This window comes from Pleurodeles waltl, chromosome 7 (genome assembly GCF_031143425.1).
Source record: "Pleurodeles waltl isolate 20211129_DDA chromosome 7, aPleWal1.hap1.20221129, whole genome shotgun sequence".
Taxonomy (NCBI): Eukaryota; Metazoa; Chordata; class Amphibia; order Caudata; family Salamandridae; genus Pleurodeles; species Pleurodeles waltl.
In genome coordinates this window covers 434,860,660-434,932,748 of record NC_090446.1, presented here as the reverse complement: position 1 = coordinate 434,932,748, position 72,089 = coordinate 434,860,660, and positions in this window count along the sequence as shown.

Here is a 72,089-nt window from a genome sequence, read left to right as displayed (position 1 = left end):
AGGAGAGGTTTCTCCCACCACAGGAATGGTATCCTGAATGGCAGGGCGGTTAGGGGATACTGTGGTACCCTTTTTACCTGTTGTTGGAGAGGGATCCTGAGTTTTCAGGCCTTTTTCTCTCCTTTGCTTTTTCATTTCAGTAGAAATGAGAGGGAACAATTCCTCAGGGATACCCAGCATGGCTGCACAGGTATAAAACTCTACCTCTGCCCAACCTGAGGTCTCTAGGTCATTACCTAAGAGACAGTCTACAGGTAAGCTAGGTGATACTACCACCTGCTTAGGGCCAGTAACTCCACCCCAACTAAGCTGAACTATAGCTAAGGGGAGAAACTAAGTGGAGTTATGGACATCAATAATCTTGTACTGTTGTCCAATGATGTGTTGTTCAGGAGGCACTAGGTTTTCAGTCACCAAAGTGATACTGGCACCTGTGTCCCTGTAGGCCTGGGCCTCAACACCATTTATTGAAACTGTCTGCCTGTACTTATCCATTGTAAGGGGACAAGCAGCCAGTGTGGCAAGGCCAATGCCACTAGGTGTGACAGAAACTGTCTTGGGACTGACTACCCCAGTTTCTATAATGGACCCATAAGTGAACCCAACTACACCCTTAGTTTGACTGGTGCCAGCAGTCCCACCATTATTACCACTACTGCTAGGGGCACTAAAGTTTGATGTATTAGTGGTGGTTGGCTCAGGGGGTTTACCTGGGCAGGACTTATCCCCTTGCCAATGGCCTTTATTTTTACACACATAGCACCAAGGCTTTTTAATGTGTGTATGTTGTGAAGAAGAGGAAGAATTTGATTTATCCCCACCCCCTGAAGAGTGTTTAGGATGTGAAGAAGGATCTTTGGTTTTACCCTTATCCCCATGCTTATCCTGAGATTTCTCACCATCTTTCTTCTTGCCATCCTTGTCACCCCCTGTATGAACTTTTCTGTTCACTCTTGTTCTGACCCATTTGTCTGCCTTCTTTCCCAATTCTTGGGGAGAGGTCAGATCTGAGTCCACTAGATATTGGTGTAACAAATCAGACACACAGTTATTCAGAATATGCTCTCTCAGGATTAGATTGTACAGGCTTTCATAGTCAGAAACTTTACTGTCATGTAACCACCCCTCCAAGGCCTTCACTGAATGGTCAACAAAGTCTACCCAGTCTTGTGAGGACTCTTTTTTGGTTTCTCTGAACTTAATCCTGTATTGTTCAATGGTTAAGCCAAATCCATCCAAGAGTGGATTCTTCAAAACTGCAAAATTATTGGCATCACTTTCATTCACAGTAAGGAGCCTATCCCTACCCTTTCCACTGAAAGATAGCCATAGGATATCAGCCCACTGCCTTTGAGGGACCCCCTGTACCATACAGGCCCTCTCAAGTGCAGCAAACCATTTGTTAATGTCATCCCCCTCCTTGTAAGGGGGAACTATCTTGTGCAGATTCCTGGAATTATGCTCTCTAACAGGATTACTATCAGGAATACTGCTGCTGCCACCATGGGGTCCAAACCCCAACCTCTGTCTCTCTTTTTCTAAGTCTAGGGATTCCCTGTCTAGAGCCAGCTGTTGCTGTTTAAGCTTCAGCCTGGTCTCTTCCACTCTCAACTTATTGAGTTCCCTTTCTAACATTCTGTCATCAGGGTGGGTGGGTTGGGAATGTTTTGACAAAGAAGAAAGATTTGAATGAGCAGAGGGAGACCTGTCCCTAACAGTTGGCCCTCTAACAACCTGGCCTCCAGGAACAAAAACATCCCTACTGTGATGGGAGCTTCTGTTACTACCAGCTATGCATGGTGTTCTACTAAGGGGCAGGTTAGGAAGGGAACCCTGTAACACTCCCTCAAGGGCATCCCCTGAGTCAGAGTGTGAGCTATCTATCAACTTTTCAGATGAGGGGCCACCCTGAGCCTTATCATTTTCAATAAGCATATTAGACAGGAAATCTCTAGAAGGGTTCTTTCCTACCACTAAACCTCTATCAATGCAGAGACTCCTTAGGCTCTTAATGTTAAGGTGGTCATAAGTAGTATGGACCAAATTAAGAGGGGTTCCTACACCAGACATGATAGAAAAAGGTTTAGGGACAGATAAAAGAGAGAAAATGTTTTAGGACTTTTTAAAGAACAGAAAAAAAAACTTTTTCAACTTTTTAAAACTTTTAGAAAGTTTAGGAGTACTTTTCAGCACTTAGCAGATAGTGTAAGAGAAGAAAAGCAAAACATTTTGGTTAGGTGTACATACACTGAACTTGTTTTGTATATTATTCTCTTATGAAAAGTACAATATGACAAAGTGGTAAGTAGTTACAAGTACTTATCCTACTGCTGCACAACCAATGTAGGAGGCTGGCCTGGCTTGTAGTGGGTACCAAGGGGTACTTACACTCTGTACCAGGTCCAGTTGTCCCTTATTAGTGTAGAAGAGGTGTTTCTAGCAGCTTAGGCTGATAGAAGGTAGCTATAGCAGAGCAGCTTAGGCTGGACTAGGAGACATACAAAGCTCCTACTATACCCCTGGTGTCATATGCACAATATCATAAGAAAACACAATACACAGATATACTAAAAATAAAGGTACTTTATTTTTATGACAATATGCCAAAAGTATCTCAGTGAGTACCCTCATTATGAGGATGCCAAATATACACAAGATATATGTACACAATACCAGAAATATGCAGTAATAGCAAAAGGAAGTAATGCAAGCAATGTAAAGTTACAGTAGATTGCAATAGGAGCACATAGGTATAGGGGCAACACAAACCATATACTCCAAAAGTGGAATGCGAACCACAAATGGACCCCAAACCATGTGAGCTTGTAGAGGGTCGCTGGGACTGTAAGAAAACAGTGAGGGTTAGAAAAATAGCCCACCCCAAGACCCTGAAAAGTAGGTGTAAAGTGCACCTATAACCCCCAGGGAACACAGAAGTCGGGATAGGGGGATTCTGCAAGGAAGACCAACACCAGCAAAGCAACAACAGTGGATTTCTGGACCTGAGTACCTGTGAAACAAGGGGACCAAGTCCAAGAGTCGCGACAATGTCGAGAGTGGGCAGGTGCCCAGGAAATGCCAGCTGTGGGTGCAAGGAAGCTGCCACTGGATGGAAGAAGCTTTGTGTTCTGCAAGAACGAAGAGGGCTAGGAACTTCCCCTTTGGAGGATGGATGTCCCACGTCGTGAAGAAGCTTGCAGAGGTGTTCGCACGCAGAAAGACGACAAACAAGCCTTGTTAGCTTCAAGGGTCGCGGTTAGGGTTTTTGGATGCTGCTGTGGCCCAAGAGGGACCAGGATGTTGCCACTTGGATGAGGAGACAGAAGGGACGCCCAGCAAGTCAGGGAGCCCTCACAGAAGCAGGCAGCACCCGCAGAAGTACTGGAACAGGCACTTGGAAGAGGAGTGAACCGGAGTCCACCCGAAGACACAAAAGGGAGCCCCACGGCGCCGGAGGACAACTCAGAAGGTTGTGCACTGCAGGTTAGAGTGTCGGGACCCAGGTTTGGCTGTGCACGAAGGAAATCCTGGAAGAGTGCACAGGAGCCGGAGTAGCTGCAAATCACGCGGTACCCAGCAATGCAGTCTGGAGTGGGGAGGCAAGGACTTACCTCCACCAAACTTGGACTGAAGAGTCACTGGACAGTGGGAGTCACTTGGAAAGAGTTGCTGAGTTCCAGGGACCATGCTCGTCGTGCTGAGAGAGGACCCAGAGGACCGGTGATGCAGTCTTTTTTTGCCTGCGGTTGCAGGGGGAAGATTCCGTCGTCCCACAGGAGATTTCTACAGATTTCCTGGTGCAAGAAGGAGGCAGGCTACCCCCAGAGCATGCACCACCAGGAAACAGGCGAGAAAGCCAGCAGGATGAAGCAATACAAGGTTGCAGTAGTCGTCTTTGCTACTTTGTTGTGGTTTTGCAGGCGTCCTGAGCAGTCAGCGGTCGATCCTTTGGCAGAAGGTGAAGAGAGAGATGCAGAGGAACTCTGGTGAGCTCTTGCATTCGGTATCTGAAGAATTCCCCAAAGCAGAGACCCTAAATAGCCAGAAAAGGAGGTTTGGCTACCTAGGAAGGAGGATAGGCTAGTAACACAGGTAAGAGCCTATCAGAAGGAGTCTCTGATGTCACCTGCTGACCCTGGCCAATCAGAGCAGTCCAGTGTGCCAGCACACCTCTGAATCCAAGATGGCAGAGGTCTGGGGCACGCTGGAGGAGCTCTGGGCACCTCCCCTGGGAGGTGCAGGTCAGGGGAGTGGTCACTCCCCTTTCCTTTGTCCAGTTTCGCGCCAGAGCAGGGCTGGGGGATCCCTGAACCGGTGTAGACTGGCTTATGCAAAGATGGGCACCATCTGTGCCCATCAAAGCATTTCCAGAGGCTGGGGGAGGCTACACCTCCCCAGCCCTGACACCTTTTTCGAAAGGGAGAGGGTGTAACACCCTCTCTCTGAGGAAGTCCTTTGTTCTGCCTTCCTGGGCCAAGCCTGGCTGGACCCCAGGAGGGCAGAAACCTGTCTGAGGGGTTGGCAGCAGCTGCAGTGAAACCCCGGGAAAGGCAGTTTGGCAGTACCCGGGTCTGTGCTAGAGACTCGGGAGATCATGGAATTGTCTCCCCAATGCCAGAATGGCATTGGGGTGACAATTCCATGATCTTAGACATGTTACATGGCCATGTTCGGAGTTACCATTGTGAGGCTATACATAGGTAGTGACCTATGTATAGTGTACGCGTGAAATGGTGTCCCCGCACTCACAAAGTCCGGGGAATTTGCTCTGAACGATGTGGGGGCACCTTGGCTAGTGCCAGGGTGCCCACACACTAAGTAACTTAGCACCCAACCTTCACCAGGTGAAGGTTAGACATATAGGTGATTTATAAGTTACTTAAGTGCAGTGGTAAATGGCTGTGAAATAACGTGGACGTTATTTCACTCAGGCTGCAGTGGCAGGCCTGTGTAAGAATTGTCAGAGCTCCCTATGGGTGGCAAAAGAAATGCTGCAGCCCATAGGGATCTCCTGGAACCCCAATACCCTGGGTACCTTAGTACCATATACTAGGGAATTATAAGGGTGTTCCAGTATGCAAATGTGAATCGGTGAAATTGGTCACTAGCCTGTTAGTGACAATTTGATAAGCAGAGAGAGCATAACCACTGAGGTTCTGGTTAGCAGAGCCTCAGTAAGACAGTTAGGCATCACACAGGGAACACATACATATAGGCCACAAACTTATGAGCACTGGGGTCCTGGCTAGCAGGGTCCCAGTGACACACTGACAACATAGGGTTTTCACTATGAGCACTGGGCCCTGGCTAGCAGGATCCCAGTGAGACAGTGAAAACACCCTGACATATACTCACAAACAGGCCCAAAGTGGGGGTAACAAGGCTAGAAAGAGGCTACTTTCTCACATCCTCTCAGATTCCAAAACTTCCTGTCACCAAAATGTCAGAAAAAAAGTGTTTTTTTTCTCCCAAATATTGAGGTTTGCACAGGCTTCTTTGTAACAGAACCTGGTGAGAGCCCCACAAGTCACCCCATCTGGTATTCCCCTAGGTGTCTACTTCCAAAAAATGCACAGGTTTGGTTTCCCAGGTGGCGGCTGAGCTTGACGCCAAAATCCACAGCTAGGCACTTTGCAAAAAACAGCTCTGTTTTCTTTGGGAAAATGTGATGTCTTAGGGCATTTCCTGTTGCGAGCACTAGACCTACCCAGACAAGCGAGGTACAATTTTTATTGGGAGACGTGGGGTACCGCTGGCTGGAAGTATATTTGTGGCTCTTCTCAGATTCCAGAACTTTCTGTAACCGAACTGTGAGGGAAAGGTGTTTTTTGCCACATTTTGAGGTTTGCACAGGATTCTGAGTAACAGAACCTGGTGAGAGCCCCACCAGTCACCCCATCGTAGATTACCCTGGTGTCTACTTTTAAAAAATGCACAGGTTTGTAAGGTTTCCCTATGTGCCATCTGAGCTAGAGGCCAAAATCCACAGCTAGCCACTTGGCAAAAACAGCTCTGTTTTCTTTGGGAAAATGTGATGTGTCCACGTAGTGTATTGGGGCTTTTCCTGTCGCACTAGTCCTACCAACACAATTGAGGTATGATTTTTATTGGGAGACTTGGGGGAACGCTGGGTGGAAGGAAATTTGTGGTTCCTCTCAGATTCCAGAACTTTCTGTCACCGAAATGTGAGAAAAAAGTGTTTTTTTTGCCAGATTTTGAGGCTTGCACAAGATTGGGGGAACGCTGGGTGGAAGTAAATTTGTGGCTCCACTCAGATTCCTGAACTTTCTGTCACCGAAATGTGAGGGAAAAGTGGGGGGGTTTTGCCAAATTTTGATGTTTGCACAGGATTTTGAGTTACAGAACCTGGTGAGAGCCCCGCAAGTCACCCCATCGTGGATTCCCCTTCGTGTCTACTTTTCAAAATATACAGTTTTGTAAGGTTTCTCTATGTGCGGCTGAACCAGAGGCCAAAATCCACAGATAGGAACTTTGCAAAAAACAGCTCTGTTTTCCTTCGGAAAATGTGATGTATCCACGTTGTGTTTTGGGGAATTTCCTGTCGCGGGCATAAGGTCTACCCACATAAGTGAGGTACCATTTTTATCAGGATACGTGAGGGAATGCTGGGTGGAAGGAAATTTGTGGCTCCTCTCAGATTCCAGAACTTTCTGTCACCGAAATGTGAGGAAAAAGTGTTTTTTTTGCCAAATTTTGAGGTGTGCACAGGATTCTGGGTAACAGAACCTGGTTTGAGCCCCACAAGTCACCCCATCGTGGATTTCCCTAGGTGTTTACTTTTAAAAAATGCAGAGGTTTGGTAGGTTTCTCTAGGTGCCGGCTGAGCTACAGGCCAAAACCCACATGTAGTGACTTTGCAAAAAACAGCTCTGTTTTCTTTGGGAAAACGTGATGTGTCCACGTTGTGTTTTGGTGCATTTCCTGTCGCAGGCACTAGGCCTACCCACACATGTGAGGTATTATTTATTATAGGAAGACTTGAGGGAATGATGGATGGAAGGAAATTTGTGGCTCCTCTCAGATTCGAGAACTTTCTGTCACGCAAATGTGAGGAAAAATTGTTTTTTTGCCAAATTGTTAGGTTTGCACTGCATTCTGGGTAACAGAACCTGCTGAGAGCCCCACAAGTCACCCAATCTTTGATTCCCCTAGGTGTCTACTTTTATAAAATGCATAGGTTTGTAAGGTTTCCCCAGGTGCCGGCTGAATTAGCAGCCAAAATCCACAGCTAGCCACTTTACAAAAAAACAGCTCTGTTTTCTATGGGAAAATGTGATGTGTCCACGTTGTGTTTTGGGGCATTTCCTGTCGCGGACACTAGGCCCACCCCAACAAGTGAGGTACCATTTTTATCAAGAGACCTGGAGGAACGCTGGATGGAAGTAAATTTGTGGCTCCTCTCAGATTGCAGAACTTTCTGTCACCGAAATGTGAGGAAAAAATGTTTTTTTTTGCCAAATATTGAGGTTTGCACAGGCTTCTGGGTGGGAGCCCCACAACACACCCCATCTGGGATTCCCCTAGGTGTCTACTTCTAAAAAATGCACAGGTTTGGTAGGTTTCCCAGGTGGCAGCTGAGCTAGACGCCGAAATCCACAGCTGGCACTTTGCGAAAAACAGCTCTGTTATCTTTGGGAAAATGTGATGTATCCTTGTTGTGTTTTGGGATATTTGCTGTTGGCGGCCCTAGGCCTACCCACACAAGTGAGGTACCATTTTTATCGGGAGACTTGAGTGAACGCTCAGTGGAAGGAAATTTTTGGCTCCTCTCAGATTCCAGAACTTTCTATCACGCAAATGTGAGAAAAAAGTGGGGTTTTTTTGCCACATTTTGAGGTTTGCACAGGATTCTCTCAGCTCTGTTTTCTTTGGGAAAATGTGATGTGTCCACGTTGTGGTTTGGTGCATTTCCTGTAGCACGCACTAGGCCTACCCACAGACTCCCCTAGGTGTCTAATTCAAAAAAATGCACAGGTTTGGTAGGTTTCCCAGGTGCTGTCTGAGCTAGAGGCCAAAATCCACAGCTGGAACTTTGCAAAAAACAGCTCCATTTTCTTTGGGAAAATGTGATGTATCCATGGTGTGTTTTGGGGTATTTGCTGTTGGCGGCACTATACCTACCCACACAAGTGAGGTACAATTTTTATCGGGAGATTTGAGTGAACGCTCGGTGGAGGGAAATTTGTGGCTCCTCTCAGATTCCAGAACTTTCTGTCACCGAAATGTGAGAAAAAAGTCTTTTTTTTGCCAGATTTTGAGGATTGCACAGGATTCTAGGTAACATAACCTGGTGACAGCCCCACAAGGAGTAGCTGGAGGAATGGACTCTGGTAAGACAAATCTTAATTATTACATCCCCCACCCTACCTGCATGCTATCACATACCCCCACCCTCACCCTCACCCCCTGCACCCCAACTCCTCACATATGTCCCAACATCACAAACCAACCATCCTAACACCAAGCCCTGCATGCAACAACAAAGCATGGACATCCATCACTAAAGCATGCCCACTGCACATACCCATACAACCCCATAAACCATCATCACACAAGGTCCCACACAGGAATGCAAGCACTGGGGTACACGGTCACCATGACACACACAGAGGTAATAACCATTCTTTTATACCCCTTCAGGACCCCTACCCAAAGTCACCGGACAGGAGGGTCCAGAGATGTCCACACCACCAACAGAAGAGGCCCACAGTGATGACAGCACCTCTGTCCAACTGGATCTAGATGACCAGCCTGGCCCATCGGGGACCTCGGGACAGTCGGTTCCCCTCACACTGGCACAGGCCACCACAGACCTTCCCCCCTCTGGAAACACCAGCAAAGCACCCACCCAGTGGGCCCATACCTCCGTCCCCAGGACACGTCAATCAGCTGTGTGTCCACGACTACAGGGAACCCAGGATAACCCACCACCCCAACAACAACAGGGACCTGGGGGCAGTGGTAGTGGATGGAGGCCCAGGAATACAGGGGAACTGGGAGGGCTGCTGTGCGACAGGGGGCGGACAGGCCAAGGGAACCCACTCTCCACGAGGCACTCTCCTCCATCATGGGAGCCTACCACCACTCCCAGGAGACGATGGCAACGGTACTGGCCAAGTTTCAGGAGACCCAGCGCCTGCAGGAGGAACAGTATTTGGGCTTCAGGGAGGAACTCAGAACCATCAGCTCCACCCTGGGCACCATCGTAGGGGTGCTGAAGGAAGTACTCAACACAAGGAGGGACACTGTGGCACTACAAGGGGCCCCTGACACTAGCATGGACGATAAACTGCCCACCACCTCCGCCGGCGCTAGTGGACAGGACACCCGCCACAGGACCACCACACCAGCACCCCATCCCCTGCAGAGGGAGAGAACCACCCCGCAAACGGTCCCTGAGATCCAGGACAAAGACAGGGCACGATGCCAAGACCCCCGCCAAGAAATGAGACCACCCTGATTGTCAGCCTACTGTCCCACTTTGTCACCCTGTCCATACTTAAACTGCCCCAGCTCCACTTCCTATGCCCATTTGGGCAATGCACCTGTGAGACTAATAGACTGGACTCTGCCATGGACATTCCTCCGCCATCACCCCTCACCATTTCACTACCCGTCCAATATTGAGCACTAAAATAAACACACTTAAAGCACAAAACAATCTGGAGTCTGTCTGTGATTTCGAAATAGTGTATTATCAATTGCAGTGATAAAATGCTCTTTCAACTATAATGTCAACATACCTATGTCACACAGCTCTAGTCCATGAGGAATCTAAGCAGATGTCACACAGTAGGACCCACATCTGTGAAATCGTAAGGGAAAGTGACAACTCAGTGACCATACACTGGCTGAAAACGACAGACAGTAGAGAGGTAGTAGTGTTAAAGCACATGTAGTAGGCAGGTCTGTACTCTTACCTGTGTCTCACTGGAAATATTGCTGGATCACTGAGTCCCTGTTGTTCACCACCATCTGGATCATCCTCCTGCAGAAAAGGCACCTGCAGTCGCAAAGCCAAGTTGTGAAGCATATAGCAGGCCACGATGATCTGGCACACCTTCTTTGGTGAGTAGAATAGGGATCCACCTGTCATATGGAGGCACCTGAACCTTGTCCTCAGGAGGCCGAAGGCCCGCTCGATCACCCTCCTAGTTCGCCCATGGGCCTCATTGTAGCGTTCCTCTGCCCTTGTCCTGGGATTCCTCACTGGGGTCAGTAGCCATGACAGGTTGGGGTAACCAGAGTCACCTGCAAATGGTGAGGGACAACTGTTAGACTCGCACTAACCTGGAGGGATATCCCCAGACCCAGACAACCATTCCCACTGACTTGCCTCCAGGTGCTCACCTAATAGCCACACACGGTGCCTCTGGAGTTGACCCATCACATAAGGGATGCTGCTATTACACAGGATGTAGGCGTCATGCACTGAGCCAGGGAACTTGACATTCACATGGGAGATGTACTGGTCTGCCAAACATACCATCTGTACATTCATAGAATGATAACTCTTCCGGTTTCTGTACACCTGTTCACTCCTGTGGGGGGAGGGGGGGGGGCAAAGCCACATGGGTCCCATCAATGGCACCTATGATGTTGGGGATGTGTCCCAGGGCATAGAAATCACCTTTTACTGTAGGCAAATCCTCCACCTGAGGGAAAACGATGTAGCTCTGCATGTGTTTCACAAGGGCAGACAACACTTTGGACAATACGTTGGAAAACATAGGCTGGGACATCCCTGATGCTATGGCCACTGTTGTTTGAAAAGACCCACTTGAAAGGAAATGGAGCACTGACAGCACCTGCACTTGAGGGGGGATTCCTGTGGGATGGCGGATTGCTTACATCAGGTCTGGCTCCAACTGGGTACACAGTTCCTGGATTGTGGCACGGTCAAGCCTGTATGTGATAATCACATGTCGCTCCTCCATTATCGACAGATCCCCCAACGGTCGGTAAACCGGAGGATGCCGCCATGTCCTCACATGTCCCAGCGGACGGTGCCTATGAAGGACAACAGCGAGCACAGAGTCAAACAACTCAGTGGTACGTACCCACAGTTTACCCAGAACACCAATCATACACAAAAGGTGGCCTGTATGTGTGTTGAGTCTAGGCCTAGGTATGTGTGACGCAGTTGGAAATGAAGCCATGTGGGCCCCTGAAATGGCGGCTGCCTGACCTGTAAACTGGGACAATGGGATGTGAGGTAACTGCGCTGGCATTGTACACCGTTGCTATAGGCGGTCGAAGACCGCGGCGCAATGCTGCATTGGTTAACATTGGACCCTATGGGTCCCAGGAGCCAATGACGATGTAAGCCGGCGGTGACGGTACGCACCGCCGCGGACGTGACCACCATTTTCTATCTGTTCAATCACTCAATACCTGATCTTCGACAGGAGAGGACCTACACTGCAAGTGCTGCTGTGACCTCGGTCTGGAAGAGACAATGGCTCGAGTGTCTGGGGAAAGGGCCCCTGCCTTCACATCGGAGGAGTTGGAGAAGCTCGTGGATGGGGTCCTCCCCCAGTACACGCTACTCTACGGTCCTCCAGACAAACAGGTAAGTACACAGGGAGCATGTTGTATGGGCTATGCCTGTGTGGAGAGGGCTGGATGTAAGAAGGAAGGGGGGAGAGTGCTGCGTGCATGAAAGACGGTGAATGCATGTGCCACATGGCAAGGGTCGGGATGGGGGCCAATCACTTTGACGGAGCAGCTGGTAATAACTTCTCTTTTTCCCCTGTACATTTCATGTAGGTCAGCGCCCACCAGAAAAAAGATATTTGGCGTGCCATCGCCAAGGACGTCCGGACCCTGGGGGTCTACCACAGACGGAGCACCCACTGCCGGAAAAGATGGGAGGACATTCGCTGCTGGAGCAAGAAGACGGTGGAGGCTCAGCTGGGGATGGCCTCCCAACATGGGAGGGGTGCCCGTCGCACCATGACCCTCCTGATGTTCAGGATCCTGGCGGTGGCCTACCTGGAGTTGGATGGGCGCTTGAGGGCATCACAGCAGCCACAAGGGGGTGAGTACACTCTCATTCTGGTGACTTTGCGAACCGTGGAGGTGTATGGGGGTGGAGGTGGGCTGTGGGTTTCCCTAGGCCAGGGCGAGTTCCGTAGGCAAGGCCCCTCCATAAGGCAGGCCATGTCGCACCCCACCCCACCTCTGTAGAGTGGCAAGTACACCTACTCATGCCCCTGTGTCATCTATGTGTGCAGATGTCATCCATAGCCTTGTAGGCCATTTCCCAGGAATTGAACAGTGGACCCCAAGAGCACGGCGTAGTGCAGGGGGCTTCTGTGTCTGTCGTGTCCACCAACGGTAGCGGTAATGCATGCACTCAACATGTCTTTCTTCTGTCTTCCCCCACTTTTTGTGGTCCCCCTGTTCTTGTGTGCATTAGCCTCATCAGGCGGAGGAGCAGTGGCACCGGAGCACGAGGGAGCTGCATCTCACATGGTCCTGGAGGGCGAGACTACGGACTGAGAGTTCACCAGTGGGACGGAGGGCGAGGGGAGCTCCACGGCGGGGACAGGAGCCGACACCAGCGACACAGACTCGTCCTCTGATGGGAGCTCCCTTGTGGTGGCGGCAACATCTCTGCCCCCCGCATCTACAGGTACAGCCGCCACCCCCCCTACCAGCACCGCCCTCCCAGCAGCCCCTCAGCCTTTGCCCTGTGCCCGCTCACCCAGGAGGGTGGGCATCACCTTCGCCCCAGGCACCTCAGGCCCTTCCCCCGTCACCCCTGCTGCCCACAGTGAGGAGGCCATTGACCTCCTCAGTTCCCTCACTGTTGGGCAGTCTACCATTTTGAATGTCATCCAGGGTGTAGAGAGGCAGTTGCAACAAACCAATGCATTCCTGGAGGGCATTCATTCTGGTCAGGCGGCCCTTCAGCGAGCTTTTCAGATTCTGGCCTCAGCACTGATGGCGGCCATTGTCCCCGTCTCTAGCCTCCTCCTTCCAACTTCCTCCACCCAGACCCAATCCCCTGTACCTCAGCCTATCCCAAGCACACCTACAGACCAACATGCACACACCTCAACACACAAGGGAAGCTCAGGAAAACATAAGCACCACACATCCTACAGGCACTCATCAGGCAAGTATCAGACACATGCAGACACACCAACATCCACTGCCTCCACTGCCTCCACTGTGTCCCCCTCCTCCTCGTCTCCCTCCTCCCTCCCAGTCTCGTCTACACTCACACCTGCATGCACTACCTCTAAAGCCACTACGTCCCTCTCCAGCACACCCACCACCACACCCCGCTCACGTGCAGTCACCACCCCACTACCATTCACACGTCCCGTGTCCTCTCCCAGTGTGTCTGTGACGCCCCCTCCCAAGATACACAAACGCAGGCACACACCCACCCAACAGCCTTCCACCTCACGACAGCCTCCAGCGCATGCACCTTCACCCAAAGTCACCAAACGTACACCTCCTAAAGCCACCACCTCTTCCTCCACTCCCAAACCCCCTCCAGCTACATGTCCCAGTGTGTCCAAAAAACTTTTCCTGTCCAACCTTGACCTCTTTCCCACACCTCCCCCACCCCGTCCGTCTCATAGGTCCCGAACTAGCACCTCAGCCACAACATCTCCGGGACCAGTGGTGCCTGCAGTCACCGGAATCTGGAGTGCACTGGCCACCAGGGCAGCCAGTGTGGCACGGAGCCACAGCAGACAGTCCCCCACCTGTGAAACATCAGAAGTTGGCCAGTGCCGGGCGGGAGAGGAGGAAGACTCCAGCCACCAAAGACGCTCCCAGGGGTCCCGGTGGGAGTATGGAGTCAGCTGTGACACCTTCCAAGGTGGGGAAGGGCCACAAGAAACCCGGCAAGTCTGGGAAGAGCAGCACGGCGGAGAAGACCGCCATCATCCCCGATGCCCAGGAGCCCACCTCCAGCACAAGCCCAGCTGCCCAGGACAGGACCGCCAGCACTAGCCCAGCTGCCCAGGAGACCACCGCCAGCACCAGCCCACCTGCCCAGGAGGCCACCGCCAGCACCAGCCCAGCTGCCCAGGAGGCCACCACCAGCACAGCTGCCCAGGAGGCCACCGCCAGCACTAGCCCGGCTGGGCCTTGAAGTATCGCTAGCAAAAGCCCCGCTGGGCCATGAAGGACCGCCAGCAAAAGCCCCGCTGGGCCATGAAGGAGCGCCAGCAGCTGAGACCCTGCAATGGAAACCACCATCTCAAGCACCGCTGAACAGGGCACCGCCGTCTCAAGCACCGCTGCACAGGGCACAGCCATCTCAAGCACTGCTGCACAGGGCACCGCCATCTCAAGCACCGCTGCACAGGGCACCGCCGTCTCAAGCACCGCTGAACAGGGCACCGCCGTCTCAAGCACCGCTGAACAGGGCACCACCGTCTCAAGCACCGCTGGCCCATGAGCGGCAAGGCCACTGACGCAACTGAGTCCGTCACGGGGTGAATGATGCACTCTGGGCACCAAGCCCCCTCGAGAACCAGTGGAGAAAAGCATCCACTACAACACTCCTTGGCAGGATGAAGCACTCTGGGCACCAAGCCCCCTCCAGAACCAGTGGAGAAAAGCATCCACTACACCAATCCTTGGCAGGAAGAAGCACTCTGGGCACCAAGCCCCCTCCAGAACCAGTGGAGAAAAGCATCCACTACACTAATCCTTGGCAGGATGAAGCACTCTGGGCACCAAGCCCCCTCCAGAACCAGTGGAGAAAAGCATCCACTACCCCAATCCTTGGCAGGATGAAGCACTCTGGGCACCATGCCCCCTCCAGACCCAGTGGAGGCTGTCATACACTTTTGAGGCTGTGGCTTTGCACTCCCCAGGATATGGCAGTGGACAAACCACCCACTGTAGAGACTTGAGAGACTGTGGCTTTGCACTCCCCAGGATATGGCAGTGGGCAAACCACCCACTGTAGAGACTTGAGAGACTGTGGCTTTGCACTCCCCAGGATTGAACAGTGGGCATGTGGCCCCCTCGTGGATTTGGCATTGTGCACTCAAGCGGCTGAGGTGCCCCCCCTTTCCCTCCCCCTGAGGTACCTGTTTAGTTGCTGTCTGATGCCCCTGCAGTGTTCTCTCCGTCATGGTCGGGGATCTTGTGTGGGCCTCGCCCATACCGTGTGGTCCCAGAGTTCCACGGACTTTCTTAGCGCACTACCTGGACTACTATGCTTGGTATATATTATGTACATGGTGTATATATATATTTCTGCCTACTTGCTTTTAATATATTACAATGGTTACACTCATTTTCTATTGTCTTTGCATTCTTCTAGGGGGTTTGGGGGGTGTAACTGTGATGTATTGATATACATTAGTGTATGTGTTGTAGTGGGTGGGGGTGGGGGTGTTGTTTGTGTGTGTCCCTGTTTTTTGCCTCCCCTGTGTCGTAGGTGCAGTACTCACCGGGGTCTTCGCCACCGGCGTTCGTGCTCCTGGTAGAGGAGCAGGAAGACTATTGCAGGGAGAATTTGGAGTTCCTGGTCCATGGCATCCTCGTTCCTCGTGGGGTGTGTAGAGGTGAGCGTTTTCCCTTTGGGATTCCTGTTTCCGCCATGTTTTTATCCGCTGTGAATCCGCCCAGAAAAGGCGTCATAATAGTGTGTGCTGCACATTGTCTCCTGTCTGTCTGTTGGCGGTGACCGCCGCGCTGTTTGTTTGTACCGCCGTGGCGGTCGGAGTGTTAAAGTGGCTGTCTTTGTTGGCGGTTTCCGCCACAGTCGTAATGGCAAATTTTTTACCGCCGGCCTGTTGGCGGTCTTACTGCCGCTTTAACACCGACCGCCAGGGTTGTAATGACCACCCAGGTGCCGGCTGAGCTAGAGGCCAAAATCCACATGTAGGGACTTTGCAAAAAACAGCTCTGTTTTCTTTGGGAAAACGTGATGTGTCCACATTGAGTTTTGGTGCATTTCCTGTCGCAGGCACTAGGCCTACCCACACAAGTGAGGTATTATTTATTATAGGAAGACTTGTGGGAATGATGGATGGCAGGAAATTTGTGTCTCCTCTCATATTCGAGAACTTTCTGTCAGGCAAATGTGAGGAAACATTTTTTTTGTTGGCCAAATTGTGAGGTTTGCACTGCATTCTGGGTAAGAGAACCTGGTGAGAGCCCCATAAGTCACCCAATCTTGGATTACCCTAGGTGTCTACTTTTAAAAAATGCACCGGTTTGTAAGGTTTCCCTAGGTGCCGGCTGAACTAGCAGCATAAATCCACAGCTAGGCACTTTACAAAAAACAGCTCTGTTTTCTTTGGGAAAATGTGATGTGTCCGCATTGTGTTTTGGGGCATTTCCTGTCGCGGACACTAGGCCCACCCACACAAGTGAGGTACCATTTTTATTGGGAGACCTGTGGGAACGCTGGATGGAAGTAAATTTGTGGCTCCTCTCAGATTGCAGAACTTTCTGTCACCGAAATGTGAGGAAAAAGTGTTTTTTTGCTAAATTTTGACGTTTGCACAGGCTTCTGGGTAACAGAACCTGGTGAGAGCCCCACAACTCACCCCATCTGGGATTCCCCTAGGTGTCTTTTTCTAAAAATGCACAGATTTGGTAGGTTTCCCAGGTGCCGGCTGAGCTACAAGCTAAAATCCACAGCTGGCACTTTGCAAAAAACAGCTCCATTTTCTTTGGGAAAATGTGATGTATCCATGGTGTGTTTTGGGGTATTTGCTGTTGGCAGCACTACGCCTACCAACACAAGTGAGGTACCATTTTAATCGGGAGACTTGAGTGAACGCTCGGTGGAGAGAAATTTGTGGCTCCTCTCAGATTCCAGAACTTTCTGCCACCGAAATGTGAGAAAAAAGTGGTTTTTTTTTTGCCAGATTTTGAGGATTGCACAGGATTCTAGGTAACAGAACCTTGTGAGAGACCCACAAGTCACCACATCTTGGATTCCCCTAGGGGTCTACTTTTTAAAAATGCACAGGTTTGGTAGGTTTCCCCAGGTGCCGGCTGAGCTAGAGGCCAAAATCCATAGCTAGGCACTTTGCCTATAATAGTTCTGTTTTCTTTCAAAAAATGTGATGTGTCCACATTGTGTTTTGGGGCATTTCCTGTCACAGGCACTAGGCCTACCCACACAAGTGAGGTATTATTTATTATCGGAAGACTTGTGGGAACGCTGGATGGAAGGAAATTTGTGGCTTCTCTGATTCCAAAACTTTCTGTCACTGAAATGTGAGGAAAAAGTGCTTTTGTTTGCCAGATTTTGAGGATTGTAGAGGATTCTAAGAAACAGAACCTGGTGAGAGCCCCACAAGTCACTCCATCTTGGATTCTCCTAGGTGTCTACTTTTTAAAAATGCACAGGTTTGGTAGGTTTCCCCAGGTGCTGGCTGAGCTAGAGGCCAAAATCCATAGCTAAGCACTTTGCAAATGATAGTTCTGTTTTCATTGGGAAAATGTTCTGTGTCAACGTCGTGTTTTGGGGCATTTCGTGTCGCGGGCACTAGACCTGCCCACACAAGCGATGTACCATTTTTATCGGGATACGTGAGGGAACACTGGGTGGAAGAAAATGTGTGGCTCCTCTCAGATTCCAGAAATTTCTGTCACCGAAATGGGAGGAAAAAGTATTTTTTTGCTAAATTTTGAAGTTTGCACAGGCTTCTGGGTAACAGAACCTGGTGAGAGCCCCACAACTCACCCCATCTGGGATTCCCCTAGGTGTCTATTTCTAAAAAATGCACAGGTTTGGTAGGTTTCCCAGGTGCCGGCTGAGCTACAAGACAAAATCCACAGCTGGCACTTTGCAAAAAACAGCTCCATTTTCTTTGGAAAAATGTGATGTATCCATGGTGTGTTTTGGGGTATTTGCTGTTGGCACAGCACTACGCCTACCCACACAAGTAAGGTACCATTTTAATCGGGAGACTTGAGTGAACGCTCAGTGGAGGGAAATTTGTGGCTCCTCTCAGATTCCAGAACTTTCTGCCACCGAAATGTGAGAAAAAAGTGTTTGTTTTTTTGCCAGATTTTGAGAATTGCATAGGATTCTAGGTAACAGAACCTTGTGAGAGACCCACAAGTCACCACATCTTGGATTCCCCTAGGGGTCTACTGTTTAAAAATGCACAGGTTTGGTAGGTTTCCCCAGGTGCCGGCTGAGCTAGAGGCCAAAATCCATAGCTAGGCACTTTGCAAATAATAGTTCTGTTTTCTTTCGAAAAATGTGATGTGTCCACATTGTGTTTTGGGGCATTTCCTGTCACAGGCTCTAGGCCTACCCACACAAGTGAGGTATTATTTATTATCGGAAGACTTGTGGGAACGCTGGATGGAAGGACATTTGTGGCTTCTCTGATTCCAGAACTTTCTGTCACTGAAATGTGAGGAAAAAGTGCTTTTGTTTGCCAGATTTTGAGGATTGTAGAGGATTCTAAGAAACAGAACCTGGTGAGAGCCCCACAAGTCTCTCCATCTTGGATTCTCCTAGGTGTCTACTTTTTAAAAATGCACAGGTTTGGTAGGTTTCCCCAGGTGCTGGCTGAGCAAGAGGCCAAAATCCATAGCTAAGCACTTTGCAAATGATAGTTCTGTTTTCTTTGGGAAAATGTTCTGTGTCAACGTCGTGTTTTGGGGCATTTTCTGTTGCCGGCACTAGACCTGCCCACACAAGCGATGTACCATTTTTATCGGGATACGTGAGGGAACGCTGGGTGGAAGAAAATTTGTGGCTCCTCTCAGATTCCAGAACTTTCTGTCACCGAAATGGGAGAAAAAAGTGGTTTTGTTTTGCCAAATTTAGAGGTGTGCACAGGACTCTGGGTAACAGAACCTGGTGAGAGCCCCACAAGTCACCCAATCTTGGATTCCCCTAGGTGTCTACTTTTTAAAAATGCACAGGTTTGGTAGGTTTCCCTAGGTGCCGGCTGAACTAGAGGCCAAAATCCACAGCTAGGCACTTTATAAAAAACAGCTCTGTTTTCTTTGGGAAAATATGATGTGTCCACGTTGTGTTTTGGGGCATTTCCTGTCGCGGAGACTAGGCCCACCCACACAAGTGAGGTACCATTTTGATCGGGAGACCTCAGCGAACGCTGGATGGAAGTAAGTTTGTGGCTCCTTTCAGATTCCAGAACTTTCTGTCACTGAAATGTGAGGGAAAAGTGTTTTTTTGCCAAATTTTGAGGTTTGCACAGGCTTCTGGGTAACAGAACCTGGTGAGAGCCCCACAACTCACCCAATCTGGGATTCCCCTAGGTGTCTATTTCTAAAAAATGCACAGGTTTGGTAGGTTTCCCAGGTGGCGGCTGAGCTAGAGGCCAAAATCCACAGCTGGCACTTTGCAAAAAACAGCTCCGTTATCTTTGGGAACATGTAAAGTATCCATGTTGTATTTTGGGTTTTTTGCTGTTGGCAGCACTAGGCCTACCCACACAAGTGAGGTACCATTGTTATCGGGAGACTCGAGTGAACGCTCAGTGGAAGGACATTTTTGGCTCCTCTCTGATTCCAGAACTTTCTGTCACGAAAATGTGAGAAAAAAGTGGGTTGTTTTTTTTTGCCAAATTTTGAGGTTTGCACAGGCTTCTGGGTAACAGAACCTGGTGAGAGCCCCACAACTCACCCAATCTGGGATTCCCCTAGGTGTCTATTTCTAAAAAATGCACAGGTTTGGTAGGTTTCCCAGGTGGCGGCTGAGCTAGAGGCCAAAATCCACAGCTGGCACTTTGCAAAAAACAGCTCCGTTATCTTCGGGAACATGTGAAGTATCCATGTTGTATTTTGGGTTTTTTGCTGTTGGCAGCACTAGGCCTACCCACACAAGTGAGGTACCATTGTTATCGGGAGACTCGAGTGAACGCTCAGTGGAAGGACATTTTTGGCTCCTCTCTGATTCCAGAACTTTCTGTCACGAAAATGTGAGAAAAAAGTGGGTTGGTTTTTTTTGCCACATTTTGAGGTTTGCACAGGATTCTCTCGGCTCTGTTTTCTTTGGGAAAATGTGTTGTGTCCACTTTGTGGTTTGGTGCATTTCCTGTAGCACGCACTAGGTCTACCCACACATTCCCCTAGGTGTCTAATTCTAAAACATGGACAGGTTTGGTAGGTTTCCCAGGTGCCGGCTGAGCTAGAAGCCAAAATCCACAGCTAGGCACTTTGCAAATGACAGTTCTGTTTTCTTTGGGAAAATGTGCTGTGTCAACGTTGTGTTTTGGGGCATTTCCTGTCACAGGCACTAGGACTACTTACACAAGTGAGGTATTATTTATTATCGGAAAACCTTTGGGAACGTTGGATGGAAGGAAATTTGTGGCTCCCCTCAGATTCCAGAACTTTCTGTCACCGAAATGTGAGGGAAAAGTGTTTTTTTGGGCCACTGTTTGAGGTTTGCACAGGATTCTGAGTAAAAGAACCTGGTGAGAGCCCCACAAGTCACCCCATCGTGGATTCCCCTAGGTGTCTACTTTTCGAAAATGCACAGGTTTGGTAGGTTTCCCTAGGTGCCGGCTGAGGTAGAGGCCAAAATCCACAGCTAGGCACTTTGCAAAATACAGCTCCGCTTTCTTTGGGAAAATGTGACGTGTCCACGTTGTGTTTTTGGGCATTTCCTCTTGCGGGCACTAGACCTTCCCACACAACCGAGTTACCATTTTTATTGGGAGACTTGGGGGAACACTGGGTGGAAGTAAATGTGTGGCTCCTACCAGATTCCAGAACTTTCTGTCACCGAACTGTGAGGAAAAAGTGTTTTTCTGCCAAATTGTGGGGTTAGCACAGGATTCTGAGCAATAGAACCTGGTGAGAGCTCCACAAGTCACCACATTGTGGATACGCCTAGGTGTCTATTTTTCAAAAATGCACAAGTTTGGTAGATTTCCCTAGGTACCGGCTGAGCTAGAGGCCAAAATCCACAGCTAGGCACTTTGCAAAAAACAGCTCTGTTTTATTTGGGAAAATGTGATGTTTTGCGGCATTTCCTGTGGCGGACACTAGGCCCACCCACACAAGTAAGGTATTATTTTTATCGGGAGACCTAGGGGAACGCTGGATGGAAGTAAATTTGTGGCTCCTCTCATATTCCAGAACTTTCTGTCACGGAAATGTGAGAAAACATGTTTTTTTTGCCAAATGTTGAGGTTTGCACAGGCTTCTGGGTAACAGAACCTGGTGAGAACCCCACAAGTCACCCCATCTGGGATTCCCCTAGGTGTCTACTTCTAAAAAATGCACAGGTTTGGTAGGTTTCCCAGGTGCCGGCTGAGCTAGAGGCCAAAATCCACAGCTAGGCACTTTGCAAAAAACAGCTCAGTTTTCTTTGCGAAAATGTGATGTGCTCATGTTGTGTTTTTGGGTCTTTCCTGTTGGCAGCACTAGGCCTACTGACACAAGTGAGGAACCATTTTTATCGGAAGACTTGAGGGAATGCTGCGTGGAAGGAAATTTGTGTCTCCTCTCAGATTGCAGAACTTTCTGTCACCGAAATGTGAGGAAAAAGTGTTTTTTTGCCAGATTTTGAAGTTTGCACAGGCTTCTGGGTAACAGAACCTGGTGAGAGCCCCACAAGTCACCCCATCTGGGATTTCCCTAGGTGTCCACTTCTAAAAAAAATACACAGATTTGGTAGGTTTCCTAGGTGCAGGCTGAGCTAGAGGTCAAAATCCACAGCTATGCACTTTGCAAAAAACTGCTCTGTTTTCTTGGGGAAAATGTGATGTGTCCATGTTGTGTTTTGAGGTATTTCCTGTTGGTGGCACTAGGCCTACTGACACAAGTGAGGAACCATTTTTATCGGAAGACTTGAGGGAATGCTGCGTGGAAGGAAATTTGTGTCTCCTCTCAGATTCCAGAACTTTCTGTCAATAAAATTTGAGAAAAAGTGTTTTTTTTGCCAAATTTTAAGGTGTGCACAGGATTCTGGGTAACAGAACCTGGCGAGAGCCCCACAAGTCACCCTATCTTGGATTCCTCTAAGTATCTACTTTCAAAAAATGCACAGGTTTGGTAGGTTTCCCTGGGAGCCGGCTGAGGTAGAGGCCAAAATCCACTGCTAGGCACTTTGCAAAAAACAGCTGTTTTCTTTGGGAAAATGTGATGTATCCACGTTGTGTTTTGGGGCAGTTCCTGTCGCTGGCACTAGACCTACCCACACAAGCAAGGTACAATTTTTATCGGGAGACTTGGGGAAGCACTGGGTGGAAGTAAATTTGTGGCTCCTCTCAGATTCAAGAACTTTCTGTCACCGAAATGAGAGGAAAAAGTGTTTTTTTGCCAGATTTTGAAGTTTGCACAGGTTTCTGGGTAATAGAACCTGGTGAGAGCCCCACAAGACACCCTCTCTTGGATTCCCCTAGGTGTCTACTTTTAAAAAATGCACAGGTTTGCTAGGTTTCCCTAGAGCCGGCTGAGGTAAAGGCCAAAATCCACAGCTAGGCACTTTGCAAAAAACAGCTCCGTTTTCTTTTGGAAAATGTGATGTGTCCACGTTGTGTTTTGGGGCATTTCCTGTCGCAGGCACTAGTCCTACCAACCCAAATGAGGTATGATTTTTATCGGGAGACTTGGGGGAATGCTGGGTGGAAGGAAATTTGTGGCTGCTCTCAGATTGCAGAACTTTCTGTCACCGAAATGTGAGGAAAAAGTGTTTTTTTGCCAGATTTTGAAGTTTGCACAGGCTTCTGGGTAACAGAACCTGGTGAGAGCCCCACAAGTCACCCCATCTGGGATTTCCCTAGGTGTCCACTTCTAAAAAAATACACAGATTTGGTAGGTTTCCTAGGTGCAGGCTGAGCTAGAGGCCAAAATCCACAGCTATGCACTTTGCAAAAAACTGCTCTGTTTTCTTGGGGAAAATGTGATGTGTCCATGTTGTGTTTTGAGGTATTTCCTGTTGGTGGCACTAGGCCTACCCTCACAAGTGAGGAACCATTTTTATTGGGAGACTTGAGGGAACGCTGGATGGAAGGAAATTTGTGGCTCCTCTCAGTTTCTAGAACTTTCTGTCACCGAAATGTGAGGAAAAAGTGTTTTTGTTTACCATATTTTGAGGATTATACAGCATTCTGGGTAACAGAACCTGGTGAGAGCCCCACAAGTCACCCACAACGCCAGCGGAATTACCTCATTTTTACTTGTCTCTCTTCACAGGTCAAGTAGCTGCCATTTCAGGGGGGCACAGGCCATGGCACCTAACTGCGTCACAGAAGACACTGGCACATCAACTGACTCTCAAATTCACATACTGTTTCTGTAAAGAAAGAAATGCATTTTGTTTTAACATATGTGTGACTATGACCCTCTGCTCACTGTTTTTCTCCCTAGATTTCAACCGCTGAGGATGAAAGGAGATGGAGACATCCGCCGTGTACAGACCCCTGGTGGACCTGGTGACAATGGAGGACAGGCACATTATCCTGACCTACAGACTTGATAGGGCCACAATCCAACAACTGTGTGCCCAATTGGAGCCAGAGCTGATTTCAGCTATCTGCCAGCCCACAGGTATCCCCCCTCTAGTGCAGGTCCTGTCAGTGCTCCATTTCCTGGCAAGTGGGTCCTTCCAAGCGACAGTGGCCATGGCATCAGGGATGTCTCAGCCAATGTTCTCCAACGTGCTGGCCAGGGTGTTGTCTGCCCTGCTGAAACACATGTGCAGCTACATCGTATTCCCCCAGGTGGATGATTTGGCCACAGTGAAGGCTGACTTTAGTGCCCTTGGACATATCCCCAACATCATTGGTGCCATTGATGGTACACATAGTGCATTTGTACCCCCCCCAACCCCCCGGAGAAATGAGCAAGAGTTCCGGAATAGTAAAATCTTTCACTCACTGAATGTGTAGATGGTGTGTTTGGTGGACCAGTACATCTCCCATGTGAATGCCAAGTATCCTAGCTCTGTGCATGATGCCTTTATCTTGAGGAATAGCAGCATTCCATATGTGATGTCGCAACTCCAGAGGCACCGGGTGTGGCTATTAGGTGAGCTCATGGTCCCCACCCAGTTGATGTAGGTATATGGGTGTGGGTTTGGCCCTAAGGGTGAGTGTCTGGCTAACAGGTATCCCTCAATATTTGCAGGTGACTCTAGTTACCCCAACCTCTCATGGTTAATGACCCCAGTGCGAAATGCCAGGACAAGGGCAGAGAAACGTTACAATGAGGCACATGGGCGAAGAAGGAGGACATTTGAAAGAACCTTTAGTCTCCTGAACGCCAGATTCCGGTGCCTCCATCTAACAGGTGGATCCCTATACTACTCACCCAAGAAGGTGTGCCAGATCATCATTGCATGTTGCACAACCTGGCCTTGAGACGCCAGGTGCCTTTTCTCCAGGAGGATGAGCCTGGAGATGGTCTTGTGGCAGATGTGGAGCCTGTGGACAGTGACGAAGAGGAGGCAGAGGAAGAAGATGTGGACAACAGACGTACACTCATTCAACAGTACTTCCAGTGAAACACAGGTAAGACACTAATTTTAACTTTCATTGCATTGATGTTTTTGACATTGAACATGGCAGCCCAATTTCCCTATGTCTATGGCCACTTACTGTACCCTTTGGCATATCTATTTTCAGATCTCTGTGCCCCACTCTGGCTCCTGGTGTGTTTACTGCTGCCCACTACAGGTTATAGCTATGTTACTATTACAGTAGATTAGAAATGCAATGTTTACAGCTTGTTAAACGAATACATAGTTGTTGGATTTTTTTGCTTATGCAGGGTCATCCTCATTCTTTTTGCCTCCTGCCTCCTATTTTTTTCTGACCTGTTGCTGTTGGCTTTTGAACTCTGAGCACTTTACCACCGCTAACCAGTGCTAAAGTGCATATGCTCTCTGTGTAAATTGTATTGTTGATTGGTTTATCCATGATTGGCATATTTGATTTACTAGTAAGTCCCTAGTAAAGTGCACTGGAGGTTCCAGGGCCTATAAATCAAATGCTACTAGTGGGCCTGCAGCACTGGTGGTGCCACCCACATAAGTAGCTCTGTAATCATGTCTCAGACCGGCCACTGCAGTGTCTGTATGTGCAGTTCTAACAGTAAATTCGACTTGGCAAGTGTACCTACTTGCCAGGCCTATACCTTCCCTTTTCTTACATGTCAGACACCCCTAAGGTAGGCCCTAGGTAGCCCCAAGGGCAGGGTGCAGTGTATGGTTAAGGTAGGACATATAGTAATGTGCTTTATATGTCCTTACAGTGAAATATTTCCAAATTTGTTTTTCACTGTTGCAAGGCCTGTCCCTCTCATAGGTTAACATGGGTGCTACATTTAAATCTGATTAAAGTGTGAATTCCCTTTGGGAGCGGATGGACATGTGGAGTTTGGGGTCTCTGAGCTCACAATTTAAAAATACATCTTTTAGTAAAGTTTATTTTAAGATTGTGTGTTTGAAAATGGCACTTTTAGAAAGTGAGCATTTTCTTGCTTATACCATTTCTGTGACTCTGCCTGTTTGTGGATTCCCTGTCTGGGTCAGTTTGACAGTTGGGCTGGTTGCACCTCACACTAGACAGTGACACAAAGGGAGCTGGGGTGTAGTCTGCATTACCTGATGAGCCATCTGTGCTAGGAGGGAGGGGAGGAGTGGTCACTTACACCTGAAAGGGCTCTGCCTGTCCCCACACAATGCCGTCTCCGACCCCCTGGTGAGTGTCTGAGGCCTGGCCTGGGAAAGGCAGGATTTCACATTCAAAAGAGACTTTACATTGAAGTAGGCCTACTTCAAAGGAGAAATGTTGAATAAGAACGGCACCCAAAACCACAGACTTTAGAACACTTCTGGAAACAAGAGGAACCTCTGCCTGGAGAAGAGCTGAGGAGAAGTGCTGCCCTGCCTGTGACTGTGCTTTGTGAAGCTATCCTGCAGTTGCTGCTTCTGCGAGAGTAAGAGGGCAAAGACTGGACTTTGTGTGCCTTCCATGTTGTGAAGAAATCTCCAAGGGCTTGATTTAGAGCTTGCCTCCTGTTGTTTGAAGTCTCAGGGACAGCATAGACTTCTCTCTGCCAGCACCTGGAGTTTCTGGAGAGACTCCTGCTCTGACAAGTGGTGCCCTATCCAGTCCCTGGGTCCTTGAAAGGAAAGCTGGTAGAAATCCAAGGAAATCGACTTCGGACGACTTCGGACCGACACTGCTACTGAATCCGGTGGCACCGCCTGCATCCGACTCCGTGATCTTCGCTGGAATGCGAAGACCTTCGCAGGCCCGACGCCGCTGCAGCCCTGCTGAAGTCAGCGACTCTGTGGAAGTTGCCGCACCACGTCGTGACCGACCTGGCTTGAAGTGCTTGGATTCAATATTTTGCACAGACGCCGCAATCCCCGACTTCGCGCATCGACTTGTTTTCACTCTTCCCCAAAGGTACTGTACTTGGGGGTCTACACGACTCCGTGTCTGGCGCTGCTGGTGTCGGCTTGTTGGGAACGACTCCGTCATGACGCCGTGTTAACACCTTATCAAAGCATTTTGTGTTTCTAAGCGCTATTTTTGAGTTTAATCTTAAAAAATTCAAAACTTGACTTGTGTATGTCGGATTTTTTTTGTTTTGGTCTTGTTTTGTTTAGACAAATATTTCCTATTTCTCTAAACTGGTGTTGTGTCATTTTGTAGTTTTTCATTAAGTTACTGTGTGTGTTAGTACAAATACTTTACACCTAGCATTCTGAAGTTAAGCCTACTGCTCTGCCAAGCTACCAAGGGGGTAGTGCAGGGGTTAGCTAAGGGTGATTCTCTTTTACCCTGACTAGAGTGAGGGTCCTTGCTCGAACAGGGGGTAACCTGACTGTCAACCAAAGACCCCATTTCTAACCATATTTCAATGAATAGCTAATAAGTGGAGGGGGTATTGCAATGGCTGGGTTGCTGATGGAGGAAAGTCCAGGGTAGAGTCCAGTCTATTTGTTTATCACAGGTGCATTGTCCAAGGGGCATAGTAAGTGGAGCAATGACAGTTCAAGGTGGAGAGGGTGACAGTGTAGGGCAGAATGGTGACAATCAGAAGAGTCCTATTTCCTGGCGGGGGTCTTGGCAATGTTCTCTGGCTTCTGCCTGGATCGCAGGGACCGTTTGCAGGTTGGTTCTCCTTCTGCAGGGTGCTGGTGGCCTGTTGGTCCTGTGCCGGGGCCTCCTGTCCACTAGCGCCGGCAGAGGTGGAGGGCTGTTCTTCGGTGTGGCTAGTGTCAAGGGTCTGTTGGTGTGCCACTGCCTCCCTCATGGTGTTGGCCATGTCAGCCAGCACAGCTGCAAATATGACCAAGACGGTGTGGATGTGTTTCAGGTCCTCTCTGATCCCCAAGTAGTTTCCCTCCTGCAGCCGCTGGGTCTCCTTCAACTTGTACAGTATCTGGCCCAAGGTCTCCTGGGAATGGTGGTATGCTCCTAGGATTCCTGCAAGTGCCTCGTGAAGAGTGGGTTCCCTGGGCCTGTCCTCCCCCTGTCGCATAGCAGTCCCCCCAGCTTCCCTGTTGTCCTCTGCCTCTGTCCCCTGAACCGTGTGCCCACTGCCACTGACCCCAGGTTTTTGATTGCCTTGGGTTTGTGGGGTTGCCTGGGGTCCCTGTAGTGGTGGACACACTGCTGAGTGACGTGTCCTGGGGACAGAGGTATGGGCCAGCTGGGTGGGTGCTGTGCTGGTGTTTCCTGAGGGGGAGGCTCGGTGGTGGTTTGGGACTGTGGCAGGGTAACCGACTGTCCAGAGGTTCCTGATGGGCCGGATTGGTCATTGTGATCCAGGTGTGCACAGTTGCTGTCATCACTGTGGGCCTCTTCTGGGTGGGGGAGGGCTAGATGTTGGTAGCACCTCCTCTCCGGTGACGCTGAGTGGGGGTCCTGTGGGGATGTAAATGCAGTGTTATTGTATCTGCGTGTGCCATCTTGTGCATGGATATGTTTCCCCCTATGGTTGTTATTAGCAAGGCAGCTTTGGCGAGTTGTGATTTTGTTGGCTAAGTGATTGTCACTAGTGTGCATGCTGTGGTGATGGGTGTCAATGCAGGTCTGTGATGGGGGTCCATGCATTGGTGTTGCATGCAGGGCTTGGTATTGGGATGGGTGGGTTGTGATTGTGGGGTATATGTGAGGTGGTGGGGTGATGGGGTGAGGGTAGGGGTAGGTGTTTGTGATGGCATGCACGTAGGGGAGTGAAAGTAGTAAAGATTTGACTTACCAGAGTCCAGTCCTCCTGCTACTCCTGCGAGGCCCTCAGGAAGCTTGATCGCCAAGACCTCCTCCTCCCATGTTGTTAGTTGTGGGGAAGGAGGCGGGGGTCCACCACCAGTCCTTTGTACAACTACCTGGTGTCTTGCAACCATGGAACACACCTTCCCCCGTAGGTCGCTCCACCTCTTCCTGATGTCATCCCTTTTTCTTCGGTGTTGTCCCACGGCGTTGACTCTGTCCACGATTCTCCGCCATAGCTCCATCTTCCTAGCAATGGATGTCTGCTGCACCTGTGATCCAAATAGCTCTGTTTCTACCCGGATGATTTCCTCCACCATGACCCTTAGCTCCCTAGCTTAGCTGTGTGTCAGGTGTGTGTAGTTTGAATTGTCCAATGTGGTGCTTTTTTGTTAGTGGGTGAGTATTATGAGCGCAGAGGTATGTACCGCCAATGGTTTACCGCGGTTGAATGTCTGCCGAGGTGATTCGTTGGTCATGATGCTGTGGGCATATTTCTGTTGGCGTAACGGTGTGGGTTTTGGTACCACCAGTTTATCACTGACCTATAGGCTGGTGGACTTCTGTGTGTATCTGTATAGTGACGGATTTCTCTGTGTGGGTCATAAAATCCATAGCGGTATACCACCGCGGTGACGGTATGCCGGCGGCCGTCAGCACAGCGGTAGGCGGCATTTACCACCAATGTTGTAATGAGGGCCTTAGTAACTTTGCACCTAGCCTTCAGTAAATGAAGGTTAGACATGTAGGTGACCTATAAGTTACTTAAGTGCAGTGAAAATGGCTGTGAAATAGTGTGTGCGTTATTTCACTCGGGCTGCAGTGGCAGTCCTGAAGAAAGATTTGTCTGAGCACCTTATGGGTGGTGAATGAAATGCTGCAGCCCATAAGGACCTTCTGGAACCCCATTGCCCTGGGTACCTATGTACAATATACTAGGGACTTATAAGGGGGGTATAGTGACTAATGTGGTAAGTAGAGAGAGCATAAGCACTGGAGTTCTGGTTAGCAGAACTTCAGTGACACAGTTAAGTATACTCACAACACACACATTAGGCCACAAACTATGAGCACTGGAGTCTTGGCTAGCAGGATCCCAGTGAGACAGGCAAAACATACTGACAAACAGGCTGAAATTGGGGGTAACATGACGAGAAAGATGGTACTTTCCTACACACACACACCCCAAACGGGCGACAATATGGCTAATGTTGCCCAGGTGAGTCTTCATTGACTAAGTGGAAATATCTGGAGAGTCCATGTGCATTGGAGTGGTTACTCCCAGGTCTATGTTCCACTGTAAAGTCCACCGCCTGTAGGGAAATGGACCACCTCAATAATTTAAGGTTTTCACCTTTCATCTGTTTTACCCATCAGAGAGGTTTGTGGTCTGTCTGAACAATGAAGTGAGTCCCAAATAAGTATGGTCTCAACTTCTTCAGGGCTCAGACCACAGCAAAGACCTCCCTCTCTATGGCTGACCAATGCTTTTCTCTAGGGTCAACCTCCTACTGATAAAAGCAACAGGTTTATCTTGGCCCTCTGAGTTTAGTTATGATAACCCTGCCCCAACCCCCAGTTCAGAAGCATCTGTCTGGACAATGATTTTTTTGTTTAGTAATTTGGGCTTTTTAAGACAGGTGCAGTACACATAGCCTGCTTAAGCTCATCAAAAGCTTTTCTTCCACAATACCTTTTTAGGCATCTTTTTGGATGCGAGGTCATTACGAGGGGCAACAATGGAGCCATAGTTCTTAATGAACCTCTTGTAATACCCAATTGTAGGAGGCTGGCCTGGTTTGTAGTGGGTACTTTGGGTACTTACACATTACACCACGTCCAGTTATCCCTTGTTAGTGAATGTAGTAGTGTTCTAGCAGCTTAGGCTGATAGAGGTAGTTATAGCAGATCACCTTATGCTGAGCTAGGACACATGCAAAACCTATGCAATACCACTTATAGTTACACACTACTTATACACAAGTAAAGACAATACTCAGTGTTAACATATAAATATAAAGGTATTTATTTGGGTGACACAGTACCAAAAATATCTTAGAGACAATACTCCTTCTAGAGGTAAGTATTATACACAATATATACACTAGACACCAAAATTAGACAAGTAAATAGTCATAGAACAATGCAAACAGTAGGAAATCCTATAGAATGCAATGGGAGAAAATGGGTCTCGGGGCAACACAAACCATATACTAAGAAAGTGGAATGCAAATTACGAATTCCCCCCTAGACAAGTGTAGCGTGCGCAGAATTGCTGGGAGAGTAAGAACACAGTAAAGGAAAGTAATTTAACCCACCCCAGGGCCCAGAAAAGCAGGAGTAAAGTACTGCATGTTTCCTTAGGACACACTACACATCGTTTTTGGGATTTTACAGCAGCCAACCAAGTCTGCAAAGAACAACTGCTGGATTATGGGACCTGAAGACCTGCAATGGAAGGGGACCAAGTCCAGAAGTCGAATGAAGTTCCAGAAAGGACAGGAGCCTCTGTCAACCCAGAAGAGGGTGCATAAGAAGAGCCCCCGGTTAGTTGAAGACTGCAGAAATGCACCCTAGGAAGATGCCAGCGGGTTCCTGCATGATGCAAAAGATGTCCCACAGCGTGAAGATCGCTGCAGATGAGATTTCGTGTTGGAAGGCGATAACAAGCCTTGGCTACAGTAAAAGTGCGCTTTTTGTCAAAATGGTGCTGGATGGACCTTGGAGAGACCTGGGGGCCTCAACTCTGTGTAGGGAGGAAGAGGGTTCTCTCAGCACTTTAGAGAGCCCTCAGGATGCAGGCCTGCACCCTCAGAAGCCGCAGGATCTGAGTTCAAAAAAAGATGCAAAACGTGGTTGATGCAGCACAACAAAAGAAGGTCCCACGCTGCCGGAGAACAACTTAGCGAGTTGAGCGTCGCAGGGCGGAGTGCTGGGGCCTGGGCCAGGCTGTGCACAAATGAATTTTGCAAAGAGTGCACAGAGGCCTCAGGAGGCGAAGAAGACACAATACATAGGGATACTGTCATTCTCAGGGAAGGCAAGGTCTTACCTCCTCCAAATTCCGTCAGCAGGACCTCAGGACAGTCTATGTCGATAATGTCCACCCTCTGTGTCCTTAGGAGCACGCTCGTTGCAGTGAGAGGAGTCCCAGGGTACCGTAGTCACCTTGGAAGGTGCCTTCTTGAAGCAGGGGAGTGACTCTGTCACTCCACGGGAGATTTCTTTGGTCCTTCTGGTGCAGGATGAAAACAGAGAGTTCCCAGAGAGTGCACACAGTGGAACTGTTGCAGTTGCTGACTTGGAGCTGAGGTTGCTGAAGAAAAGTGTCCCTTGTAGCCTCTTAGTTGCAGTTACAGCGTTTCTTGGAGCAGGCTGCGGTTGATCCGAGGTCAGAGGATGCTGAAGTTGTTGCAGAGGATTCCTGAAAGAAACTTGCAAACAAAAGCTGAAGAAAACCCATAGGAGAGACCCTAAATAGCCCTGAGAGGGGGACTGGCTCCCTTATCAGATACGGACCTATCAAGAGATGTCTCTGACGTCACCTGCTGGCACTGGCCAATCGGAGCCCTCCGGAGTGCCCCCACAATTTGCAAAGGAACATGGCTGAAGTCAGGGACACTCTGGAGGAGCTCTGGGCACCACCCCTGGGGTGGTGATGGACAGGGGAGTGGTCACTCCCCTTTCCCTTGTTCATTTTCCCGCCAGAGCAGAGGAGAAGGGGTCCCTGAACCGGTGTAGACTGGTTTATGCAAGGAGGGCACCATCTGTGCCCTTCAAAGCATTTCCAGAGGCTGTGGGAGGCTACCCCTCCCCAGCATGTAACACCTATTTCCAAAGGGAGAGGGTGTAACACCCGGCTCTCAGAGGAAATGCTTTGTTCTGCCTTCCTGGGACTGGGCTGCCCAGACCCTAGGAGGGCAGAACCCTGTCTGTGAGGTAGCAGCAGTTATAGCTGCAGTGCCAGCCTCAGAGAGCTAGTTTGGCAGTAGTGGGGGTTCATGGTGGAGCCCCCAGGATGCATGGAATTGGCTCCCAAATACCAGATTTAGAATGGGAGGACAATTCCATGATCTTAGACACGTTACATGGCCATATTCAGAGTTACCATTGTGAAGCTACATATAGGTATTGACCTATATGTAGTGCACGTGTGTAATGACATCCCCGCACTCACAAAGTCAAGGGAAATGGCCCTGAACTATGTGGGGGCACCTTTGCTAGTGCAAGGGTGCCCTCACACTTAGTAACTTTGCACCTAACCTTCAGCAAGTAAAAGTTAGACATATAGGTGACTTATAAGTTACTTAAGTGCAGTGAAAATGGCTGTGAAATAGTGTGTGCACTATTTTACGCAGTTTGCAGTGGCAGTCCTGTGTAAGGGTTTGTCTGAGCTCCCTATGGGTGGCAAAAGAAATGCTACAGCCCATATGGATCTCCTGAAACCCCAATGCCCTGGGTAACATATACTAGGGACTTATAAGGGAGGGTCCAGTGTGCTAATTTAAATTGGTAAATGAAGTCACAGGCCTACAGTGACAAATTTGAAAGTAGAGAGAGCATAAGCATTGAGGTTCTAATTAGCAGAGCCTTAGTGACACAGTTAGGCACTACATTGGCATACATATTAGGGCAAAAACTATGAGCACTGGGGTCCTGGCTAGCATGATCCCAGTGAGACAGGCAAAACACACTGACATACAGGTTTTTATCTATGAGCACTGGGGTCCTGGCTAGCAGGATCCCAGTGACACAGTAAAAACACACGGACACACACTCACAAACGTGGGGGTAACCCTGTTAGAAAGAGGCTACTTTCCTATATCCCCCGTCCCCTAAATGAAGGACAATAAGGCTAACCTTGGCCAGTTGAGTCTTTATTGTCTAAGTGGTGATAAGTGTAGAGTATATCTGCAATAGAGTGGTTACTGCCTTTATCATCCACTATATGGTTCCTTCCCTGTGGGGATGTAAACTACCCTGTTTGGAGATTTTTACCTAACCAACAGTGTGAGTGTAAATTCTCAGAGTTCCTATGAGTATGTTTTAAAGTTGGGCAGTGGAATTGGTCCACTGGGCCTATGTCAAACGCAGGAAATGCTAGACAGGGATGCTGTCTCAATAACGCCATTGCTGGGCAAAAGCTTTGTCCATATGGCTGTAAGAGAGAACAGGGTTGCTGTTTCTCTTGAGTTGGAGCAGGGCAGGGCTGCTGTCCTATAAGCTCCACACCAGGACAGGGCTGCTTTCGTAAGTGTTTAGAGGCAGTGCAGGGCTACTGCACTAAACAATCTCTGGGAGGGTTGAAGGGATGCTCCATATTTACTGAAATGGTGCAGTTTTGAACATCTGGATTAGTAGTTCCACAGAGAGGTACTTTTACCTCTGGGAGTCCAACTGTGTTAACTGAGGGCTCTTTTGGTACAGGTTCCACCCCAGGAGAGGTTTCTCCCACCACAGGAATGGTATCCTTAGTGGCAGGGTGGGGAAAAGATACGTTGACACCCTTCTTACCTGTTGCTGAAGAGGGATCCTGAAATTTCAGGCCTTTTTTTCTCCTTTGCTTTTTCATTTAACCAGAAATGTGAGGAAGCAATTGCTCAGGGATACCCAGCATGGATGCATGGGTACTAATCTCTACGTCAGCCCAACCTGTGGCCTCTAGGTCATTCCCTAAGAGACAATCTACAGGTAAGCTAGGTGATACCACCACCTGCTTAGGGCCAGTAACTCCACCCCAACTAAGTTGAACTACAGCTAAGGGGAGAGACTGAGTGGAGTTATTGACATCAGTAACTTGGTACTTCTGTCCAAGGAGGTGTTGTGCAGGTGATACCAGGTTTTGTTTTCAGTCACCAAAGTGATACTGGCGCCTGTGTCCCTGTAGGCCTGGGCCTCATCACCATTTATTAAGATTGACTCCCTGTACTTATCCATGTTAAGGGGACAAGCAGCCGAGTTAGCAAGGCCAATGCCACCAGGTGTGACAGAAACTGTCTTGGGACTGTCTACCCCAGTTTCTATTATGGTCCCAAAAGTGAACTCAACTACACCTTTAGTTTGACTATTGCCAGTAGTCCCACCACTATTACCACTACTGCTAGGGGCACTATAGTCTGATGTCTTAGTGGTGGTAGGCTCAGGGGCTTTACTTGTGCAGGACTTATCCCCTGGCCAGTGGCCTTTATTTATACACACATATCACCATGGCTTTTTCTGATTATGTGAAGAGTTTGAAGAAGATGAGGAAGTTTTATCCCCATCCCCAAAGGAGTGTTTTGGACCTGAAGAAGGATCTTTGTGTTTACTTTTATCCCCATGCTTGTCCTGAGATTTTTCACCATCTTTCTTCTTGCCATCCTTGTCACCCCTGTCTGAGCTTCTCTGCTCACCCTTGTTCTGACTCATTTGTCTGCCTTCTTTCCCAATTCTTGGGGAGAGGTCAGATCTGAGTCCCCAAGATACTGATGTCACAAGTCAGACACACAATTATTCAAGATATGCTCACTCAGAATCAAGTTATATAGGCTTCATAATCAGTCACCTTACTGCCATGTAACCAACCTTCTAGGGGCTTCATGGAACAGTCTACAAAGTCTGTCCAGTCCTGTGATGACTCCTTTCTGGTCTCTCTGAACTTAAGTCTGTACTGTTCAGTGGTTAAGCCCAGACCATCCAAAAGTGCATTTTTAAGAACCTGGGAATTATCTGCATCATCCTCTCTGACAATTAGAAGTCTGTCTCTACCTTTGCCAGAGAAGGATAACCTAAGGATAGCATCCCACTGTACATGAGGGACCCGCTGAACTTTACAGGCCCTCTCATGTGCAGCAAACCATATGTTGATGTCATCACCATCCTTGTAAGGAGGGACAACTTTGTGCAGATTCCTACATTAGTATTCCTAAAACTACTGCTGCCACCATGGGGAACTAACCCCAAACACTGCCTCTCTTTCTCCACAGCCAGGGATTCCCTGAGAGGTAAGATGAGAGTGTGCAGAGGCAGACCTATCTCTATCAGGGCCCACTCTAGTGACCTGGCCTCTGGGGTGAAGGGAGCCCTACTTGAGTGTGAACCCTTCCCACTACAAGTTATACTAGGGGGCTTATTGACAGATAGGTCTGTGGAAGGACCCTCCCCAGGATTGTCATCTTGCTCCTCTGAGCACTCCTGGTTAGACTCATCCTCTACCTCTTCCCCTGTCTGATCTGGACCAGTGCTGAGTCCTTGGTCATCCTGGAGGAGAAGATGTAATAGGAACTCCTTACTGGGGTTCTTCTCAGTCCCTAAACTTCTTTCAAAGCAGAGACCCCTCAAACGTTAAAGTTTAGAATCTCCATGTTGTCTGGACAACTCTATGCGTAGCTTCTATAGAAGACATATTGAAAGATTTTTTTTTTAGGAAAGTGAGGAAAAAGTTAGTAGAATAACAGACCTAACTTTTGGTAGAAAAGAGAGAACTTTTCAGAACTTTGTAAAACTTTTGCAAAGTTTAAAGAATTTTTGGAAAGTTAGAAAATTGTTTCTAGGTATATATTATACATGTTCTAAGTATTGGAGCAAGCGTTTCTTGTGAAAACCACAGGTAACAAAGTGGTAAAGCAATTGCAAGTACTTATCCCACCTCTCAATGTAGGAGGCTGGCCTGGTTTGTAGTGGGTACCTTGAGTACTTACACCTTATACCAGGTCCAGTTATCCCTTATTAGTGAAATGTAGTAGTGTTCTAGTGTGAGAAAGTAGCCTCTTTCTAGCATGGTTACCCCCACTTTTGGCCTGTTTGTGAGTGTCAGTGTGTTTTTACTGTCACTGGGATCCTACTAGCCAGGACCCCAGTGTTCATAGATAAACCTATATGTTAGTGTGTTTTTCCTGTCTCACTGGGATCCTCCTAGCCAGGACCCCAGTGCTCATAGTTTGTGGCCTAATGTATGTGTTGTCTGCTAACCAGAACCTCAGTGATTATGCTCTCTATGCTTTTAAAGTTGTCACTGTAGGCCAGTGACTACATTTACCAATTTCAATTGGCACACTGGACCCCACTTATAAGTCCCTAGTATATGGTACCTAGGTACCCAGGGCACTGGGTTTCCAGGGGATCCATATGGGCTGCAGCATTTCTTTTGCCACCCATAAGGTGCTCAGACAAACCCTTACACAGGATTGCCATTGCAGCCTGTGTGAAATTGCACACACTATTTCACAGCCATTTTCACTGCACTTAAGTAACTTATAAGTCACCTATATGTCTTACCTTCACTTGATGAAGGTTAGGAGCAAAATTACTAAGTGTGAGGGCACCCGTGCACTAGCAAAGGTGCCCCCACATAGTTCAGGACCGTTTCCCTGGACGTTGTGAGTGCGAGGACACCATTACACGCGTGCACTACATATAGGTCGATACCTATTTGTAGCTTCACAATGGTAACTCCAAATATGGCCATGTAACATGTCTAAAATCATGCAATTGTCCCCATTCCAAATCTGGTATTGGGGAGCCAATTCCATGCATCCTGGAGGCTCCACCATGGACCCCCAGTACTGCCAAACCAGCTCTCTGAGGCTTGCACTGCAGCTACCACTGCTGCCACCTCACAGACAGGGATCTGCCCTCCTGGGGTCTGGGCAGCCTAGTCCCAGGAAGGCAGAACACAGCATTTCCTCTGAGAGCAGGGTGTTACACCCTCTCCCTTTGGAAATAGGTGTTACAGGCTGGGGAGGGGTAGCCTCCCCCAGCATCTGGGAATGCTTTGAAGGGCACAAATGGTGCCCTCCTTGCATAAGCCAGTCTACACCGGTTCAGGGTCCCCTTCTCCCCTGCTCTGGTGGGAAACTGGACAAAGGAAAGGGGAGTGACTACTGCCCTGTCCATCACCACCCTAGTGGTGGTGCCCAGAGCTCCTCCAGTGTGTCCCAGACTTCAGCCATCTTGCTTTAAAAGGTGTGGGGGCACTCTGGAGCCCTCTGAGTGGCCCGTACCAGCAGGTGATTTCAGAGACCCCTCCTGATAGGTCCATACCTGATAAGGTAGCTAAACCCCCTCTCAGGGCTATTTAGGGTCTCTCCTGTGGGTTCTCTTCAGATTCTGCTTGTGAGTTTCCTTCAGGAATCCTCTGCAACAACTTCAGACTCTTCTGACCTCGGAACAACCGCAGCCTGTTCCAAGAAACGCTGTAACTGAAACAAAGTGTCTACAACAGACACTTTTCTTCAGCAACCTCAGCTCCAAGTCAGCAACTGCAACAGTTTCCATGGTGTGCACGCTCTGGGGACTCCCTGTCTTCATCCTGCACCAGAAGGACCAAAACAATCTCCTGTGGAGTGACAGAGTCACTCCCCTGCTCCAAGCAGGCACCTTCCAAGACAACGACCGGTACCCTTGGACTCCTCTCACAGCAATGAGCGTGCTCCTAAGGACACAGAGGGTAGACATCATCGGCATAGACTGTCCTGAGGTCCTGCTGACTCAATTTGGAGGAGGTAAGACCTTGCCTTCCCTGAGAGACTGTACCCCTATGTACTGCGTCTTCTTCACCTCCTGAGGCCTCTGTGGACTCTTTGCAAAATTCCTTCATGCACAGCCTGGCCCAGGACCCCAGAACTCCATCTTGTGATGCTCAACTCGCTCACTTGTTCTCCGGTGGCGGGGGAACTTATTTTGTTGTGCTGCATCACACACGTTTTGCACCTCCTTTGTTCCCAGATCCTGTGACTCCTGGGGGTGCTGGCTGGCATCCTGAGGGCTCTCCAGAGTGCTGAGAGCCCCCTCTTCCTCTTCACACAGAGTTGAGGCCCCCAGGTCCCTCCTGGGTCCATCCAGCGCCATTTTAACGCAAAATGAACTTTTGTCGTAGCCAAGGCTTGTTGGTGACTTCCAACAAGAAATCTCATCTGCAACGATCCTCACGCTGTGGGACATCTTTTGCATCATGCAGGAACCCACTGGCATCTTCCTAGGGTGCATTTCTGCAGTCTTCGACTAACCGGGGACTCTTCTTTTGCACCCTTTTCTGGGTTAGCAGGGGCTCCTGTCCTTCCTGGAACTTCTTTCGACTTCTGAGCTTGGTCCCCTTCCTTTGCAGGTCTTCAGGTCCAGGAATCCCACAGTTGTTTTTACAAAGTCTTGAAAAGTTTTTTTCTTTTCTCTAAAAAGTTAGCTCTGTTATTTACTCACTTTCCTAAACTTTTTTCTTTCAATATGTCTTCTGTAGAAGCTACCCCTAGAGTTGTCAAGACTAATTATGAGACTCTAAACTTTAAAAGTTTGAGGGGTCTCTGTATTGAAAGAGGTTTAGGGATTGGGAAGAACCCCAATAAGGAGTGCCTCTTAAATCTTCTCCTCCAAGATGACCAGTGACTCAGCACTGGTCCAGATGAGGCAGGGGAAGAGGTAGAGGATGACTCCAACCAGGAAGGCTCAGAGGAGCAAGATGACAATCCTCAGGAGGGTCCTTCCACAGACCTATCTGCCAACAAGCCCCCCAGCATAACTGGTACTGAGAAGGGTTCACACACAAGTAGGTCTCCCTTCACCCCTAGAGGCCAGGTCAATAGAGTGGCCCCTATTAGAGATAGGTCTGTCTCTGAACACTCTCATGTTACCTCTGTTTCAGAGGCTTTCCATAATTCTAACCCTGAGGACCAGTTATTAGATAGGGAACTCAGAAAGCGGAGGCTAGAGGAAGCCAGGATTAAGCTAATGCAGCAGCAGTTAGCCTTAGACAGGGAATCCCTGGTTGTGGAGAAAGAGAGACAGGGTTTGGGGTTACTTCCCCATGGTGGCAACAGCAGTTTTAGAAATACACATTTTAGGGAACCTTCATTTGATTCTAGGAATATGCATAAAGTTGTCCCTCCTTTCAAGGATGGTGATGACATCAACAAGTGGTTTGCTGCACTTGAGAGGGTCTGTAAAGTTCAGAGGGTCCATCATGTACAGTGGGCTGCTATCCTTTGGCAAGGGAAGAGACAGACTTCTTATTGTCAGAGAGGATGATGCAGATAATTACCAAATTCTTAAAAATGCACTCTTAGATGGTCAGGGCTTAATCACTGAACAGTACAGACTTAAGTTCAGAGAGAGCAGAAAGGAGTCATCACAGGACTGGACATACTTTGTAGACTGTTCTGTGAAGACCCCAGAGGGTTGTTTACATGGCAGTAAGGTGAATGATTATGAAAGCCTATATAACTTGATTTTGAGAGAGCATATCTTGAATAATTGTGTGTCTGACTTGTTGCATCAGTATCTTATGGACTCAGATGTGACCTCTCCCCAAGAATTGGGAAAGAAGACAGACAAATGGGTCAGAACAAGGGTGAGCGGAAAAGCTCATACAGGGGGTGACAAGCATGGCAAGAAGAAGGATGGTAAGTCATGTGACAAGGGAGGGGACAAAGATAACAAATCAGAGTCTTCATCAGGCCCACAAAAATCCTCTGAGGGTGAAGGGTCCAAATCCTCTTCTCACAAAGATAAGAAACATTGGGCCAGATGTAGCAAGTCTGCAAATTGCGACTTGCAATTTGCGAGTCCATCCGACTCGCAAATTGCAAGTCGCAATTTGCAATGCAGTACGGTGTCTCAGACACCGACTGCGACTCGCTATGGGGTCGCAATGACCCACCTCATGAATATTCATGAGGTGGGTCGCAAATTGCGGCCCCATAGTGAGTAGAGGCACTCGCAAACATGGAGGCCTGCTGTAGTCAGCAGACCTCCGTGTTCGTGACTGTTTGCTAATAAAGCATTTTTTTTTTTTTTAAGTGTAGCCCGTTTTCCTTACAGGAAAACGAGCTGCACTTAAAAAAAAAAACGAAACCTTTAGTTTCGGTATTTTTTCAGCGCAGGGAGTGGTCCCTTGGACCACTCCCTGCCCTGAAAAAATATTTGTGGGTCCAGTCACAAACTGGAAGGGGTCCCATGGGGACCCCTTCCAATTTGCGAGTGGGTTACCATCCACTTGAAGTGGATGGTAACTGCGATGCCATTTGCGACCGCATATGCGGTCGCAAATGGTATTGCATGCCACTCCGAATCGCAAATAGGAAGGGAACACCCCTTCCTATTTGCGATTCTGAAATGCATATTGCGAGTCGGTCCCGACTCGCAATATGCATTTCTGCATAGCAAAGAGGCATTTGCACCTCGCAAACGGCGATTTTTGCCGTTTGCGACGTGCAAATACTTTGCTACATCTGGCCCATTGTGTAGGAAAGTACCATCTTCCTTGGCATGTTACCCCCATTTTTCACATGTATGTCAGTATGTTTTTGCCCGTCTCATTGTGATCCTGCTGGTCAGGACCCCAGTGCTCATAGTTTGTGGCCTAATGTGTATGCCTGTGTAGTGCCTGTGTCACCGAGGCTCTGCTAACCAGACCCTCAGTGCTTATGCTCTCTCTGCTTTTAAATTTGTCACTGTAGGCCAGTGACTTCCTTTACCAATTTCAATTGGCATACTGGACCCCACTTAGAAGTCCCTAGTATATGGTACCTACGTACCCAGGGCATTGGGGTTCCAGGAGATCCTTATGGGCTGCTGCATTTCTTTTGTCACCCATAGTGAGCTCAGACAAACCCCTACACAGGACTGCCACTGCAGCCTGCGTGAAATAGTGCCCACACTATTTCACAGGGATTTTCACTGCACTTAAGTAACTTATAAGTCTCCTATATGTCTAACCTTCACTTGCTGAACATTAGGTGCCAAGTTACCACATGTTAGGGCACCCTTGCGCTAGCAAAGGTACCCCCACATAGTTCAGGGCCATTTCCCCGGAATTTGTGAGTGCGGGAATGCCATTACACGCTTGCACTACATATAGGTGAATACCTATATGTAGCTTCACAATGGTAACTCCGAATATGGCCATGTAACATGTCTAAGATCATGGAATTGTCCCCCCCATTTTACATTTGGTATTGGGGAGCCAATTGCATGCATCCTGGGGGCTCCACCATGGACCCCCAGTACTGCCAAACCAGATCTCTGAGGCTTGCACTGCAGCTACAGCTGCTGCCACCTCACAGACAGGGTTCTGCCCTCCTAGGGTCTGGGCAGAACACAGCATTTCCTCTGAGAGCAGGGTGTTATACCCTCTCCCTTTGGAAATACGTGTTATGGGCTGGGGATCAGGCTCTGTAAATGCTTTGAAGGGCACAGATGGTTCCCTCCTTGCATAAGCCAGTCTACACCGGTTCAGGAAACCCCCAGTCCCTGCTCGGGCGCGAAACTGGACAAAGGAAAGGGGAGTGACCACTCCCCTGTCCATCACCACCTCAGGGGTGGTGCCCAGAGCTCCTCCAGTGTGTCCCAGACCTCTGCCATCTTGAATCCAGAGGTGTGAGGGCACAATGAAGGCCTCTGAGTAGTCAGTGCCAGCAGGTGACGTCAGAGACCCCTCCTGATAGGTGCTTACCTGACTACGTGGCCAATCCTCCTCTGAGGGCTATTTAGGGTCTCTCCTGTAGGCTTTTCCTCAGATAAAGATGTGCAGGATTCACCAGAGTTCCTCTGCATCTCCCTCTTCGACTTTTGCCAAGGATCGACTGCTGACTGCTCCAGGACGCCTGCAAAACTGCAACAAAGTAGCAAAAACAAAACCAGTGACATCGTAGCGCCTAATCCTGCTGGCTTTCTCAACTGTTTCCTGGTGGTACATGCTCTGGGGGCTGTCTGCCTTCACCCCGCACTGGAAGCCAAGAAGAAATCTCCGGTGGTTGACAGAGTCTTCCACCTGCTAACGCAGGCACCAAACTTCAGCTTCACTGGCATCTGGGTCCCCTCTCATCGTGACGAGCGTGGTCCCTGGAACACAGGTGGTGTATCCAAGTGACCCCGACAGTCCAGTGGTCCATCTATTCAAATTTGGCAGAGGTAAGGCATTGCCTCCCCTCGCCATACAGTAATCCTGTGTACTGTGTGAACTGCAGCTTCTAGGGCTCCTGTGCACTTTTGCAAGGAATCCTTCGTGCACAGCACAGCCCAGGTCCCCAGCACTCCGTCCTGCTTTGCTCAACTCGCTGAGTTGACCACCGGCTTCATGGGACCCTCCTTTGTAGTGTTGAGACGACCGCTGTGCTCAGTTTTCTTGAACTTGTGTTCAAGTACTTCTGCAGGTGCTGCCTTCTGGTGCATGGGCTCTCTGTGTTGCTGAGGGCCCCATGTGTTTCCTCTTCCAAGTGGCGACCTCCTGGTCCTTTCTTCAACCGCGACCTTTGCAGCTAGCAAGGCTTGTTTGCGGTCTTTCTTCAAAGAAAGAGCTCTGCATCCTCCAGCATTCCGTGGGACATCTTCTGTGCAAAGGAGAAGTTCCTGGAGCGTTCAGTTATTGCAGAATCTTCAGCTTCTTCCACACAGAGGTAGCCATTTTGCACCTTCATCAGGGATTTAGTGGGCTCCTGCCCCCCCTGGACACTTTCGTGACTCTTGGACTTGGTCCCCTTCCTTTACAGGTCCTCAGCTCCAGGAATCCGTCTTCAGTGCTTTGCAGTCAGTTGTGGTCTTTGCAGAATCTCCTATCACAACTTTAGTGTGTTTCTGGAGAAGTAGGGTCACTTTACTCCTACTTTTCAGGGTCTTGGGGTGGGGTATCTTGGACACCATTAGTGTTTTCTGACACTCCCAGCGACCCTCTACACACTACACTAGGTCAGGGGTCCCTAAGTGGTTTGCATTCCACTTTCATAGTATATGGTTTGTGTTGCCCCTAGGCCTATTGCATCCTATTGTATTCTACAGTGTTTGCACTACTTTTCTAACTGTTTACTTACCTAATTTTGGTTTGTGTGTATATTTTGTGTATTTTACTTACCTCCTGAGGGAGTATATCCTCTGAGATATTTTTTTGGCACATTGTCACTAAAATAAAGTACCTTTATTTTTAGTAACTCTGAGTATTGTGATTCTTATGATATAGTGCTATACGATACAAGTGGTATACTAGGAACTTTGCATGTCTCCTAGTTCAGCCTAAGGTGCTCTGCTACAGCTACCTCTATCGGCCAAAGCTGCTAGAACACTACTAATCTACTAATAAGGAATAACTGGACCTGGCACAAGGTGTAAGTATCATCAGGTACCCGCTATAAGCCAGGCCAGCCTCCTATAGAAGCTACAAATAGGTGTTGACCTAAATGTAGTGCACGCGTGTAATGGCGTCCCCACACTCACAAAGTCCGGGGAAATGGCCCTGAACTATGTGGGGGCACCTTTGCTAGTGCAAGGGTGCCCTCACACTTAGTAACTTTGCACCTAACCTTCAGCAAGTAAAGGTTAGACATAAAGGTGACTTATAAATTACTTAAGTGCAGTGAAAATGGCTGGGAAATAGTGTGTGCACTATTTCATGCAGGCTGCAGTGGCAGTGCTGTGTAAGGGTTTGTCTGAGCTCCCTATGGGGGGCAAAAAAAATGCTGCAGCCCATATGGATCTCCTGGAACCCCAATGGCCTGTGTACCTAGGTACCATATACTAGGGACTTATAAGGGAGGTCCAGTGTGCCAATTGAAATTGGTAAATTAAGTCTCTGCCCTACATTGACAAATTTAAAAGCAGAGAAAGCCTAAGCACTGGGGTTCTGATTAGCTGAGCCTCAGTGACACAGTTAGGCACTACACAGGCATACACATTAGGCCAGAAACTATGAGCACTGGGGTCCTGGCTAGCAGGATCCCAGCGACACAGTAAAACCACACTGACACACTCACAAACAGGCCAAAAGTGGGGGTAACCATGCTAGAAAGAGGCTACTTTCTCACAGTCACCCAAATAAATACCTTAATTTTTTGGTAACACTGAGTATTGTCTTTACTTGTGTATAAGTACTGTGTAACTATAAGTGGTATTGCATGAGCTTTGCATGTCTCCTAGCTCAGCCTAAGCTGCTCTGCTATAGCTATCTCTATCAGCCTAAGCTGCTAGAACACTACTGCTTCACTAATAAGGGATAACTGGACCTGGTATAAGGTGTAAGTACCCAAGGTACCCACTACAAACCAGGCCAGCCTCCAACAACAGCTACTTTGGTTGTTTGGTCCTGCATGATCTTTTAGTATGATCTTGGTTCGCAGCCCACCGCCGAAGATGGTAGTGCTTGGGCATCTATTCTAAGGTAAGGAATCTGCAACTATAAGTCTCTATCAGATGAACAAGTTAATTACCTTTGGTAACAACTTATCTGGTAGAGACATATTCTGGTTACAGATTTTTTACCGACCCACCCATCATCCCTGTACTGCAAACTGATTTCTAGGGACAGGGAAATCCCCTTTTAGGGCCCTAGTTCTGGTTCACGATTCCCAGTGTTGTTCACAGCTCCTTGCTACTGGCGTGGAAAGTCGTGAAAAGAAACTGACATCAGCGCGCAGGGGTGGTGCCTATGTACGACCGTGACATCATCTCAGCGACCACAATGCCTACAACAGATGTGGAGTTTACCAGCACCACCTGACTGTTTGCAAGGGTTACTGCTCAAAGAAAAAATATCCGTGTCCGGTCTAATGCCTGGGGGAAATTCTAAGGTAAGAAATCTGCAACTAGAATATGTCTCTACCAGATATATCCTTACCGAAGATAAGTAACTTGTTCATTAAGACATCATGAAGTACATATGTTCACTCCTAAATCCCATACATTTTTTCGGGTCCCTGTGGCATACATCGCAGAGTAACAAAAAAAAGAACAAAATCGAAACAGGAACTGAGTATGTATGCCCTAACCTAGCCTTGGTACAGGGGTCCCCCTGGGACCCCGCCTGAGCTTAAAGGTATTTCTTTTACATATTAGGAGAATCCACGGCTGGATACGTGGATTTCGCTGAGATATATATATATTTTTTTAAACTTAATTTCCTGCATTTCTCAGTTATTTTGCCCCTGGGTTGGCCAGGTCCTAGGGGCATTATGGCAGAAAAATAGGATGGGGCGCTGTAGGAGGCTGGCTCACTGCGTGGTGCACACCTTTGGTGTTACATCTTATACTAGGTCCAGGCAACTCTTATTAGATAGTGTACAGTGTCTAGATAGTCAGGGTGCCCCAGTGGTAGCTGTGATGAGCAGCCAAGACTTATCTAGGAGGCATGTCAAGCACTTTTGATAGCACAACAGCCATACATTCACATATCACACCTGAAAGAAACCACACAGTGTTGCAAAAATAAAGGTTCTTTATTATAGGAACAGTAGACTAGATTATTATCGGTATATTCCCCTCTGGAGGTAAGCACACACAAAATATACACAAATAAGTAGGCAGCATTGGTGTCTTTCTATAATGGGGAAGCATTCTGCTAAGTTGTTCCCGGGCTTGACGGCTTCCTCTTCTTCCTCCTCTGCTGCAGTGTGGTTTTCTCGTTCCCCTCCTCCTCGGAAGACGAAGGTGGCCAAGGAGGAAGGACTGAGGGAGTTGATTGTGGATAGGTTATCGTCTTTGACTAAAAAGAAGCTTGGTTCCTGTCTGGTGCAGGACTTATATTCAGATATGTCTATGGAAAATGCTGCTGGCTTAATTGAGCCATGTCTGTATTATGAGTTTCCCAGACAACTCTGTGCCTGGGACTTCTCAGGACTGTGCATTACCACAGATTAAAAGACTGCCTCGTGTGGACCTCACACTGCATCAGTTTGTCAAGGATGGCGTTTTGCAGGAATGGAAAGATCCTGAGTGTATTGCTATTCCTTGGTTCACGGCCAAACTTTACCCCTTGGAGAATATGGGGGAGAAGTTACCCGATTCGGTGCAAGTAGATTCTGTAGTGGCCATTCTGTTGGGTAGGTCTTCCATGGTGGAGGGAAACATCCTGAAGGATGGTGCTGATAAGGAGATGGACTCTTCTGTGAAGAAGACATGTGCTGGGGCAAATCTTGCTTTGCGGGTTGGTGTGTACGCAACTTACGTGTCTCAGTTCCTTTTGAGTGGCTTTAAAACTCTATTTGTCACAATCCAGGAGGGGGGATCCTACATGGGATCTTAAATCTATGAAATAGCAGGCTGAATTGTTATCAGATATTGCCTTTGACTCTGTGAGAGCTTCTGCTTTCTCCTGTGGTGCTTCTGTGGCAGCCCATCACAATCTCTATTTGAAGAATTGGAATACAGACCCAGCTCAATGTTCCATGGCCCTGCGTCTGCCTTTTAACCATGAGTTGGAGGAGAGGTTACATCGTGTGTTCAAGGACTGGAAGCTTTCCCTCTCATTCCGGAAGCCTCAGACGACCTGGCCTTCCTGGGGGGATCCTCATCAAGGTCTTTTCTGCAGCCTTCCCGCAGACAGACAGCACGGCCTGGGAGTCAGAAATCCCTGCTAAAAGCTTGCCTGGAAAGTTTCAGTACCACTCCCACCCTGATCCAGGCACTCACTTATAGTGGTCTTGACTATGCCACAGACAACCTCCCTGGGGTTCCCTCTGTTGTGGGAGGGAGGCTTAATTGGTTTCTGGACACTTGGCGACTTACCACCTCAGACAAGTGGGTGTTGGGAGGTTTGGCGACAGGTTAGCAGATCGAGTTGCTGCACTGTCCAGTCCCTTCCGGCACTGTGGTGACACCTGTGCCGTGGGATCCACTGATGGTTCGAGCTTTGTTGTCTGGGAACTAGTTCCTCCTGTTGAAGAAAGCTATTGTGCCATTTCCCCCTGCCCAGAGAGGCTCCTGGGTGCACTCCACTGTTTTTCTGGTACCAAAGGTGACGGGGTTTCAGGATTGTCAACAGTCTGAAGGGTCTGAACAAGTAAGTGTGCAAAATTCCGTTTAAAATGGAGACTCTCCAACGCATTGTCCCACTGATTCAGAAGGACGCTGTACTGGCTACATTAGATCTTCAGGATGCCTATTTTCATGTTCCGGTGGCTCTGGATTCTCAACTGTTTCTGAGGTTTGCTGCACTGGGCCACCATTGGCAGTTTTGTGCCCTCCCCTTCGGTCTTCATTTATTCATACGGGTGTTTCGAAGGTAGTGGCCCCCACTGATGGTTTCTCTCCATCTTCAAGAGATTTCTATTTTCCTGTAGTTGGATGACTGGCTTCTTCTGGCTCCATCCCTTCAGGTCTTCCAGCTGCATTTGGAACAGACCATTCAAATGCTAAAAAAAACATGGGCTCCTGCTGAATCTACACAAGTTCCACCTCCAGCCAGACACCAGGAAATTGTTTATCAGCGACAGATGTCTACACTATTCTGGGAAAGATGTTTCTCCCGCAGTCGCGGATCTCCAAGTTGCAGGGTCTAGTTCTGTCTTTGTTGAGTCACTCAATGGCCCCGCTGGGACTTTGGATGGAGGTTCAGGGTCACATGGCGGCAGCTGTCTTCACGGTCCCTTGGGAGCGTCTTCATCTGAGGCAGTTGATGTGGCATCTTCGTCCCTTTGTGACTCAGCCACTACTGGACCTGTCTCAGTTGCTGCCTGTATCCCCGACAGCGGTCCCTTGTATACACTGGTGGTAGGACTCAGCGAGGTGGGGTCCAAGGTAGTCCAAGGCCGATGGCTTCCTGTGGACGCTCGTCCAGTTGAAGGGAGTTATCGGCGGTGGACAGGGCACTCCGTCATTTTCAATCTCACCAGTTGGGTTGCAATGTGTTGGTTCGTTCTGACAACACCGTGATTGTGACCTATAACAACCATCAGGGCAGTACCAACAGTCGCTCGTTGGATCCGGTGGCCTTCTCGACTGCACATTGGGCAGAGACTTAACTGCAGTCCCTTTGGGCACAGCAGGGATGTGGACAATGTGGTGGCAGACTCTCTCAGTCGGAGGTTCCCCTCTTCTCTGGAACTGCAGCTATCACCTCTGGTGTTTCAGATGATTTGCAAGAGGTTTGGGTGTCCCTGCCTGGATTTGTTTGCCTCCAGGCAGAATGCACTTCTTCCTCGGTTCTGCTCCAGGAGCATGGAAGCCGGGGCTTGGGTGGTGGACGCTCTGTCAATCCTGTGGTCTTGTGGTCCTTAGTATGCTTTTCTGCCCCTTTCCTCTGGTCCAGTCCTTTCTTCTGAAGGTGCGACTGGAGGGGGCTTGAGTGGTGGCGGTCCTCCCTTTCTGGCCCCGCAGGTCCTGGTTTATGTTACTGTGGAGCCTGGCAGCCCTTCCTTTTTGGGCTCTTCCGCGGGTTCCCTCCCCCTTGAGACATCTGGGTCCTTCGCTTCCACTCTCCCTGACGCTTGCGGTTTGGCTGTTGAACAGCAAACTTGCTGAAGGATGGTTTGCCAGATCATCCTATGTCACTTGTACAGGTTTCCAGGAGACGGTCTACACTCTCCTCCCATTCTAAGCATTGGGCTCATTTTGCTTCTCCGTGTATCCTTCACCATTTTTCTCCTGTTTCTTGTCCTGTTTCTGCTCTTCTCCAGTTTTTTACGGATGGGTTCAGTAAGGGTTATGCTCTTTCCACCCTGAAGGGTCAATGGGCTGCTATCCGGGCCTTTTGAGATCCTGCTTCTGCATCTACTTTGGTCTCTCGGTTGTTTCAGAGTTTTTTCCTTTCTGCACAGGTGGTGAGATCATGTGTCCCTCCTTGGGATCTGTCTGTTGATTTTCATGCTCTTCAGTGTCCTCCTATTGAGCCCCTGTCATCTGTCGATCTCAAATTTCTGTCCTGTAAGGTGGCCTTTTTGGTGGTTATTACTTTGGAGCGGCAGCTGGGGGAGCTGACAGCTTTGTGTTGTTCCCCTCCTTTTCTGAGATTTCTAGAGAATGCTGCGGTCCTCTGTCTGGATCGGGTGTTCCTTCCTAAGGTGTTGCTTCCCGTTGTCATTCTTCCCAGGAGCTGATTCTTCCTACCTTTTGTTCTTCTTCTTCGCTGGAAGAGTGTCTGCTACACACATTGGATGTGAACTTGCTCTGTCCGTGTATGTGGAAGGTACTGCTCAGTTGCAGTCCTCTGACAGTCTGTTTGTAATGTTTGGGGTTGCTGGTCGTGGGAAGGCAGCCTCCAAATTGACCATCTGCTGTTGGCTTAAGGAGACTATCATTCTGGCTTATGAGGGGGCTGGGTTGTCTTGCCCCATGTCTATCGAGGACGCCTCACTAGGGGTCTCTCAGCCTCCTCTGCTTCTTTCTCTGGGGTCTCTTTGGCAGAGATTTGCAGGGCAGGTACCTGGGCTTCGGATTCCACTTTCATCCGGCAATATTGATTGATTTGTGCTCAGACGCCCACTGGGAATTCTGGTTATGGGGTTCTGGAGGCAGTTGTGAGGGATCCTTCCTATCAACTGTTTTTTTTTTCTTCATTAAAATGCTCTGCATTTAAATATGCTTGGGCTGTGTGCTTCTTTCTCTTTAAGGGCCTACACAAAGGACTTCTATTGTGGTGTTGCTTTGGTATGACTCAGGTTGTGAGATCTGGGTCGAGGACGAGGGACGTAGAGGTAATGCCCTGATTACTTAGCGGTCATCCTCATTACTCTTAGTCCTACTTGTCCTTGACCCAGTCCTCAGTTCCCTCCCACCCTCCCGGTTCAGGCCTGTGTGTGTTTGGTATATCAGGACGCCTCCCTAGTGGTCGGGGGTTTAATGGCTGACCCAGATTGTTGGTGGGGCAAAGGAATGTTTCCTGTTCAGGATAGGGGATATTCCTCAGGTTGTGAGGACTAGGTTGAGGACAAGTAGGACTAAGAGTAATGAGGATTATCGGTAAGTAATCAGGGCACACCCAGGGATTAAAAAAAAACAATATTTTCCTTTCACTGCTCAAAATCTTATCCAACTATAAGGTCTCTATAACCTATGTTTTTAAGGGATTTATTATTATTATATTTCATATATATATATATATATATACACACACAAACACACACACACACGCGCACGCGTTATTACTCAAACAGACAAACACAGGACAGCTTGATTGCGTATTTCATTGAGCAATATTACAGTATATACAAATCCATTTAAACATACTGCTTGAAACATTATTGATGTGACTCCACGCATTGCATAACATCACATTCGGGGAGAGACATACAAACGGGGAGGCAGAAACATACAGGCAGCAGCCGTATGTCTATGCCTCCCACTGACGTCAGGAGGGGTTCAGACAGACGGGGAGACACAGACAGGCCTGTTGCCATCCTCAGAGGTGGGTCTGCAAAACTAGATCATACTAGACAGTCCTGCAGGACCGAACGGACAAAGTACCTGTCCCTATAGACGTGACTGTCCAGGCAGTAGTGTTTGGTGAACGTGTGCAGCAATGCAAGGATGCCCAAGTTGCCACTTGAAAGATATCAGGGACTCGAGTAAAAGGGGGCTTATTTTTGGAAAGTGCCTAGCAGATCACAGTGCAGAGAACAACCCATCTGGAGCTAGTCCGCTTCTGCAGAGCCAACCTTTTTTCACACTCACATAACCTACAAAGAGTTGATCATCTACCCAAAACTCTTTTGTACGATCAAGGTAGAATGCCAAAACTCTTTTTGGGTTCAGGCGGTTGAGTCTCTCATCTTCCTTACAGGGATGTGGAGGTGCCTAAAAATTAGGCAAATGATGGATTGGCCTACTTGAAAGGGTGTACCCACTTTTGGTAGAAAGGTAGCCCTAGTTTGTAGCGACACTTTGTCAGGATAGATGGAAATGTAGGGTGGCTTAGATGACAGTGCCCACAGCTCACTCACCATGCGGGAAGATGTAATGGCCACAAGGAAGGCTGTTCTGAAAGTGAGAAGCTTTAGAGGACAACTGTGGAGAGGCTTAAAATGGAGCGCACATCAGAAAGGTCAAAAACAGATTCAAATCCCACTGGAGCATAATGACTGGAGGTGGAGGAAACATATGTGAAAGACCCTTTGATCAGGCAACATCAAAAAAGCAGAGATTGAAGACAAATAGCCCTTGAATGTGCCCATAGCAGAGCCCTCCTTGGCCAAAGAAAGTATAAACAACAGAACCTTATAGAGAGGGGCAGAAAGAGGGTCAACAGTCTTGTCTGTTCACCAAGCCACAAATTTCTTCCCACAACAGTAGTATACCGTTTTGGTAGAGGGACGCCTGGCTGCCAAGGTAGCGTTACGACTTCAGGGAAAAGGTCAAAAGCTGTCAACTGCAACTGCTCTATCTCCATGCAAGAAGACCGAAAGTGGACAGGTTGAGGTGCAGAACCCTCCCTTGCTGCTGTGACAGAAGATCTTCTCGAAGGGGCAGTCTGATGGGAGGATCAATGGACATGTTCAACAGCTCGGGATACCAGACTCTTCGTGCCCAGTCCGCAGTCATAAGGATTACTTGGGCCCAGTTGTTCTTGATCTTCTTGAGAACGCTGGGTGGGACTGGTACGGGCAGAAAGGTGAATAGGATGCCTGAGTGTCACTCAAGACAGAAAGTGTTTCCAAGCAATTGCTGCCTTGGAAACTCCAAGAAGAAAAACTGTTGACATTGTCCGTTCTCTGCGGAGGCAGACTGATCTAACCAAGGCTATCCCCACTACTGAAAGAGATTTTGCACCACCTCTGGATGGAGACACCAGTTGTGATCCGGTAGACACTTCCAGCTGAGTTTGTCTGATCTGGTGTTCAGAGAGCCCGCCAGATGTTGAACCACCATGGATACGCCCTGCTGTTCCAACCACATCCAGAGGTGAAGAGCCTCTTAACGACCCAACCCCACCCTATCCTACCTATTGCAGTACTACATGGCGGCGGTGTTGTCCATGAACACCTGCACCATCTTTCTCTTGATGGAGGGAAGAAAAGCCTTCAATGCTAGCTGGATCTCTCAAAGCTCCAACAGGTTGATGTGGAGTCCAGACTCCGCCGGAAAACAAATGTCTCTAATCGCCACCTCTTTCCAGTTGGCCACCCCATCCAAGAAGTAACACATCTGTCACTTTTGTCAGATCTGGTTGGGGAAGGGAGAGGGATCTGCCTCTGACCCAATCGACGTTCGTTAACCACTACTGCAGATCTTGTGCAGTTCCCTCTGAGCTGGACCTTGTCGGCGAGTTTCTGCTGATGCTGCGACCACTGGAACTTCAGGTCCCACTACAGAGCCCACATATGCCTCCTTGCATGTGTCATCGCCAGGATGCCGGAAGCCATGAGCCCCAGTAGCCTCAGAGTCATTCTCACCAAAATCCAGGATAGAGGCTGAAACATCAGTATCATAGCCTGAATATCCTGGGTTTGCTGCAATTGAAGTGTCCAGAATAACTCTGATGTAAGGGAGCATCTCAGAGGGAGTCAGGTGTGACTTCGACATGTTTATAGTGAACCTGAGCGAATGCAGGAGGTCTGCTGTAGTCTGGAGGTGGGAAATGGCAGCCTGGGGCGAGCCCACCTTCAACCATCAGTCGTTGAGATAGGGGAAGACTGAAACTCCTGGTCTGTGCAGATGAGCTGCGACCACTGCCATAACCTTGGTGAACACCGAGAGGCGCTGCTATGGCCAAAGGGGAGCACAGTGAACTGAAAGTGATCATGGCCTACCGTGAACCGCAAGTAATGTCTGTTGGCAGGCAAGACGGGAATATGAAAATAAGCCCAAAGTCCAAAGCTACCATTCAAACTCCTTGGTCCAGGGCAGATAAAAATTGAGCCAGTGAACATTTTGAACTTCTTCTTGAGGAAGACATTGAGGGATTGAAGATCTAGGACAGGGCAGAGGCCCTTCTCTTTTTTGGGCACGAGAAAGTAGAGGAAATAGCAACCACAACCTACCTTTGGCATGGGAACTCTCTCTATAACTCCTTTGCCGAAGAGAGCTGAAACTTCCTCACGGAGAAGTGGCGGGGATCTTCTGTCATTTGATAGTATTATGGTGGCATGGATGGAGAGGTAGTCTCAGAGGGGAAGGAGTAGCCTCTTCAGACTATCTGCAAAACCCACCTGTCTGGCCTGCTGGATTGCCAGCGGAGTAGGTGATGGCGAATCCTGCCTACGACTGGCCCTTGGTGGGGAGTCAGACTGGGAAGGCTTAGAGGCTGCTGTAGAGGGGGAGGTGGTGGACTGGCAAGACCGCTGGCTTCCTGAGCCACGAGGTCGGTGGATCCCAAGCCCTTGCCCATGTGCAGAGGCTAGGCAGCATGCGTGGCACTGTGGCTGGCCAGGATTGGATGCGGTTGAAGGCCTCTTCCATAGCCATGAAAGGGGCAAAAGGCAGACAGGTGGGATGAGGGGCCACCACGAGGCTAAAAGACCAGGCCCTAGCACAAGAATCCTTGAAGCGCTTGAGCGAGGAGTCTGCCTTGTCTACAAAGACATTAAAGGACCGTGGACATCCCCTAAAAAGCCAGACGTCCCCAACCTGGGATGGCATCTCTGGACCACTGTTGATGAAGGCACTCTGCCCAGTGAGTCAGTTGTGTCCAATCCACATTGGATAGTGAACTTTGCTGCCTCTCTCCCATCGGGAACTGCCTCAGAAAGTACAACCCGGATCTCCTCTGTGACCTGTGGCAGCACCTGCGCAACCATATCCCACACTTTGTGGAAACTGCGTCCCAAAAGGCATGCAGTGTTCACAAACAGTAATACTAGGCTGGAGGAAGAAAAAATCTTCTTCCCAACTGTATCCAACATTTTTGATTCCCTATCTTGAGGTGCAAAAGTAAGCGCAGCCAGGGAAGTGGAGGTTTGGATGACCAAGCTCTCAGGAGTGGGGTGCTGCGTCAGAAAGCTTGGGTCCCCCTAGTGGCAAGCACTTTTCATGTTAACAGGAGCCCCTGTGCTGGGGTTGGACCAAGTACCCAGTAGGACATCCGTAAGGGCTTCATTGATGGGGAGCATGGGTTAGAGGAGAAAACCCTAGGCTGTAGCACTTCTGCCAGGAGGTTAGTCCTGACTGCCACCAAAGGCAACTTAAGGTCCAGGACCTCAGCTGCTCTTTTCACCACCATTGTGTAAGAGGCCCCCTCCTCTGTAGCCACAGTAGGAGGAGAAAGCATGTCAGTGTCTAAAGAAGTATCCAGTCCGCTGGCCTCACCCAAGTCTGTACGCCAGTCCATAGAGTCTTAGAGCTGGTATTCTAAAGGGTCTAGCGACCCTTCCCATTCCTCACGGTAACCTAGCTCATAAGAAGGGGGCTCAGGATCCTGTGTTGGAGTTTGCAAAGAGAATGGAGATGGTGCCGGGGGCGGGCGGCACAGGGAGCATCCGGTAAGGTCAGGTGGTGATGCAGGTCTAGATCCAGAATCAGATCCATCAGATTTGGGCTGCCTCAAAATGAGGTGCATGGCCTCATAAAATTCTCAAACTTGGGAAGGTGTTGCTCCGACAGCCAGAAAGATGGGGAGGTGCAGGGGTAGCCCAGATGCAGGTTTGTCTGAATGAGGCCTAGAGAGCCGACATTCCCTAGTCTTGTCAGCCGACGAAAAGTCGAAGAACGCTTAGACTTTTTATTCTTCTTCTTGTGCCTCAACTTACCTGATTGTCTTGAGGACTTGGATGACAACGGAGTCCTCTGAGAATGCTCCCAGGACCTTCCTCTCAACCGGGACCTTGACTTGCACGGCGTTTAGCCTTTGGCCACCATCAGCTTCAAGGACCTCTCCCTCAAAGCTTTCAGATGCATGGACCGACACTCGGAGCATGATTTTGGGACCAGGTCGTGTGCCGGGCACCAAAGACACAAGGGATTCAGATTAGTCACTGACATCACCCAATGACACGACCTGCAGGGCTCATATTTGGCCTTCCTCAATGACAATCTCAACGTACCAGGCGTAGAAAACTCAAAAAAAATCTTCGACAACAGTTGTAAAAAAGGCCAGTCAAAAAGTGACTGTGGGGTACCACTCTTCGGTTCGGCGCTAGGTGGCACAGAAAGAAAAGAACTGGCTTTGGTGCACAAGAGGTGCCTGCAACGTAATTTCCAGTGCGGACGACGCCAATGACAGACACAGAGCCGATCTACGCCACCTAATGGTGAGCAGGGTACTGCTCAGAAAATTTTCAGGATCAAGATTTCGCCTGGGGGAAATTAGAAGGTAAGGAATCTGCAACAGAAGTCTCCATGATATATCTCCTCCTTTGTTCATCCTAACCCATGTACCCAAGGCAGTCCGGTGGGGAGTTGCAGACTGTCATTTTGGATCCAAAATACTCTTTATTTTAACCACCTCAAGGTGGAGGGCTGAGTGAAGCCAGAATGGATTTACTCACTAAGCCCTCTTCTTTTATGACATATCAGAGTGCCTTGGTTAACATGATTCACAGCAGTGTTCTTTCTGACTCTGAAGAAATGCAGACGTAGCAATCAAATCGTCCTACATTCTTACAGAAGAATTCTCAATGAAATCGTGGCCTTCACTGATGAAAAGCTTGGAGACAGTTATTATTTGAGAGTGACCCCTTCCTATAAAACTTCATGTCACGTTGAAAATGAAAGGGAAGATGCGGCTGTGGAAAGAGGAGTCTTGAACAGGTGAGTACAAAAAGATGTAGCTTTATTGTACAATGGAGCCCACGTTTGTCACTGCTCACTGCCAGGAGATCTTCAACCGTTGGACAAGCCAGTGGGAAGGAACTCCAGGTAGTGTTAGGCTAGAACGTAGCATCATAACCAAAACAATACATACAATTAAATGAATAGAGTAATATAATACAATACACGAGCAGAAGCGTTTGTACAGTAGAAGCACAAGTACAAACAATGTCGTTATCACACCATTTTGTCCTTTTAAAATCAAACAAACATAAAACATTCAAGAGGGAAAAGATAAAAACAACACCTAGTGCATACAGAAATCCTTAAAGCTAACTGGAAGATTTACCCTGCAAACTGGTCTACCCTGAACAGTTTTTTTTTCCAGAGTGAATAGATTCATTAATACTTTTCTGTGCAAAAGTTAAATGATCATCAGAGACGCCTCTAAAAGAATCCCCAAAACTCATCATAGTGGATGATGCCATGGAGCTGGAAGAGCAAATATAATTTTCATTTGCAATTAACCACCCTGAAACATCCTGTTGACTGGGTAGCCCTTGGGGCTTAGACTTCAGCAGAATATAAGCTTGTTCTTGTTTAATTTTCACCATCTGTCTTTTGCTCCACCATCCTCTGCCATCAATTAAGACAGCACCCTTAGAGATTCTGATAATCTTTAATAGAAACATTTAATTTAGACTTCCCTTTTCTTACCCTGTATTTTTTTTTCGATGAGTACCCAATCACCAGTATTTAACACAAGTTCTTTCACATTGCTTTTACTGTGAAAGAGTTCCTTGGAACAACTCTGACAAGCGTGGACTGAACTTGAAACTTTATTATGCACCTTCTATTCAATTTCAGTTGAAAACCTAGGTTATAACCAATCAGGACATAAATTCAATCTCAGGTATGTTCCTCATCAGTTTAAATGTAATAACACCATTGGTGCTGTACAGTATGACAGAGTATGCCCACAGTTAAAAACTCTTCCATATCTAGAACACTAGCTAAAGCTGTTTGGATGCCTTCCTTCAAGCATCTATTAACTCTCTCTACAAGGCCATTACAAGCAGGAGAGCACAAGGCTACATACAAGTGAGTAATGTGGTTAACATCAATGAACTGTTTCATGACACTAGAGGTCAAATGCATCCTGTTATCTGTGACTAGAACAGAAGGGATAACTCCCATTTGAAAGATTCTCTTCAGAAACTTAATCATGAAAGAGGTTATAGGAGAACTAGCAAAATTAAAGTATACCCACTTTAAATAATAATCAACTAGAACTAAGAGATACCTTTTTCTGATCTGATGCTTGTGGGAAAGTACCATCTTTCTTGGCATGTTACCCCCATTTTTACTTGTATGTCAGTATGTATTTGCCTATCTCACTGGGATCCTGCTGGTCACGACACCAGTGCTCATAGTTTATGGCCTAATGTGTGTGTTGTCAGTAGTACTTAACTGTGTCACTTAGGGGCTCCTAACCAGAATCTCAGTGCTTATGCTCTCTCTGCTTCTAAATGTGTCACTATAGGCTAGTGACTCCATTTACCAATTCCAATTGGCACACTGAACCCCCTTATAAGTGCCTAGTATAGGGTACCTAGGTACCCAGGGCATTGGGGTTCCAGGAGATCCTTATGGGCTGCCGCATTTCTTTTGCCACCCATAAGGAGCTCAGACAAACCCTTTCACAGGACTGCCACTGCGGCCTGCGTGAAATAGTGCACACTATTTCACAGCCATTTTCACTGCACTTAAGTAACTTATTAGCTACCTCTATGTCTACCCTTCATTTACTGAAGGCTAGGTACAAAATTACTAAGTGTGAGGGCACCCTTACACTGGCAAAGGTGCCCCCACGCTGTCCAAGGTCAAATCCCCAGACTTCATGAGTGTGGGGACGCCATTACACATGTGCACTACATATAGGTCATTACCTATATGTAGCTTCACAATGCTAACTCCGAATATGGCCATGTAAGGTGTCTAACATCATGGAATTGTCCCCTCATTCCAAATATGGTATGGGGGGGGCAATTCCAGTCATCCTGGGGGCTCCTCCATAGACCTCCAGTACTGCCAAACCATCTCTCTGAGACTTGTACTGCAGGTACAGCTGCTGCAATCTCACAGACAGGGATCTGCCCTCCTGGGGTCTAAGCAGCTCAGTCCCAGGAAGGCAGAACAAAGCATTTCCTTTGGGAGGTGGGTGTTACACCCTCTCCCATTGGAAATATGTGCTACAGGCTTGGGAGGGGTAGCCTCCCAGAGCCTCTGGAAATGCTTTGAAGGGCACAGATGATGCCCTTCTTCCATAATCCAGTCTACACTAGTTCAGGGACCCCCAGTCCCTGCTCTGGCGTGAAACTGGACAAAGGAAAGGGGAGTGACCACTCCCCTGTCTATCACCACCCCAGGGGTGGTGCCCAGAACTCCTTCAGGGTGTCCCAGACTTCAGCCATCTTGTTTCCAAGGTATGGGGACACTCTGGAGACCTCTGAGTGGGCAGTGCCAGCAGGTGACGTCAGAGACCCCTCCTCATTGGTGCATACCTGGTAAGGTAGCCAATCACCCTCTCAGGGCTAATTAGGGTCTCTCCTGTGGGTTTCTCTTCAGATTCTACTTGAAAGTTTCCATCAGCAATCCTCTGCAGCTACTACTTCATCCTCTGACCTCGGATTGACCGCAGACTGCTCCAGGAACCGCTGTAACGGCAACCAAGTTTTCAGAGGCGCTACTTCGACTCTGCAACTTCAGCTCCAGCCAGCAACTGTAACAGTTTCCATGGTGTGCACGCTCTGGGGACTCCCTGTCTTCACCCTGCACCAGAAGGACCAAAGAAATCTCCTGTGGAGTTACAGTCACTTCCATGCTCCACAAGACACCTTCTAAGATGACGACCAGTTCTCTTGGACTCCTCTCCTGGAGACGAGCATGCTCCTTGGAACACAGGTGGCGGATCCTGCCGACACAGACTGTCCTAAGGTCCTGCTGTCCAAATTTGGAGGAGGTTAAGACCTTGCCTTCTCCGTTTGTGACAGTACCCCTGTGCACCACGTCATCTTCACCTCCTGAGGCCTCTGTGCAAGAATCCTTTGTGCACAGCCTGGCCCAGGTCCCCAGCACTCTATCCTGCGATGCTCAACTCACTGAGTTGTTCTCCGTCGGCATGGGACCTTCTTTTGTAGTGCTGCAACAACCGCAAGCTGCACCTTCTTTGTCCCCGTGTCCTGGGACCTCCGTGGGTGCTGCCTGGTCATCTGTGGGTTCCCTCCAGTGTTGGTAGCCCCCTCTGCCTCCTCAGTCCGAGTTGAGGCTCCCAGGTCCCTTCTGGGTCCAGGCAGCGCCATTTTTACGCAATCCGCAGCATTGCTTGAACCAAGGCTTGTTGGACGAATCCAGTGCTGCATCTCGCCTGCATCCAACATCTCCATGTGGGACATCCTTTGCATCATGCAGGAACCCACAGCCATCTTCTTTGGTGCTCTTCTGCAGACTTCTTCCAACCAGAGAATCCTCTTTTGCACCATCTTCTAGGTTGGCAGGGGCTCCTGTCCTTCCTGGAATCTTCTGTGACTTCTGGACTTGGTCTCCTCCCTATATAGGTCTTCCGGTCCAGGACTCAACCATTGGTTGCTTGCAGTCTTGCTTGGTTCTTGCAATAACTCTAATCACGTCTATTAGTGTGTCCTAAGGAAACTTGCAGTACTTTACCCCTACTTTCCTGGGCTCTGTGGTGGGGTATTGTACTCACCTTTGTGGTATTCTTACTCTCCCAGTGATTCTCTACACACAATTGTCTAAGGGGGAATTCGTGATTCGCATTACACTTTCTTAGTATATGGTTTGTGTTGCCCCTAGACCTATTTCTTCCTATTGCATTCTATGGTATTTTCTATTGTTTGCACTATCCTATGACTATTTAATTACCTCATTTTGGTGTCTAGTGAATATATTGTGTACAATACTTACCTCCAGAAGGAGTATTGCCTCTAAGATATTTTTGGCCTTGTGTCACTAAGATAAAGCACCTTTATTTTTGGTAACTGTTGGACATTTTTGCTTATGCAGGGTCATCCCCAATCTTTTTGCCTCCTGCCTCCTATTTTTTCTTACCTGTTGCTGTTGGCTTTTGAACTCTGAGCACTTTACCACAGCTAACCAGTGCTAAAGTGCATATGCTCTCTGTGTAATATTGTATGTAATTGGTTTATTCATGATTGGCATATTTGATTTACTAGTTAGTTCCTACTAAAGTGCACTAGAGGTGCCAGGGCCTGTAAATCAAATGCTACTAGTGGGCCTGCGGCACTGGTTGTGCCACCCACATAAGTATCTCTGTAATCATGTCTCAGACCTGCCATTGCAGTGTCTGTGTGTGCAGTTTGAACTGGAAATTCGACTTGGCAAGTGTACCCACTTGCCAGGCCTAAACCTTCCCTTTTCTTACATGTAAGGCACCCCTAAGGTAGGCCCTAGGTAGCCCCAAGGACAGGGTGCAGTGTGTGGTTAAGGTAGGACATGGGGGCATGGCCAAGCGACCAAGCATGGCGGACGCGAGCTGCTAGAGCTCCGCACGGCATTCGGCTCATCCGGCACCACCAGAGGGGACCGGGGAGACACATCGCTCCCCGACCAGCCAGGTTGGAGCCTGGGAGACTCCGGGGCTCGCCTGTGCCGTAAACAGACTCTCGGCGGTTCCCGGCGGCAGAGCTGCGCCGCGGCCGCACAAGCCAGACCCGTGGGCTGGGCCGCGAGGCGGTACGGCCACGTGAGGAGGGGCGGCCGAAGCGTCTGGAGCCGTGCGCGCCCCCAATTGCCGGCGATCGCGGCCAGGAAGGAGGGGCACCCCCCCCAGCGGCAAGGCAAACGAGGTGGGCGTGCGGCCCGCACGGGTCCTTTTTTGGGACTGGTGGTGGGCCCGGGCGGTGCCTTTTCCCCCGCTTCTGACTGGCAATTGAGAAGGGGAATATGCCCCCTCGATAGCCAAGATTCTGTGCTGAGGAGCGGTGACAGAGCCACGGAGTGGAGATGCTCTGGGCCCCCTCTGGACCTGCGGGAGTCAACGGACCTGCGCCTGCATCGGCGCTGAACCCTGCCGACCTGCTGGGAACCCGCAGCAACCACAGAGGACCCCAAAGACAGAAGTGAGTGGCAAGGGACTGGAGGTGGGGAGCCGCTTGGCCGGGCTGCTCGTGCTGTTGCAGAGAGGCGACCTACTACCCCCGGACAAGCGGGCCCGGTCCCTCTCCGATCATCTTGGGTACCTAAGCGAGCGAGGGCCGCACTGAAGATTACAGAACCAACTAATGGTCAGAAACACGTGGAGCGCTGAGTGGGAGACGGCGCTAGGTGCAATCCTCTACTGGACTGGCTGCAGGGGGAGGTCTACAGCGCGGAACTGGGGGTGACTACCGGTGGTGTTGCCTGGCGTCGGGCTGCGCGGCCCTGGTGGTGAGCTGCCCGCTTGCCCCCCCATTGCTCCAACTGAAACCAAATTAAAGCGCGGAGCACACGCGGTGGCTGATAAGGCGGTGAGCGACGATCTGGGGCTGGACAGAGGCCCCCTGAGACCAGGAACATGGCTGTAACAGGGCGCTTGCGCTCTAATGCTGGAACCGGGAAACCACAGGACTCGATAATCCAAGACAGCCAAAAACTAGATGCAGTGCTTGCTGCAGTAGAATGCATTGGAGACTCACTGGAGCGTGCCCATACGTCGTTGGAAGCCAAGATAGACAAGGTGGCGAGTGACCTTGTCCTGCTACATGCGGACCATCGCAAGCTGACGGACAAAACCAGCGAGATCGAGGCCAAATTAAATGATCTAACACCCGTGACCGCCCAGCTGAAAACAGGAATGGAAGACATAAAGGCCAGGGTGACGGAGCTGGAGCGCCAAGTGGAAGACGCAGAGGGCCGCTCTAGAAGAAACAACATTTGTGTAGTGAACTTGCTGGAAGGTACCGAGAGCCGGGATCCGGTGGCCTACTTGGAGAGTTGGCTGCGGGGGCTGGTACCAGAGGGCGAGCTTACCCCCTTCTTCTCTGTGGAGCGTGCTCACCGAATTCCGGCACGGTCGTGACCGCCGGGGAGTGCTCCACGCCCATTTATCATTCGCCTCCTCCACTATGCAGACAGAGACATTATACTACAAACAGTGATGGCCGGCCCGCCTCCCCGAGGCGGTGCTAAGGGATCGGGCCTCCTACCTGCCTCTGAAGCGTAAGCTCCGATTCCTTGGCCTAACTTACTCTTTGCTATTTCCCGCCAGGCTGCGAGTTGTGGCGGAAAACAAATCGCACTTCTTCGCCACACCTGAGGCGGCATGGGAGTGGCTTGAGTCATCGGGACTGTCCTCTGGTGTCGCAGCTGAACGAACCGGGCCGACATCCCAAGCCAAGCGCAGTCGAACCAGACGGGACCGAAGAAGAAATGCAACTCACACTGGACCAACGAAATGCGCTCCAGACCTGGAACAGCTAATCCAGGAGAGAAGGGAAGCGATCCACACTGCTGCGGCGATAAGTGCATCCCCCCTGGTCTCTGGATCAGACACAGAACTCTCGCAACCGGCCAGTGACCATCCTCTCACACCGGACCATCTATCGGAATCGGGCCTCACTTTGCGGCTCCCTGTGACGCCGGCCACCGCAGACGAACTCTTTTAAAGGATCCTCGAACAATGTCGAGAGACTATACACCGTAAGAACTGCCCAACTAACGATACCTGCATAGGTATGGTCTGAGAGATGAGCAGGCAGCGGACCTGATTGTTGAATGCATGCATCGGACTCCATTTGGCTATGTGCGCGCTAGATGGCGCTGTGCCCTACCTCGCGCGCTGCGCTTCCTTGAGACTGGAGAATGTGAGACTGCCCTGATGTTCCCCTCTATTCTCTCTGTTATCTGCTACAGTCGGATAAAATGGCTTGTGGTTGAACTGCTCCTCTGCGGGTTTAGCCTACCCCCACGCTCCTACCAGTGGAGACACATAATGTATGGATGTGCGATTGCACGTTACTGTTTTTGTTGTGTTTGGGAGGTGACCTGTTGTCTATCTGCTCTGATGGCATTAGTTATGTTTTGTTTTTGCTGGTGGACACCTATTGAAACCCTGACTGTTAGTTGGGAATGGAAGAATGACGGTGTGGCGCTACGCAGGGGGGTAGGGCGGGAAGAATTGAAAGAGGACTTATTGCCTATGGTATGGCTACATACACAGCAATTACCTTGAATGTAAGAGGCATTCACACCCCCAGGCGGCGATATGCTATTTATTCCTACCTCAAAAGACATTCAATCCATTTGGTGTTTTTACAGGAGACACACCTGATGGGCCCGGAGATCCCCCCACTGCGCCAGCGCTGGAGAGGGCAATTGTATACGACGGGTTACTCGGCATACGCCAGAGGTACACTAATTTGGATTAGAGCTGGTACTCCCTTTGCGGCGGAGGAGCAGGTTGTGGACCCACAGGGTAGATTTGTGCTGCTTAGGGGAGGATGGCGGGTCGTACGGTTGTATTGGGCTCTATATATGCCTCAAACACAGACCAGACTGCCTTTCTGCATAATCTGTCTCAGCACCTGGCAGGTTGAAGTGGCCTTCCGTGGCTGCTGAGGGGGGACTTCAAAAGCGTGCTCGACGTGGAATTGGACTGCTCCTTCCCCCCGCTGCCCACATCACCAGTGGTAACTGTCTTGCGCGGTCTGGTAAACTAGACCCAACAATGGCAATTGGTGGACATATGGCGGCAGCGACACAGGGTGGACAGGGTCTACTCCTTCTATTCTGCCCCACACTCCCTGCACGTGCGCCTAGACAGAATGCTTTGCACTGGGAGTTTCGTCCCGGTAATAGTGAACTCGGATTATCTGGGGCGCACACATTCAGACCATAAACCGCTGATTGCGAGTCTGTGCTGGGGATCCCCCAGTCCAGCTGTCCCCACCTGGAGACTGAGGCCGGGGCTGCTGGAAGACACTGCTTTCAGAGAGTCATTGAGTGCTATAATCCCAGAATTCTTTCAGCAAAACGACGGCACGGCCTCGTCAGGTTTGATAGAGTGGGATGCATTCAAGGTTTTCATCCGGGGGCGCTGTCTGGGAGCTCAGTGTAATCTGCGTCGCTCTGTTGAACGCGATCTGACCCGGGTGGAGCGGGTCCTGTTACGACAAGAGGGGGAGGTAACTAATAATCAAGCTAAAGAGTCGAGACTGCCGGCAATGCGCGCCGAACACCTGTCACTACCAGAGCGTCTGTGATGTCTAAATTATACTGCACACTCCGCGAGAACCCATGCATCGGCCGACAAAGCGGGCAAGCTCTTGGCCTGGCTGATCCGTCGGGACTGTGAGAGGAAACCGATAGTGGAAATTCGCTCACAGACGGGGTAACTGATACACACACCTGGGGAGATACAAGCCAAATTCACAAGACATTATGAGGCACTCTACGCTTCAAGGGCGCCCCCTGGGGATGATTCCAGTGCTGAATTTCTTGCGGGAGTGGAGCTCCCACACTTAGAGAACGACCAGATTGAGACACTTGAAACACCCCTCGACCTTGAAGAGATCAGATCTAGTATCCGTGAGCTTGCATCCAGCAAAACGCCAGGCCCGGACGGGTTGCCACTTGACTTTTATAAGGCCTTCGCGATACAACTGGCACCCAGGCTGCTTCGAGGTCTATGGTCGCTCCAGCAGATACAGCACTTATTTCACCCGCTCACACATGCGCAGACCCCGCCGCAGCTGTTTCTTAGAGTGGCCCACAAATGTTTCCGCAGATCACACCGCCTCACGGAATCGGTAATCCCCTTTGCGCCGGCCCTCGCGCTATCGGGCTCACCAAGGGGCCCCAGAGTCACGTCAGACTCCGAGTTACGCACATTGCACAAAATAGAGTTGTACACACTGGGTGATCTCTATGAAGAAGCCCAGCTGCTCCCGTTTGCCAGGCTCCAGGAGATGGGATTGCCGCCTGGTCAGTTTCTATTATACTGTTCCTTGGTGAGGGCTCTGGGGTCCGGGTGGGGAGACATCTCAGTGGCTCCTCCTACTCACTTACTGATTCAGTACCTGCAGGTGGTGGGTCGGGGTCATCACCTGATTAGCTGGCTGGCAGATGCCCTGAGAACCCAACCCGCCCTTGAGAGCGAAACACTACGGGCGATTCGACTGCGATAGCGCGATGGAGGTCTGCTCTTTCAGGCCACCTTAATTTACCTCGCAATTCTCGATTTCGCTTAATTCAGTACTATATAGTGCACAGAGCCTACCTTACGCCAGCCTGCGTGAAAAGATACATCGCCCGCGGGGGCGCGGCCTGTCCCCGATGCCGCGAGATTGGAGCAGACTTGTTACACATGGTGTGGTCCTGTCCTAGCTTGGGCTCCTACTGGAGGGTGGTAATTGACAATTTATCTGACTGCATAACACAATGAATACCCTTCACATGGGAGGCATGCATTCTGGGACTATTCCCCAGAAGCAAGCAGCGCAGAGCGGAGGTGCGCTTTACGGACTTAGGGCTCATTGTGGCAAAGCGATTAGTGACCCGTAGGTGGAAATCACCAGATCTTCTGCCGGCACAGGCCTGGAGGCGCTCTCTTGAGGTGTGGGCGGGGGCAGAGGGCACAGCATTGAAGCGGGAGGAGGTCCTGGGGCTGCGTCAGTTCCGCTATCCACCTGCTGGGAGGGGCTGTTGCTGTGGCTGTGGAACATGGGAATGGACCCAGTGGAAGAAGGATTAGATTAACACGAACGAGTATCTGTTGGCGAGAAAATTCACTGTGTGGGGGTACCGAGTGTGAAAATTGTCGAGATATGCTATGGCACTAGGAGGTGGGAAGACAGCATTCACTGGACTTGGCACCTGGCCCAGCCCTTCCACTGGCAAACCGATTTGTTGTAATACGATCCACAGCCCGACTGGGAAACAATCACATGCAAAATAATTGTATAGGTGTCTGTTACCAGCAAATGTTAACCTTGTTTTTCTTTCTTTATTCAAATTTTAGTTTATACAAAGTTCATAATATCTGCCTCCTTAACAAAGACACCTCAGTTGAACACTTGTGACGGAAACAATGTTACGCCAGCGAGCGCTGCCAAGCGATGCGCTGGTTGACGGACGTTAAATATACTATTGACCTCTCAGGCTGCACCCGCGGAACAGATTAATAATGGTATAGCACACTAAACAATAAAAACAATACTGGATGAAAACCGCAGGTAGCACAGCGAACGAGATAAATAGTTGAACAACTGCAAGTATATGCTGCACAATATGCTGCATCATTGTGTTTCCAATTTACCAACTAATACTTAATGTTGTAAGCACTGTACACCATACTATGTTAAAATGAAACTAGTATCAAAACATGAAGCAATGTAATGATAAAATGCCAATAAACAGATTTATGAAAAAAAATGGTTAAGGTAGGACATATAGGGGGTCATTACAACATTGGCGGTATAAGGCGCTTACCGCCGTGCAGAAGACCGCCAACACACCACTGCTGCCGCGGAATTCCGCCACAGCTATTATGACACACATCACGGAATCCGCCGAAATTCAGACACCCACACAATACCGCCACACCAAAGGTCAGCGATAAACATGCGGAAACAAATCCTCTACCTCCACGCCAACAGAAACACGCCCATGCCATTACGACCCACGAATCCACGCGGCGGTCTTTCAACCGCGGTATTCCATTGGCGGTACACACCGCCGCGCTCAAAATACACACACATCTCCAAAACACTGCCACATTGGACAATTCCAAATACACACACCTGATACACATACAAACACCACTCCCACACACCAAACACAATATAAAACACACACCCACATCACACACAAACCCCTACGACCAGAATTTCTGAGAGAAGGCCAGAGAGAGACAGCACAGAATAGAGAACCCCATCACACAGAGGCACACAACACCATCACCCACACAACACCCACGCACAAAACACCACATACCACTACACTCACCACACTCATCAACACATACACCACCCAACACCTCACACACACCACCCCATGTCACGCCCAAGACACCCCCGCTTCTCCGAGGAGGAGCTCAGGGTCATGGTGGAGGAAATCATCCGGGTAGAGCCACAGCTATTTGGCTCACAGGTACAGCACACATCCATAGCCAGGAAGATGGAGCTATGGCAAAGAATAGTGGACAGGGTCAACGCTGTGGGACAGCACCCAAGAAATAGGGAGGACATCAGGAAGAGGTGGAACGACCTACGGGGGAAGGTGCGTTCCACGGTATCCAGGCACCACATCGCGGTACAGCGGACTGGCGGCGGACCCCCACCTCCTCCCCCACAACTAACAACATGGGAGGAGCAAGTCTTGTCCATCTTGCATCCTGAGGGCCTCGCAGGAGTCGTTGGAGGAACGGACACTGGTAAGTCAAATCTTAACTATCATATCCCCCACCCTACCTGCATGCTATCACACACCCCCACCCTCACACCCTCCCCTATCACCCCAAATCCTCACTAATCTACCCATGACACCAACCACCCATCCCAACCGCAAGACCTGCATGACATAACTAAGCATGGACACCCATCACCAAAGCATGCCCACTGCACAGACCCACAACACCCCCCAACCATCAGCACACAAGCCCCCACACAGGAATGCCTGCACTGGTGTACACGCACACCCAACCATTGCACACCATGAAACACACACATGCAATAATCATGTACTCATACCCCCGCAGGAACCCGAAGGAACATCACCACACCAGAGGGTCCAGACAACACCACTCCACCCACAGAAGAGGCCCACAGTGCCGACAGTAGCCCTGCCCTACTGGATCTTGATGACCAGCCCGGACCATCATGGGCCTCAGGGCAGTCGGTTCCCCTTGCCCAGCCACAGCCCAACACCGACCTTCCACCCTCTGGGAACACCAGCACAGCACCCACCCAGCGGGCCCAAACCTCCCTACCCAGGACAGGTCAATCAGCGGTGTGTCCATCACTACAGGGCACCCAGGCTAACCCAACACCCCAACAACAACAGGGACCTGGGGGCAGTGGTAGTGGGCACACGGTCCAGGGCACGGAGGCACAGGAACACAGGGGAACTGGGAGGGCTGCAGTGCGACAGAGGGAGGACAGGCCAAGGGAACCTACTCTCCACGAGGCCCTCTCCTCCATCATGGGAGCATACCACCACTCCCAGGAGACGATGGCAACGGTACTGGGCAAGTTGCAGGAGACCCTGCGTCTGCAGGAGGAGCAGTATTTGGGGTTCAGGGAGGAGCTCAGGACCATAGGCTCCGCCCTGGGCACCATTGTAGGGGTGCTGACGGACATTCAAAAGACCTTGAGGGACACCGTGGCACTCCAAGGGGCCCCTGACACTAGCCAGGACGATGAAATGCCCACCACCTCCGCCGGCGCTAGTGGACAGGACGCCCCGCCACAGGACCAACACACCAGCACCCCACCCCATGCAGACGGACAACCACCACGCAAGCGGTCCCTGAGATCCAGGAACAGGACAGAGCAAGATGGCAAGACCCCCGCCAGGAAATAAGACCACCCTGATTGTCCCCCCACTGTACCACTTTGTTACCCTGTCCAAATCGGAACTGCCCCAGCTCCACTTCCAATGGCCAGATGTGCAATGTACCTGTGAGACTAATAGACTGGACTCTGCCATGGACATTCTTCCACCATAACCCATCCCCATTTCACAACCCCCCTTCATTGTTATGCACTTAAATAAACACCCTTGAAACACTAATAAAACTTGAGTCAGTCAATGATTTTGAACTTTGTATTGTCAATTACAGTGTCAAAAATGGTTACCCATTGGAAGGCCAACATACCAATGTCACACATCACAAGCCTTTCAAGGGTGCAAGCTGTTGACACGTAGGTTACCACATTAGTGAAACTGAAATGGAAGGGGACAACTCAGTTAACAAATAGTGAGTGAAATGTAGGTACAGGATAGAGGTAGACGTGTGAAAGTTAATATTATGTTAAACCTGAAAATGTACTCACCTGTGTCTCACTGAAAATATTGCTGTATGACTGACTCCCTGTTGTCGTTTTCTTCTTCATCAGCTTCATCCTCATCACTGTCCACAGGCTCCACAGGCTCCACCGCTGCTACAACACCGTCATCTGGATCATCCTCCTGCAGAAAAGGCACCTGGCGTCGCAATGCCAAATTATGGAGCATGGAGCAGACGATGATGATGTCGCACACCTTCTTCGGTGAGTAGAATAGGGATCCACCTGTCATATGGAGGCACCTGAACCTGGCCTTCAGGAGGCCGAAGGTGCGTTTGATCACCCTCCTAGTCCGCCCATGGGCCTCATTGTACCTTTCCTCTGCCCTGGTCCTGGGATTCCTCACTGGGGTCAATAGCCAGGACAGGTTGGGGTAACCAGAGTCCCCCAATAGCCATACACGGTGCCCCTGGAGTTGACCCATCATATCAGGGATGCTGCTTTTCCGCAGGATGTAGGCGTCATGAACTGAGCTAGGGAACATAGCATTTACCTGCGAGATGTACTGGTCTGCCAAACAGACCATCTGGACATTCATAGAATGATAACTCTTCCTGTTCCTGTACACCTGTTCACTCCTGCGGGGGGGACCAGAGCTACATGGGTCCCATCAATGGCACCTATGACGTTGGGGATATGTCCAAGGGCATAGAAGTCACCTTTCACTGTAGGCAAATCCTCCACCTCAGGGAAAATGATGTATCTCCTTACGTGTTTCAGCAGGGCAGACAACACTCTGGACAAGACGTTGGAAAACATAGGCTGGGATATCCCTGATGCCATGGCCACTGTTGTCTGAAAAGAGCCACTTGCAAGGAAATGGAGCACTGACAGCACCTGCACGTCAGGGGGGATTCCAGTCGGATGGCGGATTGGTGACATCAGGTCTGGCTCCAACTGGGTACATAGTTCCTGGATTGTGGCACGGTTGAACCGGTAGGACACGATCAAATGTCTCTCTTCCATTGTCAACAGGTTCACCAGCGGTCGTTACACCAGCGGATTCCGCCATCTTCCAATATGTCCCAACTGACAGTGCCTAAGAAGGACAACAGCGAAGAAACTGTCAGCATTCCTCCAGGTATGTGCCCACAGTCACACACAAGACTACAACAGACAATTAACCCATCCGGGAAATGTTTTGAGTGTAGGCCTCGGTATGTGTGACGCAGTAGTAAATGAAGCCATGTGGGCCCCTGAAATGGCGGCTGCCTGACCTCAAAACTGGGACAATGGAATTGTGGGGTAACTGCGCTGGCTTTGGACACCGTCGCGGTAGGCGGTCGTAGAGCGCGGCGCAATGCTGCATTGATTAACATTGGACCCTATGGGTCCCAGGAGCCAATGAACAGGTGTGCTGGCGGTGATCCACCAATCACAGCCCTAGAACCAACAGCCAATCAGAATCTCAGCCCTATCCACCATCACAGCCCTAGAACCAGCAGCCAATCAGAATCTCAGCCCTATCCACCAATCACAGCCCTAGAACCAACAGCCAATCAGAATCTCAGCCCTATCCACCAATCACAGCCCTTGAACCAACAGCCAATCAGAATCTCAGCCCTATCCACCAATCACAGCCCTAGAACCAAAATACTTAATTTGACTTTTTTTAAAAATGTACTGAATTTAAAGAGTCTACATGAGTTAGATTATGTAAAATAATAAAATCTCAAATTGTAAATTTCTGCAAGAGAAAGGGTATTAAGTCTGAAACTATTGCCTTAAGGGCAATTTTGAGTGTTTCAAGTAAGTTTAGTTCTATCACCGCTGGAACTATTGAAACGCTGCTTGTGCTTTCACCTTTCTCCAGTCAGCAGCAATAGATAATCCTGACAAGCAGAAGATTACACTTAGGGTTTTCCCAATTATGCACTTTTACTTGGATACCTCAAATTTCACAAACTCAGGAATACTAGAAACACAACACTTCATAATAGCCTGCACATAACCAATACTGTTTTTAAAAACATACCTATTTTGGGCACCTTCAACAAATTTGAGAGCTGTCACCTTTACTTTCAGGAGCAGAACAATCCTCTTTCTGAGGATCCAGAAAAGACTGTCTTAAACTTGCTAAATGAATAGTTTTGGAAAGAAATAATTTTATGTGGACTTCTTCATGTTTAGTCCAAATTCTATGTTACCTGTCTACTGCCTTTTTGTAACCGACGTACAGAATTCAGTTTTTATTTGAAGATTCTGTAGCTGGTAAATTCGTTTTGCACTGGTTAGATGTTTAATCTTCCCCTCAAGAAATGTGACAGATTACCAAACAAAGACCACTCCAGCTTGTTGCGTACAGAAAACACAGAAGTAAATTCGTTGTTAAGATGAATAGACATCAGTAGTGAATGGAATGAATGAATCAGTGATTTATAGCATTTATAACATTACTATCTGTCGGTTTCTAAGGCTCTTCATTTAACGCCATTAAGTGCCAATCCCGAAGTAACACCTTTGTGATTGCATGCACCCATAGATAGGGTGGATTGTCTTGTTTGCTGATGTATAAAACATCTGATAGGGTTCTACTTGTTCATGTCTGGCCTGCATTTATATAGAAAGTAGAATGTTCCTGTCAAATTAAATAATTTATTATGCATAGCCTAATGCTTTAGGAAAGCCAATCTTTCTCTGTGCTTAGGGATATAAGAAGCTTTCCTAAAGCCCTGTTCTTTCTCTTGTTATAGTAACGGTAATTAGTTTCTTCTGTAAATATAAAAAATGTGACAGGGTGATTGGAAGTCTTCAGTCTTTAGATATTTTGTAACTCGTCACCCACAATGCACCAGGGCAGGGACTCCACCTCAGATTTATTTTTACCCCAGCAGGTAGCAAAAGAGAAGGATGACTAAGAAATGACAAACATCTTAGATTATAGCTTGCTTTTGAGAAGACAAGAGGGTGCGTGTCAATCTACAGCACTACAGGCTACAAATAGATGGATGAAGGTTAAGCAAAAACATTTTGTCAGGAGCATAAGCTGCTTCATATTCATTCATTTACTTTATTCGGTGCAAAAAGACCATAAAAGACATCAAATAAATAAAACATACAAATTTCTCAGTCATTAAAATTTCTAAAAACGTTATTAATACATTTTCCGAATACCATGAGCAGCATGTATGAAATTTAATACAGCCTGAATTGTGTCCATATTTCCCAGATCGTGTAAATGGGAATAAGCAAGCTGGCTAGTTCTAATATTATTACACAAGAATAGCGGACGTAAAAACCTTTTTCTTGGAACAACATATAAAGTGCAAAAAAGCATAAAATGTAACGTACTCTGACGTGTCTTTCCATCGCAGCGACAAGGAGGAAGGTTCTTAAACCAGGTTCCACATACTGGAAATGCTACCAAGTAATGTAAACTATTTAGACGTAGCCTTGTGAGTAAAAACCTTTGTCGCTCATGATTAATAATGGTCAGATACAGCTTTGGTTGAAATTGCTGTGTCTCGTACCT